The 72,089-nt window shown below is 35.1% G+C and overlaps 4 protein-coding genes and 4 long non-coding RNA genes across 19 annotated transcripts; 4 read left to right on the top strand and 4 right to left on the bottom strand.

The window, feature by feature from the left end:
- The first annotated feature begins 12,124 nt into the window (after positions 1-12,124).
- Positions 12,125-13,442, top strand: LOC110916423 (solute carrier family 25 member 44). The gene has a single exon (XM_022161167.2). It carries the CDS (start codon positions 12,251-12,253, stop codon positions 13,229-13,231), a length of 981 nt encoding a protein of 326 aa, XP_022016859.1. The 5' UTR covers positions 12,125-12,250; the 3' UTR covers positions 13,232-13,442.
- Positions 13,443-18,040: 4,598 nt separating this feature from the next.
- LOC110917195 lies at positions 18,041-25,881 on the bottom strand. The gene is made up of 8 exons (XR_002580417.2): positions 25,815-25,881; positions 25,517-25,727; positions 22,747-22,910; positions 22,059-22,309; positions 21,753-21,949; positions 21,517-21,609; positions 19,512-19,626; positions 18,041-18,582 (listed from the first exon to the last, which is right to left on the bottom strand). It is a non-coding gene; the product is annotated as an uncharacterized LOC110917195 (long non-coding RNA).
- Positions 25,882-29,628: 3,747 nt separating this feature from the next.
- On the top strand, positions 29,629-37,766 carry LOC110916799. Of its 11 annotated transcripts, none has more exons than XM_035985740.1 (11): positions 29,629-29,727; positions 30,447-30,537; positions 30,630-30,698; positions 32,766-32,826; positions 32,952-33,045; positions 33,648-33,695; positions 33,806-36,350; positions 36,432-36,525; positions 36,616-37,336; positions 37,476-37,546; positions 37,631-37,766. In XM_035985740.1, the coding sequence occupies exons 7-9, from the start codon at positions 35,023-35,025 to the stop codon at positions 36,895-36,897; spliced, it is 1,704 nt and encodes a 567-aa protein (XP_035841633.1). In that variant the 5' UTR covers positions 29,629-29,727; positions 30,447-30,537; positions 30,630-30,698; positions 32,766-32,826; positions 32,952-33,045; positions 33,648-33,695; positions 33,806-35,022; the 3' UTR covers positions 36,898-37,336; positions 37,476-37,546; positions 37,631-37,766. The 11 variants fall into 11 exon arrangements, with proteins under 11 accessions (XP_035841633.1, XP_022017149.1, XP_035841631.1 ...); XM_022161457.1 differs by having other exon boundaries at positions 33,617-33,695; XM_035985738.1 differs by having other exon boundaries at positions 33,617-33,695; positions 36,616-37,359.
- LOC110916800 lies at positions 31,013-33,622 on the bottom strand. Its single transcript, XR_002580037.2, has 4 exons — positions 33,203-33,622; positions 32,784-32,868; positions 32,556-32,698; positions 31,013-31,327 (listed from the first exon to the last, which is right to left on the bottom strand). It is a non-coding gene; the product is annotated as an uncharacterized LOC110916800 (long non-coding RNA).
- Positions 37,767-38,432: 666 nt separating the features above from the next.
- On the top strand, positions 38,433-40,653 carry LOC110917532. The gene is made up of 3 exons (XR_002580626.2): positions 38,433-39,095; positions 40,076-40,150; positions 40,601-40,653. It is a non-coding gene; the product is annotated as an uncharacterized LOC110917532 (long non-coding RNA).
- Positions 40,654-43,547: 2,894 nt separating this feature from the next.
- On the top strand, positions 43,548-45,797 carry LOC110917659. The gene is made up of 3 exons (XR_002580745.2): positions 43,548-44,248; positions 45,229-45,303; positions 45,754-45,797. It is a non-coding gene; the product is annotated as an uncharacterized LOC110917659 (long non-coding RNA).
- Positions 45,798-51,204: 5,407 nt separating this feature from the next.
- On the bottom strand, positions 51,205-55,124 carry LOC110919209 (expansin-B15). 2 transcript variants are annotated; one of them, XM_035985737.1, is made up of 4 exons: positions 54,924-55,124; positions 52,464-52,576; positions 52,187-52,346; positions 51,205-52,121 (listed from the first exon to the last, which is right to left on the bottom strand). In XM_035985737.1, the coding sequence occupies exons 2-4, from the start codon at positions 52,480-52,482 to the stop codon at positions 51,800-51,802; spliced, it is 501 nt and encodes a 166-aa protein (XP_035841630.1). In that variant the 5' UTR covers positions 52,483-52,576; positions 54,924-55,124; the 3' UTR covers positions 51,205-51,799. The 2 variants fall into 2 exon arrangements, with proteins under 2 accessions (XP_035841630.1, XP_035841629.1); XM_035985736.1 differs by having other exon boundaries at positions 51,209-52,121; positions 52,187-52,377.
- Positions 55,125-56,177: 1,053 nt separating this feature from the next.
- Positions 56,178-56,828, bottom strand: LOC110919208. Its single transcript, XM_022163486.1, has one exon. It carries the CDS (start codon positions 56,826-56,828, stop codon positions 56,178-56,180), a length of 651 nt encoding a protein of 216 aa, XP_022019178.1.
- Positions 56,829-72,089: the final 15,261 nt, after the last annotated feature.

Here is a 72,089-nt window from a genome sequence, read left to right as displayed (position 1 = left end):
GTGTTATCCGAAGATATTGAACACAAAACAATAAAATACATTGGAAACTAAATAATAAGTGTCAATCACTTTTGAAATTTAAACGGAAGCACAGACAAAATGTAGACATCAAATATCAAAGTGCTTTTATCTTTAACACTTTATAATCTGACTGAAATCTTCTCAACAATATTGTCCCATGGCATGTCTTGAGGTACTCCCTCAATAAGATTTCATGCACTTGTAAGTACAAGTTCCCCATTTCATCTTGAAACTTTAAACTTGGACAATTATGCTCAAAACAACACCAAGTTGTTACAAATACTACATTTAAGTAGTAACCTTGAACAATTAAATTTGTTCACAACAACACCAAGTTGTTTTTCACCAAATAACATCCACCAGACTATTACTTTGTTCACCATATGCTACTTCTTGCAAGAGTAGCGAACCATTTGAATTATCAATGTTGTGCAAAACTTTGTTTTAAAAAATAATTCAAAACAGTTTCTTAGTTTTGCAATATACAATATTAATAATATTAATTAGGGTTATGAAAACATAGATCAAACCCAAAATATTAAATGGTTTTATATTGTTTAGTCTTACTACACATATACTAAACATTTTCTAACACGCATGTTAGAAAAAAAATGTTATAACAAGTACATTATAGAATCGAACGTTTACATAAAAAGTTTTCCAAAGATATAGTTTATAAAATAAACCATTTCTTATCAATTTTAATGCACACAAAGGCAATTAAATGTTTACATAAAACATTTCTGTTCATTATGAACAATATCTAACATCGTATTCGTGATACACGTTTTCTAACAGACGTGTTAGAAAATTTAAGTCATTTTATATATACAAAACATGACCAAATTAAAGCATTAATGTCATCATTAAAACTCATCAAATGTCATCAATAAAACTCTACTCAAGAGTTTCACCGTATAAAGAGTTAAGAGTCTCAATAATTATAGACTTAAACTCTAATAAAACTCTTCAAATGTCAACATTAAAACTCTACTCAAGAGTTTCAACATATGAAGAGTTAAGAGTCTTAATAATTATAGACATAAACTCTAATAAAACTCATCAAATGTCATCATTAAAACTCTACTCAAGAGTTTCACCATATGAAGAGTTTAATTAGTAATTAAAATTTCACTCAAATGATTTAGAAATCACAAATTAAAGTTGGTGATGAATCCCACACAACTACACCATCACTTTTTGGTGATTTAATTCTTAAAGCCAATCAAACATCAACTTCAATGTATGACATTTTATTTCTAAATCATACAAAGCATTAAAATCAATGCTACAACAAATTACTTATATAAAATGTTCACATAAAACATTTCAAAGCATTTGTATTTTAACCATTTTAACAATCATGTTAAAATGAAAGAATTCTAACACGCACGTTAGAAATATTAACATTTTCACAAAAATGTTAATTCGACTTGCTAAAAGCACATATATGGTTCAAATAAATAAGTCATTTCTAATACACATGTTAGAAACTAAACAATTAAAAAAAATTGCTTCCAAACTAACGCTTTTCATGAACGTTTCTAACACACATGTTAGAAGACAAATGATACAAAAATCATTATAAGACTTATTTGTTCATATCAATCCATGGGTGGATGAAAAGTCTATTTTAAATAAAGACTTCATTAGAGACATAAAACACTAATCAAGTAATATAAAACTCTTATTTAAAGACATAAAAAACTCTACTTAAGAGAGTTTAACGTTTACAAAAAACGTATGGTTTACACCAATAATTCCGGTCTAACACACATGTTAGAGAATTTAACGTTTACAAAAAACGTATGGTTTACACTAATAAACCCAGTCTAACACAAAATTTAGAAAAATTCACGATTCCCAAAATCGTTTAAAAAACCAAATGGTTGAACCAAAACTATTCGTTTTTTACCACGGTATATGATTTAAGATTGTATCTCAATCTCAAGAAATCCAAACACTAACAAGTTGTACTACATACATATTTACCAAAAGAAAATATTTATAAGATCATAATCTTTAAAAATATATATTTTTTATAAATCCTTTTGTGAACCCAAAATCCTTATAAATAAGGTTTTAAGATTGTAGCAACAATCTCATGGAAATCTGTTTTAAGTTTGTAGGAACTAGGTTCACCTTTTATAAAATATAATTACAAAATATATAATAACGAGACTCTCGTTATTCGTAGAAAATATCATAGTACAATACCGGTTGCAGTAACTATATAAAAGGAATATAAAATATAATTATATATACCAATCTTGACTCAAGCCGCATCTCTAGTGGGTCCTTCACGCGCACTTGATAGCATCTTAGACTCGAGTATTCATCTTGAGTCTTGAAAAATACTCCTTGTTTGCAACAAAGAACACACTAAAACGTTGACGATTTTGGTTGAGGCACGTGTTCAACACGCTTCCCTTAAAACAGATTTCACGCCTATACCAAAGAGGACGCGTCTGTCTCCCAGGGTATAACAGCCGAAGCAGTCTGTACTGCCGAAGATGGCCACGCGCCCGAGGTTACACCGGATAATTGTAGTGTTTGAACTTATGCAACAAATAAAGATGTGACGGTGGTGAAATCGAATAGAGAAAACATATCTCCTAAGTACTTAATACATGGGCCTTCAAGTATTTTTTCTTTACAATAACTCTACATATATTCGTGTAACTTTCTTGTATTTTTCTAGATGTTCTTCCTTCTCAAATGAGGCATATAGCCTATCATTATACAAGTGAGGATGAGTGAAAAGTCTCACTTTACTAGAGACTTAATTTGAGCCATAAAGACTCAAATTAAAAGACACTAAAACTCTACTTAAGAGTTTAGTCTTTAGTTCACCATATGAAGAGTTTATTAATAATTATAATTTTATCAAATTATAATTCACTAAATATATCCATTCACCAAATTTCCAATAATACCGAGTCTTATAATCTGTTGTAACATCACAAACTGTTTTCCCGCATTTGAACCAAAGAATTTCTGAGGAAAACTCTGATATATGCTTTTAGGATGAGTTGATGAAAAAAATGTCCTTTTAACACCCGTCCGTAGTGGGGCGGTATTTGGGCGTGAATTGCCTAAAAAACGTCCCTGAAAACTCCGGCGCATCGCTCTCTTGGGCCTTTTTTTTACGTTTTTTTTGTTGGGCGTGTAGATTAAAATGCCGGATGAAAAATTTAAAAACCAATAAGAAATTTTCAACTCATTTATTATTATATTATATATTTTATTTTTCTAAAAATCTAATAATTGGGTAATCATTGTTGGGGCATTATATATCACTACACCCATTTTAAAAAAAGTTTCATAATGCCCAATTACTAACAGGACCGCCACATGTCGAATAATGCCCAAATTTCTTCCTTTATTACTACACATGGTGTAAGAGTCATTGTGAAGTATTTTACTCTCAAAATTTGGACAACCAATGGAATCTTGTATTCGTGTTTTGAGCAACTTAATGAAGGGTCTGATCAATATAATCCTTTTTGGGCAGAAAATATGAAGAAAACATGGTAGAGGTTTTGTTTAAGGCTTCACTTATCTCTAAAAACAGATATCTTTTTGCATTGGCTTGCTAATATATTTAATCTTCTTTCTATTAGAAAAATAATATACGGAGGAGAACATTTGTGTGTTCGAAAAAAATTATATCGTTTTTGGATGATTTGGTTATAGCTAGGTCTCATGGTTGTACTTCTTGTGTTCATCTTCCTTTCGGTCTAATTTTTAACAAAATAATAGGTAGCATGTTTTGTGAAGGCTTAGTTCAAGTTGATGGATTGGACATCGACTACAATTCAAACCGAATACATTTCATTCCATTCCAATATAATTAATTAAAAGGAGTAAATAGGGTTCCCAGTGTAATATATATCCTGGAGAACAGAAGTATGCTAGACATAATCTGAGTTAATTATGATTGAGATAGACTTGGACCTACTTGACCTTTACATGGATGGGTTTTTGCTAGAAGAGCCAAATAACTGTTTTTTGTTGTGAAACAACTAAACCTATTAGCAATATAAAGAGAAGAATAAGAGAATGAAGGAATATAAATTTTATTGATTGATCTCTCTATACCATATACAAATGCCACTATATATAGGCACATACATTAATACAAAAAAAATCAAAGAGATAGGAGTTATAAGAGTTATGTATGTGGAGAGTCACCATATAAATGATACATTCATAACACTCCCCCTTGACTATCCACATACCTTTAATACGCTTGGTGATGCTGCCTCATTAAAAACCTTGCTAGGAAAACCCAGTGGGACAAAACCTCAGATAAGGGAAAAGGAGTGCATCGCGTATTTTCTCCTCCTGATACTTTTGGATCAGGTATGTTGCCTTATTAAAAACCTTACTAAGAAAACCTATTGGGATAAAACTTAGTTATGGGAAAAAGAGTGCAACTTGTATAATGCTCCCCCTCATTTTTACATGTATCCTATAAATGACTTAGGTCCGGCTTCTTTGAAAGTCGCTCAAAACTTCGTAATCCATTGATGTGCAGCTTGGTATGTTGCTTGATCCACTAATGTCAAACCCTTCAATGAGCATTGATGTATGATCTTCATGTGAAATTTTAATTGTCTTCACTTGTAAGTAGATACCATAAGATCCATGAATATATTTTGTTACATTCCCTGCACTTACAAAACTGACCAAACTTGTTGATGGGTTAGTAAAATATGAATCCATATCTTTTGTACCTTAAGGGTATAAAAATATATGTTTTACCCGTTACATTATCTCTTGTCAATGAATTTCATGACATGTGTCTGTGTATACATACTAGCAAGATATACAATTTGTATTTAACTATGGTACTTCTGGACCAATGATCTTTTCTTCTTTGATAGGAGATGATAAGAGTCATTTTCGATACCAACTACTTGGACATCATTAAATGTACGTATACCATAAGCTTTGCGCGTATGAAAATGTCCACCATCTTCTTGATGTATTATAATTGGATAATAATAATAATACAAATGCTTGTTCTACATATCAAGCCACATATTTGCAACATCATCTTTAATTTGCAAATTCTTCCTTTAATAATTGAGCTCATTTTTATCGTTTCAGGAGATTCAATGATATCATCAACATATATTAGAATACTCATAAACCTCATATTGTTCTTTTAATGAAAGCAAATGGATTCACTACAATTTATGTATTTCTCTCTTTGCTGAGCTCATTAGTAAGTCGATTATACCACATTTGAATCGACTATTTTAGTCCATACTATCTTTTTTTAACTTTGTAAATATACATTCTCATACTCCTTTCCACTTTGACCAACAGTGTATGTGCATACACTCTTTAGGAGTGTTAACACACAAACCTCCTCATTGATTTTATATTATATGCAAGGATGTCTTAAACACTTGCTTCATTTGTAAAATTCATATGGTACCATGTTTGTACACTGTGTACATTGAGATGCCATAATACCCAGGTACACATTATCTATGTATGTTTATTGGAGTATTGGTGCACAATAATTACATCCATAAGGTGTTTCAACTAACCTCTTAAGCACTCAAATGCTTTAGGATACTCATGGGGAGTTCCAGTTATATTCAATTCGATAACATATACAACATGTATACGTATTCAGATCCGAATTTATATAATAATCATAATATTCTCGAGAACTTATTTTATATGACTTAGTATCAAGTGATACATAACTTTCGTAAGACGCATGTCAATTCTGTTTTATATATTACCAGACTAATAAGATATTGGAAAGTCAAAACATCCACCACGAGAGAATACATCTCCTCATAATCAGTCATAAGTCTTTGCAAAAATTCTTGTGCCACCAATTTTGACTTATATCACTTAATTTAATTTTCACATGATTCGCGTAAAAGACACATTTGTATCCAACATATTTTACAACTTCAGTTGTATGGACTGTTGGTCCAGAAACTTTCCATTTCATTTGAGAACTGAACTCTGCCTTATTTGCGTCTTTGTATTTTGGCCAATTATTTCTTAATATTCATTCATAGGCAGATCTTAAATCTTGATCCTCGTAATTTAGTTATTTTAAGCACTACATTATATATAAAAGTATAACGACGTCGATTTTTATTTCGATTCCATACATATCTTAGACATGATACAACTTATCGAGATCTCTTTATTTTCATGTACCTGAGGTTCTTCTTGAACCATTATGTCTATTGTCTCTGCAGGAGACCCTATTACTATAACCTCAACTTGATCATCTTAATTAATTGCTCCAATTTTCGAGGAATTTTATTATTGAGATCGACTAATCTACCACGCTTCAGGCGTGCAATAGACTCATTACAAAATATGTGGTTGTCCTCTTGGGACACAAATATAACTGGAGCATAAGCAGTTGATTATGTGACTTACTTAGTCACTCTATTTAGGTCAGTGAACTTGTCTGGTAATTTCTAGTTCATAGTTTATAGTCTGAGGATCAAGATGACATTATAATTCATTTCACTTTTCACTTTCCAACTGCTTGTTATCTCCCCCTAATGTTGGGAACATTCATTCACTAAAGTGAAAACCAATGAGCCATAAACAAATTTCTCACTAATGGCTTTAAGTATTCAATCATAGATGATTATTTATACCCAACATATTCTCAGACTTTTTAGAAGTCCCATCTTTGTGCGGTGTGGTGGATGAGTATCAATATATGTCGCACAACCAAAATCTTTGATGAGACATCTTTGGTTCCTGACCAAAAAACCAATTGTAGGGGGAGAACTATAACTTATTGGCTTGATGTGAATTGATGGTACTATACATATAATTACATGTACCTAAATGAACTTTTGCTCCTCTCATGATTATTGGCTTTGTAACCAACGGTGTTGTAAAAGTCGCTAGGCGGTCTCTAGTCGGCCGACTGGGGAGTTGGGAGTAATCGGAGTACTCGGAGAGTACTCGAGGAGTACGCGGACATGGTAACTATAAAGAAAATTAATTGTTATATATTATACATATGTTAAAATAAGCATAATTCATGTCAACTTAGTATAATTTAAAATGAAACATGTTTAAAGTTCAAATATTCTGAATACAAGTCCGAGTAGTCCGAGTACAAGGCCGAGTAGTCCGAGTAAAAGGCCGAGTAGGCCAATTTTGACCGATTTTAGTCAACAAACCACGTTGACCGCCTAGACCGACTAGGCCGACTCTTTCCGACTACGTCCGACTAGGCGCCGACTAGGCCGACTAGGCACCGAGTTTGACCGAGGCCGACTAATTGAGTCCGCCTAGGAGGAAGTCGCCTCGGAGGGGTTCCGAGGACCGAGTACTCACCGAGTACTCGGCCTTGGAATCCGACTTTACAACACTGGTAACCAATAGTAATCTGGATTAATATGCTTGCTATCATATTAGCTAAGCCACAATCACACAAGCTTCAGGTTGTGGATTTGATAACCATTTAGACGATGCATCAATTTCAAAATACTAAATGGTATCTTGTCTGGATACACATATTCCCTTATTATTTCCAAAATCTTTAGGGATCTAAACCATACTTTTGTTGGTATGTCATTAACTTCCCTTGAGAGCAAATATTGCATGTGTAAGTACCATGAAGAATCTTCTAGTTCATTGATATTTTTCACATCATCTAGACTCGGTATGGTCTAACCGGTCATGCCAATCATTAAATGTTTATGAACCATAAACTTCGGGTTTGTGATCATCATATATGCTTTTAGTTGCACTCATGCTTGTTCAATACACAAATAGAAAATACAAGAGAATAACAATTATTATTTCAATCATTCATATTATAACATGTTTTCCATATTTTATTCTCGTATAATCACTCCCTTATATTGCCACTTCTTGTGGTTGATTTCAATATAAACTTGGTCGAAGATCATTACAGTTTCATCATTTACCATGATCATAACCTTTATAAAGATCGTTTTATAGTCATCGCAATATAAACATGGTTGATCTTATTACATGAGCATCATTACTCAATTACCATGATCGCGATCTTTGCACCAATTATTATATCATCACATTTTATTCAAGGAATAATCATACAACATTCATGGAGGTATCATTACAATTTCCTTAGTTATTACATGATTGTGACCTTTCACTGATCGTTATATAATTACATTCAGTTTAGGGAACGGATAGCTTCACACAACTTTTATTCTGGTAACAACCTTAATAATATTGCTACTTTATGAGCATATGATCATACATGTAGTACTTGCACTATGTTTTATGTGCACTTTGTTTGTATACTAAACATATAAAATACGAGACAACATCGTATTAGCAACTCAAACTTTCAACACTTTATTCTCATATGATCACTCTCTTTTTTGGCCTCTTTTGGTGGTCTATCTCGTTATTAACATGACCATCATTACACCTTTTTATAATCGATTTCATTATTAATTTGATCATCATACCAATTTTTGCAGTTATGTCCATGATCATAATGATCAATATATAGTCACATTCACTTTGAAGAATGAATGAAAGCCAAAAAATGCTTCATAGCTTTTCATTATATGAAATCATTTCAAACTTTTCATTTGATATTGCTACTTCAAGTGTATATCTCAGGTGTGACCAATGGAAAACTTTATCTTGTTTTTCCTTAAAAACAATCTTATTTTCTCATTAATATATAATTTGAGAAAAACTTACATAACCGACTCGTATAAGATTTATTGGTCAACATATGACGACCTTTCAGAGAGTATGACACACTTTGAATGTCATACCTGAACATATTTATAATAATTTATGAGAGTTGATAAACCACAAATTTTTGGTTTTTCATTTTCTTAATTTATCCAATAATATCTACATACAAACAACATATAACATATAGATGACATATACTACAAGGTTAAATCAAGCAATACATAATATTATAACATGTTATCAAATAAAATAAGGTTATAATAAAACCATATGAAATAATAATATGTCATCACATTCAAGCAAAAAATATAAATTACGCATTAACTTATCATGGCATAACCACTCACATGCATATCTTATATAAAATATTTGTTACTCTCACAAAAACAAAAATAGAAACATCTATAAAATATATGCAATACGAAATGAAGAAACCTATTACTTGCACCAAATAATATGTGATAATATCATGCACAATTATCAACATCTTAGTTGATTTAGTTGATATTGAAATATTATGCAATTCAGTTAACACATGTTACAAAATAGTTTTGGTTCATGAATCAACAATTTAAATAATGCACTTTACGTATAATAAAAGCTCATATCGACTTAAAATATGTTTATATGGTTTGATCATTCTTATCATTTAAGGCATGTGCTATTGATGTACAAACAAGACAAATAGATTAACAATAATTTTCTATGTACTAGCCAATTACATAAGCCATAAAGTAATTTTAAAACCAATTTTCTAAGGACAACTACTTAATTTATTTAATATATTCAGTTCAAGTAAAATATATATGAATAGAAATAATAATTAAATCTGAACTGTATATTTTTAGTAAATAACTTCATAACAAATTAATTACATCATATATTTAGATGGTTAGTTTATTATCAACATTCACCATATATTCCATAAATACTTGTTTTCAAAATAAAACAAAGAATATAAACTTTTTGTATGCCAAAAGAGTAACTTAATAAAATGTCTTAAAATCACATTAACCATACTGATTAATAGCATAATAAAATCACTAGCCATAAAACACACGCATACATAAGTCAATTTAAATATTTTTATGATTAAACACTTATTTGCATGACTAAATTATGATTAAACACTTATTTGCATTACTAAAACAAAATAACATGATACTATTAAAATTTTACAAAATAACATGGATAATAATAAACAAACATTGATATGGCTTGTAATTATGTTGTCCAATCTCAACCGAATATAAAATTCTTACAATCCCATTAATTCATTACAATATAGTATCATCGGAACAATAATTTCATTAAAACATTTATAAACTAGTATTAGAAAACTCTCAAGAATATGTATGTATATCAAAATTAATTACTATTATTATTGTTATTATTATTTTCAATTCAAAACAGTCATGTGGCTATATTATTAAAATAAGAGTTTGGAAATTAAGATGCGTGTATCCGTTTTGGTGACGGATTAAACCCGAACTTCCCATAAGACAATCAAACGCCACATAACTAATACGTCAAATCTAGTGGTTAACGTAAAAAACTCAATTGAAAACTTACCAACAAAACCAGACACGTTCTAATGTAATAACAATTAATCAACCAAATCTTCATTACGCCGCCTTTGTGTGGGATAGTCTTATTGAACATGCTATGATAATCTTTTGTATTAACTTTGAATGTTATGATTCCATGGCAGGGGATTAGAGTTTTGGCGAGAGCGAGAGCACTTTCGTGCTGATAACGTGTTGTGAAACAACTAAACCTATTAGCAATATAAAGAGAAGAATAAGAGAATGAGGGAATGTAAATTTTATTGATTGATCTCTCTACACCATATACAAGTGCCACTATATATAGGCACATACATTAATACAAAAGAAATCAAAGAGATAGGAGTTATAGGAGTTATGTATGTGGAGAGTCACCATATAAATGATACATTCATAACATTTTTATTTATTTAAATCACATTAAAAGATGGAAATATTGTAAAAAAGTGACATTTTTTTTTAAAAAAAGGTTACGATTTCGGGCTTGTATCCGACCGGAATTTGTGTAGAAAATTTAAGTCGTTAAATCGACCGCAAATGTATACAATCCTAAGGACTTCCATCACAAAACTAGTCTTGCAATGATTGTCACTTTTCAAACGTCCATGTGACCCTTTTAGCATTTATATTTGGGTCTTTATCTCTATCTTCATCTAAAAAATATAAAAATTTTCTCTGTCTTGCATCTCTATCGGAATCTTTAACTCCATCCCTATCTTTAAATATAGAGTTTTATGAATAATGATTCTGTAAATATAGAGAATCATTATTCATCATCGCTATAAAAGTTTATGAGTACATAAAAAAGCTAAAACAATAAAATAAAATAAATGTTTATGTGTGAGATAGGGATAGTGATACAAATGAGATACGGTATGACAAACAAAATTTAGAGAAACTTATTGAAAGATGATATTTAGTTGACTTATAGATATTAAGACAGAGATTCTACTATGAATGGTCTTAATAGTCAGACTGGTTTGTTGATTTACAAATTCACTTGGTGCCCATCAAATCTAAGTTTCGAAACCATTTTCTAGCCAACTGATTTGGATAGGATGCTATCAATTTTTGTGAGAGATTTGTCTATGTAAACCTATAAGTTTTTAATGTACCAATCTAACTAATACATGTATATTTAACTTACAAGAATTTTTATTTTAGAATGGTGACTTTTGACAAAATTTTAAACTGATTTGTTAAGAAGGGGATACGAAAAAGTAAAAGGTGCATGTCGTCCTCCCTTATAGAAAGTACATGGATTGAACACACCATAAACAATCATAGGGTAAAGTTAAAGTACAAATAACTTTAACGTACTAAATGTACGAATAACATGAAACCGCAAAAAAACGCGGTGACATTTTCGTAATTATTTACTCGTAGGGTAATTATAAATATTACTCTACAAATGATCATGTAGAGTAATTTTGTAACATTACTCTACAAAATCAAAATTACTCTATATGAACGTTTTACAAAAATTACTCTACAAAATCAAAATTAGTCTACCCGATTATTTGTAGCGTAATTTTGATAATCACTAATAATTACGAAAATGCCACCGTGTTTTTTCAGCAAAACCTTCAATTCGTACGTTTTATACGTTAAAGCTATTTGTATTTCATCTTATTCATCAATGACATGATGTTATTACCAAAATAAAAACTACAAAAGATTCAAAAGGGAAAAAACAAAAAGTTCATTCAAATTGACCCCTATGCCCTCGAAATGTTAACTTGACCCCTTCCATACCAAATGGCCAAAACGCTTGGCCGCGAAATCTATTTCTGCCCCCTCTCTCTATTATAATGACATTACTCCGTTACAATACTTCTTAGTAGTTCAAATCACCAACGAATCAATCTTTGACTCTTCCCACTCTACCACCACAAATAATATCTCACTACTAGAATCCTGGGTCGTTTCCGACTACAAAACTAGCAAATATGAGTATGGGGCTAGCGGAGGATGACTCAAGGATCGAAATACATGATATTCACTGGGAAATGCTTGATAAATCCAAGTTTTTCTTCCTCGGTGCCGCGTTGTTTTCGGGTGTTTCCAGCATGTTATATCCGGTTGCGGTGTTGAAAACACGCCAACAAGTACTTGTAACAGACACACCGTGCTTCAAGATGGCGGTTTCGATAATAAGACGTGAAGGTTTCAAGGGATTATATAGAGGATATGGGACATCTCTAATGGGCACTATTCCGGCTAGAGCTCTTTACATGGGTGCTCTAGAAATGACCAAGAGTAATCTTGGTTGCACCGCAGTGAAAATGGGGTTTCCAGAGGTAAAAGCGGCTACTATCGCGAATGCTGTGGCTGGATTAAGTGCAGCCATGGCTTCACAGTTGGTGTGGACACCAATTGATGTAGTTAGTCAAAGATTAATGGTCCAAGGTGGAAAAGGTGGTTCGGTTATGTATAATGGAGGCATTGATGCTTTCAAGAGAATTTTTCAAAGAGATGGTGTTAAGGGATTATACAAGGGGTTTGGTATTTCGGTCTTGACATATGCTCCATCGAATGCGGTTTGGTGGGCTTCTTACTCTATGGCTTATCGGTCTATTTGGGGTGGTGTGAGTTCTTATGGTTTAAAGAAAGAGAATTCAATGGTGGTTGTGGCGGTTCAAGGGCTAAGTGCCACGATAGCCAGTGGATTTTCGGCGTTGGTTACAATGCCGTTGGATACTATCAAGACAAGAGTGCAAGTTTTAGAAGGTGGAGAGGGTACCAGGAAGGCAAGTGTTGCACAAACTATTAGGAATTTGGTGAAAGAAGGTGGATTTAGTGCTTGTTACCGAGGGTTGGGTGCAAGATGGGCTTCAATGGCTATTTCCGCAACTACAATGATCACTACTTATGAGTCGGTCAAGAAGATGTCTACTAAGAACCAAGAGTTCTATGGGTCCCTTCACTGATTGAATTGGGTTTTATGTAGAATAAGAAAAAGATGAAACTTAAAAGGTTGGACTACATAAGACAACAAAGACCATTTGATTGTAAATGTGTAAATATGTAAATATGTAGAGGGGTTGTAGTAGTAGTTAAGGATTTTATTATCTAGGCTATATTATAGCTATAAACTTATCCCTCAGCCTGTTGAAGAATAATAAATTAGTATTTGCTTTATAGAGTGGTGAGTGCAGGAGTATTTTTAAGCATTACACATTGCATTATTGAAGATCTATAAAAATGTTGATTTATAACTGAAGTGCACGTGATTGAATATATTCATGTTAGGACGATCTTTACACTTAATTACTATTAGAGAATCAAAACTTTATTTAAGGCTTAACTTATTCTAAAAAAAAGTAAGAAGTGTATAAAGATAAAATAGATCACACACGATGATAAAATGTCGAGGAAAATACAACATAATGCCGAAAAATATAACACACTCTCGAGGAAAATAGACAAAAGGAGTCGCAAAAAAGCCACAATGACGCAAATATTGAAAAAATAAAATGATAAATAAGATACACAATGATAATAAAAAAAAATTCTAAAATCTACAACTTATAAATCTAAAAGTGAAAACCTAAAACCTCACATCGGAGAGTTCGATGGGACGGTTCCTGTGCCACTTGAATTAGGTCAATCAGACTCCGTTTGATACCCTTTGTACGACTTCTTATTTATAGGAGCCTTTGTATTTATCCTAAACCCATGTTAAAATTTTTTTTTTGAAAGGCAACACGAACTCTTATTCCAAACAGGATCATATCAAGAAGCACCGATCCGATTACAAAGACCTGAAAAACAAAATATGAAAAACAAAATTTAACAAAACAAAAACAATTATTACGCCCTGTTTACACATTTATCTCGAATCTTCACCATTCGTTCCAAGTTACTTGTTTGAATTTTGACTGATGCATCAGGCAGTCGTAAGCCAGTTCTTTAATATCCTCCACTAACTTGTTCATGTTGACATTTACCCCTTGAAATCTTTTATGGTTCCTCACCTTCCAAATACTCCATAACGCTATCAAATAAATAGTGTGAATTATCTTCTTCCTGCTGGATGATACATTCATTCCTCCTACACTCTGCAGCAGATCATCTACTAATGCAAAAAGAGACCCAACTGGTTGATTTATCAATCCATTAATCTGCTGCCAAATCGCTTCGGAAAATCTGTAGTTTATCAACAAATGGTTCGCGGTTTCGATGTTCCCATCACATAAAGTACACATGTATTCTGAATTGGTATTCGCCTGGCTACAAGTGTTGCACCTGTTGGTATTTTTCCTCTTGCGGCTCTCCATGCAAACAAGTTGGCCTTCTGTGTTGCGATCTAATTCTACTGAAATTCTTTACCTGTTGTGTTCATTACATTATTGTTTGACAATTCTGCCCTTACAGCCTTTACAGAGAAGCCAAGACCAGGTTCCTCCTTCCAGCACCACATGTCTTCCGGTTCGGTCATGACCCACTGCACCAATAAATTATACAACTCTTCCATTTCGGTCATGACCCACTGCACCAATAAATTATACAACTCTTCCATTTGTGCCTTCTATCCGTCCTCGTTTGGAGCCCTGACCCAATCCCATTCCCATAGTATACCTAAACCCATTATCTTGTAGCGATCCTTGACTAAACTTCTCTTGTTTATTGCCAAATGGTATAAAGCTGGAAAACACTCCTTCAACGGTTCGCCTTCTATCCACCTCTCACACCAAAACATGGTTTTATCCCCTTTGCCTACCTTGCTCTTCAAGCATTCGTATATACTCAAACCATACTTCAAACATTCTTTTTCTATGCCTATAACTGCTTCCATAACCCGGTACATGTCTTCTTCACAGGAAAAGAATCTATAGTCCTAGAGTCATAATGTAGTGCCTTTATTGCCTTCACCCACAATTGTTCTGGTTACGTTTTCATTCTCCACCACCACTTCACTAATAAAGCTATAAATTTCTTTTATTCCACCTACCCCTACCCCACCATGTTTTTTAGATGCCATGATCTTCTCCCACTTGACCCATCTCAATTTCTTATTCGGCCCACATCTACCCCATAGAAATTTTCTTCTTATACTTTCCCATATTTTTATTACCACAACCAGCGCTTTGTATAAAGATAAGTTGTAGTTAGGCAAACTACCTAAAACTGATTTTACCAAAGTCAACCTACCCGCGAATGAGAGTAGCTTTGCTTTCCATGAAGACAATCTCCTATTAAACGTACCGATGACATCTGACATGTGCGAGCGTGTACAGATTTTTGATGTATTTTTAAGTACTTTTTACTCTTTTTATCAAGCTTTATATTTATAAAACACGATATAAACTATCACTCTCTACAACACGTTAGGGCAAGTGTACCCATTATTGGCATAGTGTAGTGATGGTAAGATACCGAGGTCGTCCAAGGATACAAGAGTTTTTTGCATAAATAGGTGATTTGAGCTGCAAAAGAGTGGTTCTAGGTGGTCAACAATTTTGTTTTCAAATCTAGGTAAGTAGCATAATGAAACAGCGACCTTCAACCAACTTTCTGTCCAAAAGCTGCAAATGCAGCAACCTAGAAGAAGATCGCTGTATTAAACAGATATGTTAAAGAAGATTGCTGTTTTGAACCAATACCTTAATAAAGTCGCTGAATGGACATGCCATGTTAAAGAAGATCGCTGAATGAAAGAGCAATTTTATAATAGATCGCTGAATGAAAGAGCAATTTTATAATAGATCGCAGAATGAATCTGCAATGTTATCTCTTATCAGCTTTGTAATCACCGGAAAACCAACATCTTCTTGCTGTTTCCACCTGTTTTTCTCCCAATAATTTATTGTGGAATATATATTAACACTCTCAACTATAATCTTCATTTCTTTAATGATGACATCGATGAAGAAGTTAAAGAACTGTTTTTGTTGCACTTCTCAGGATGATCAAGAACCAAAGATCATGTATGCTTTCTGTTTGATTCAGCGATCTTCTTTAAGATTTCTGTTTGATCCAGCGATCTTTATTAACATAGCATAATGATTCAGCGATCTTTATTAACATAGCTGTTTAATACAGCGATCTTCTTTTAGGGTGCAGCTTTTGCAGCTTTTGGTCAGAAAGTTCATGTAAGGTCGCTGTTTGAATTGGCTACTTACCTAGATTTGAAAACAAAATTGTGGACCACCTAGAAGCACTCTTTTGCAACTCAAATCACCTACTTCTGCAAAAAAATTAGGATACAAGAGCTTTTAATACCAGTTTATCGTCGATGCCTAAGGAACCCAAATTTTGAGAACAAGGTTTTTAAATATGTAAAATAAAGAAAGAAATTAAAATAAATGAAAGATACAAATAACAAGAAAGAATCACTTGGTTCCGACTCATCTTTTATGTATTCTTTGATGATTTTCGCACTTTAGGTTTCTTAAGAGATTATCTTAGTTATAGTGGCATGTCCCTCTTTTGGAGGCAAAGCTATCCTCGGCCATATTGTCTGAGTCATCATGGATATAATCCCGCAAGGCCGGATTATTGAAAGATAAATAAGTAAGTTATTAATGCAAAATGTGGCATGTCCCTCTTTTGGAGGCAACACTACCCTCGGCCATATTGGTCTGCGTCAGCAGAGATACAGTCCCGCAAGGCTGGTTTAAAGTTTTAATAGTAATTTGTTTATAAGGGATTACAAGCCGTTCTTACTTCCCCCGATTTGATGCAATCTGCCTCAAGGGAAGTCCTAATAAGCTTGAATTAGGTCCTCGCAGAATCTATACACTGAACGAGGAAAGAACTTTACCAACTACAAAAAAGATCGCCATCGGGGGGACTGAAAAATCAGTCTCTAAAACTCCTAAATCAGTCCCTAATGGTTATTAGGGACTGATTTTGTCAGTCCCGAGTCAGTCCTAATTGCTTAGTCCTAGATACTTTCATTAGTAACTAAAATTCAGTCCCGATTGTATGACACCAATAGGGACTGACATTCTGTCTTCTATACACATAAAATCAGTCCTCAATCTATGTTGTCATACAACATCATTTCAGTCTCGAATACATTTCGTCGGTAACTGAAAATCAGTCCTTGATACTAGGCCATTCAGGGACTGAAAATCAGTACTTAAACCTTGTCTATTTTGTCCCAAATACATTTAATTAGCTTCGGGTTCCATGACAATTCAGTCTCTAATAAGACGTTGTAGAGACTGGGAATTAGTCCCTGATAACATGCCATTTCATTCCTTAATATATTTTATTAGGGACTGAAAAATAATCTTAGATGTCATCCTATTTAGTTTCGAATATGTTTTTTAGGGACTGAAAATGTGTATCTTTTAAGAACTTTTTTCAGTCCTGAATATGTTCTTTTAGAGATTGAGAATCAGTCCCTGATAACATACCAATTTTAGTCTTCAATTTACCTTTTAGGGACTGAAATAATCTTAGATGTCATTATTTAGTCTGGAATATGTTTTTTTAGAGATTGAAATTTTGTATTTTTAAGAACTTTTTCAATCCCGGATATGTTTTTTAGGGACTGATAATCACTCCCTACTCCCTAATATGTTAATTCCGTAAGTGAAAAATAGTCTCTGATGCTATGACTGTTTCTAGTCATGAGTTTTTGAAGACTAAAAAAATAGTCTTTGATACTAATTTGATAGTCCATAATATGCATGCACATTTTGGTAATATATTTACTTTTTAGGACTAATGAGAGTCTTAAATGCAATGACATTCTCAACAAATTTAATCCATAACATTGTAGCATGTTAATTCTAAACTTTAATAAAGTTAAAAGTCAAACATATAATTAAATAGTACTTAGTAGATCAATCCTAAACTTCAAAATAGTAAATCAAACACCAACAAACTAAGTCTTAACTAACTCACTTCCTAAATCAAACTATCATTGTCATTGAGTTGCCCATCCAAATCATTTGCTCCACCCCTCATATGCGCGGATAGTGAGCTCTCAAACCGGAAACTTTGAGCTCATGAACATTAACACTTTTTCAGATTTCTCATTGCTTTGTTTCTATTTCTCTTCTAGTAAAGCAACCTGATTTCGAAGTGCTTCCGCCTCGCTTGAAGATGGTTAAGACGATCCAGCTTCCGATGTCATCCAAAAATCTTTTTTTCTGAAAACCGGTCCAACGCCTACCTTCCATGCAGATTTTGTTGTTTTTTTCTTAGCACATACACTTTCAATTGCCTCCTTTTCGAGCTCGTGATCCATGGTAGTAGTTATCGTTGTCCCTTCAGAAATTAACTTCGCCACTGCCTCCTCTTTATGATGATGAATAATATTTTCCTAGCAAAGAGAGTGTAATAATATCATCAATAAGTAGTAAACGAATAAACAAATCATTCAAATTTCGAACAAATAATGTGACTTTTCTAAATAAAAATCTTTAATAACTAAATGGCTCAACCTCTAAAAAAAACCAATGAGATTATAACAATATCATCATGTTTTATTTCTCTAAAAAATAATATAAAAAAGGAATCATTCACATTATTATATTTGATAAACAATGGCTTCTCATCATTCACATCATATGCTAAAAAATAAAAAATAAAAAAATGAAACCTAAGGGCTGGCTTAGTTGTTGTCTTGGTCTGATGATGATGGATCGCAATACGCAAAGAAAAAGAAAAGTCAATATCCTTACGTATTGCCGCTCAAAATTCAGCCCTATATATTCTCTAAACCTGACTTGCATCTATCCGAAATCCAGTTCAAAAAAACATCACATTTTGTACAGATTAAACAACACAGGATTGCAGGAACATCAAGTATTATACATCATATATTATCTAAACGAATAAACTGAATACATAATACAGGATTACAGGAACATGTATTATACAGTAAAAATACAGAATACAAGATTATACAACAAGTATTATTAGCAGCAGCAAAAATCAGAATTATTAACATCAGAATCAGATTAAAACAAGAACGACAACAATAATCAGAATCATTAGCATGAGAAATAGATTAAAACAAGAACAACGGCAATAATCAGAATCATTAACATTAAAACAAGACCAGCAGCAATAATCGGAATCATTAACATCAGAATCAGATTAAAACAAGAACATCAACAATAATCGGAGGGTAGAAATCATTAACAGCAGCATGTATTATTAATAGCAGAAACTAATAACCCAAAATTAAAATTGGACAAGATTATATAGCATAAACACGAGCTTTAAAGAAAGAGAGTAAGAACTTACATATTCACTTTTTGTAACGTAAGGCTTAATAATTTAACCATCCTTTTTTAGCATTATAATGCAACTTGTAATAGACTTCAAAGGGGCTAGGCGGCGTTTGAGTCTCACGATTTATCTGTGTCAACAAAAAGCAATAATATAACGTAAGGCTTGATAAATGTGTGTTGAAAACATTAAAGTTGGAACTAGCAAATAATGCTCCATAATCTAAATATTGACATAAATGGTCCATAATGAAAAGAGGTAGGGCTGAGCAAAATCCATTACCCGACCCGACCCAATAATCGAGAACCCATTATAACACAATCCGAAATAATTCCAATTCTTTTGTTACTCGGGTATATCGGTCCACGGGTACAAGACCGACCCGGATACTCAGTTCCATTTATTTGATTTCAGCTTAGCAAGTGTGTTATTCCATTTATTTGATTTCAGCTCAGTTCCCTTTATTTGATTTCAGCTTAGGTGGTTGTTAAGGGGCCATTTGAGGAGAATGTGGCTTTGTGTTGTGTCGGGGATCGACTTTCACCTGGGAGTTATAAGGACGGACCAGCTAGGGGGATTGTTTTTCGGTGCAGCCCCCTTTGGACCCCTACCCCTATGTTGGGAACCCACTTAGGGCCTAGAAACCTGTGGTGTGTTATTTACTGCTGTTTGGGGCTGGGCTGGACAATGGGTTGGGTTAGGTTCTATGTCAAGACTGTGTTTGGCTTCAGGGGTATTCTGGTCTTTTTGGGTTGGGGTCAGATCGTTATTCTGATGTTACTGGATCTTGGCGGCTGCTACCCTCTTGTGGAAGGTACTAAGAGCTGGTTGCATCAGAAGTCTCACTTTGATTGGAAACGGTCCGCTGCAGTTGTTTGGTTACTTGATATGGTCGTGAGGTTGCTGTATAGGATAATGCTTCAAGATAGCGGCTGCAACTTTATTATCAGCAAACGTTGTGGGCGTATTAGCATTTATGAAGCCTGGATCAGATTTAATTGGGGCATTATGCTGGTAGCTATGCTGCATATCGCTATGTCATTCTGCAGGGGCATTTCCGTAATTTATGAAGGTGCCAGACTGCCTTATTGTATGAAGATTTGTGGTGTTGAGCTGGGCATGAATGCTAGACGTCTGGGTTGGATTTTTTGCTGCTTAGACTCCCTTCGAAGGTGCTGGGTTCTCAGTATTGAGGCTTGGGCTGGTTTTGTGCCTATTTATGGTTCTTTGGGCTGGGGATATAATCGGCGGATGAATGTTTATGATGGGGTGGGCCTGAGTTTGTTATGTATTGTGCAGTTTGGGCCCTTTAATAACAGCATGGGTCAGATTTACTATAGGAAGATGATGACCTTAGCCCACTTTTCAGTTGATATTTTGGGCCACTTGGAGCGTTTGAAGATCCAGTGGACGTATTTCAAGCTGAAGGACTTCTGGTGGGTCTGTAAGATCTCGTTCAAGCCCAACATGTTTGGTACATTAGGCCTGCTGTGCAATTTCCTGGAGGTCTTCGACTTGAGTCGGGTTGGCATTAAATGGGCCTGCCATATCATTATTATTTCTAGCCTATTGTGTTTTGATAACTCTATGTATGTTCTGGTTTACATTAGCAATATGGGCTACCTTTTTTTGGGTGGGGTGGGGCCGAAGCCCACTTGGTTTTGGAGCGCTTGTGCTTCTAAAGCTGGTTGGTCTCCTATTCAATGGTGGCTTGTTAAGTTAAAGTGGTGTAGTACTAGTTGGGGGTGCGGAAAAATCTCTGATGGTAGGTCTAGGTTTTTTTGTTTACCTAGAGTTGGTTGTATGATATCATATTTTTGGTCCCCAAAGCCTGTTTTGGGTGACGATACGGGGGGTATGCCCCCCTTAAGGGTGTAATTTGTTTGTTTATATCTATATAGTTTGTCGGGCTGTGCCCTTTATCAAAAAAAAAAAAAAAAAAAAAAGAGGGTACTAGAGAAATTTTACTAAATCAAATAAAACCCTTTAAAAGTTTAAACAATAAATCTTCAAAACTTACCATGTGGAATACGTGATTGGCTATTGACCGAGAGCCTCCTCCACTTGCGATAGCTTGTTTTCCACGATTAAGTTCCATTTGATCACTATATTTCTATAAAGTTAAGAACAATGGGCATTGAGTTATGTGCAATCAAATCACCATGATCGAGTAGCATTTACATCTATGTAAGACCTTATAAGTATGCAAGTAGCTTTTTGTATGTATGCATATATATGATGTTAACATAAAGTTACCCGGGTTGATTCTAACTCCCAATAATCGCACAAATGGTTCCAATCTTCCAGACTCCGACAATTGGATTTCATCATTGATCTTGCCAACCGAGGATTGGTTTTTCCTCCATTCTTCTTCCAGTGGGCACTCAACTCACCTCGGGTGCGTGTCCATTGGCGATGTAGTCGATAATCCACATATCCCATGAAAGCTCTATCTGTTCGCAACACATTGAATTTTCCGTGCATTGAATATGTATGTTAATAATACAAATTAAAATGTAAATAACTTCTCAATAATTAAAATTAAAAGTATATACAACTTACTTGTAACTTTTCATACATCAGAGCAGGTATCGACTCCCATTTATGATAGTTCATTGGACATACACTACGGACTACAATCCCAATCTCATTTGCAAACTGAGTAGCTGTTTTCCCAACAAATCCTTTCGTACCACCAGCCATTGTTAAAGCAATTTTGAAACCCTCGGGCAAATTCTCAAAGTCTTTTGTAGCGCTAAGATTGAGATTTGGACCACGCCTTTTTGGTGGATCAACTTGGGGTTGATCTACATCTGCACATTATTTTACAATCAGGGGAGGCTCAAAGAGTATTTCAATCAAACCAAACATAATAATTGTACTTTAAATAAATCTAAAGACCAGCTGACTAATGGAAGCTAGTGGTTATGACTTTGGATTTGTTCTAGTTTGAATAGTTTATGATTTCTTATTATCTTTTTAGGCAGAAGAAAACATATAAAGTTTTTGTCACCCGTTAAAAAATAAAGATCAGCCCATCTGACCGGTCAAAAATTAAGATCTGCGCAGTCTAACCCGTTAAATTGAAAAAGGTTGTCTCAATAAACCCGATCCGACCCATTCAAAGGGAAAAAGACACCCATATCAACCCAAAAGTTTGAAAACCGCCCATACCAACCCAGATTTGGAACTATAAGTAACACACAAGTATGTTATAAAATTTAAATAATCAAAAGGATGTGATATTTACCGGTAGTTGTAGCGGCGTTACGTTTGCGTCTACGGGTTGAGCGCGGTACTATATTAGATGCACTTTCGATGGCCACCGACTGATTTGTAGGTCCTCTAGAATCTTCTTCAGGCATCGTTCTTGTAAGGACCATCATCACCAAAAACACAAACTTCCACATTGTACTGGAAGGAAATTAATAGTCACTTAACTAAAAGAAATATACATTACACAACCAGTCATATTTTTTTACCAGAACATAAATAGATAAATCATTTCTATTATTGCAATTTGCCACGAGCTCATACTTTATGTACAATAATACATTACACAACCGGTCATATTTTTTTTTACCGACCCATTACTCACAGGTAGCAATTTCAATCCATATTTCACTAATAAACGGGAAGATTCAGGTTGACTTTATCTCTACGAAGTCAAATGGGTTAAACAAGTCACACAGGTAAATGAACTCAATAAACTTGATGCTAATATATTTGACCTACAAAGTCAAATCATGCTCCGTTTGAAAGAAATAATAAGTGTGAAATTGCATACGAGTCCATTTGACCATAAAAGTCCAGTTAGTAGTTCCTAATCTGTTAAACATTCACACGTATAAACAAAATAAAAAACCAAATACAAATCAAATCCAACTCAACTTCGTAAAATACATCACAATTTGATCTTCTAAACCGACAAAAAAATGACAAATCATTCACAGCAGCAGCAGATTTACATGAATACAAAGAAGGCGCTACCAGCCCTCTTAGGCTTGTGATTGATATATAGTTGCAAGAACTGAAATTGATAAATTGATAACTAAATCGGCCCGATTCGAGATCGGAAATCTCTGAATTACAAAGAAAACTATGATAACCAAATTAACAGGACAAAAGAAAATAACCCTAGTACATGGATACTTAGACTAAAAAAATAGTGGGAACGGTTCTCCCCACTACTCCTGACATCGTAGGTTAACCTTGTTGTATGAAATCATATGATTATGATTCTTCTTAAGAAGGACATTGTGATAAGTCTGGTGGTTATCATAGCTTGCTTAAAAACAAACTTGAGATTTAAAGTTTGATTCACGTGTTAGTTTACTAACGGAAAGCAAGTTATGTTTAAGATTGGGAATAACTAAAACATCATTAAGATTAATAGCGTGAGAGATGGTGGTAGAGCCAATGTGAGAAATTGGGAGTTTACCACCATCGCCAAACAAAGGTGAAGGTGGTTGCATTGGGAATGGTAGCCGGATTGTTTGGCATATGATCGGTAGCGCCAGTTTCGATAAACCAATTGCGAACGTTATTGCCAATGTTACATTGCGCAGTGAAGGCTTTAGAAATGTATGCTTCGGTGGGAACGGTTTTGGAGGTAAACTGAAGCAATTGAGGACATAGATTTGCATAGTGGCCCTCGATGTGACAAAGTTGACAGTGTGGGGGGCGTCAACCACGGCCGTGACCCCCACCACGGAAATTAGGGCCATCTCTACCACCACAATGAGGGCTGTTTCGGGCAGACGGTTGCACAGAAGTAACTTTGAAAGCAACCGGGTTTGGCGCGATTCAATGGTAAGATTGCAAAAACAAATCATTGCTTTCGGATTGTGCTAATAAATCACGAAACGTAGGAACTGCCTGGATGTTCGTAACAATGTTGAAAACGTTTTAAAGGAAGGACTGAGGCCACGCAAAAACTAGTGTAGCTGGTTAAGGGGATCAACAGAAGTATCAACTGCAGCGAGTTGATCGCAAATGGCTTTGAATTTTCTTCCAACAACAGCAACAATATCAGTACCTTTGTTCAGCTGTCGAAAAGGTTTTGAATCCGCTCCACGGATGAATTGTTGTAAGCCGCTTCAAGGGCGAGCCAGATTGCCCGAGCAGTTTGGAGGCCAAGGATTTCAGAGGCGGCTTCTTCAGTCAATGATGTGTGAAGGATAATTATTGCACGCTGATCAGCGCTTAGCCAGGATTATCATGATTGGTAACATTTATTAAACTCAGCAAAACATGGCATACTCTAATAAGTTAACATGAAATGAAGGTGGATTTCTATGTTGTTACTGGATGAACCATAAAAAACGCACTTAAAAAATAAAAATTATGCATCTAATTTATAGTGATACCTACTAATTAATTAGGTTAAGAAAAGGCTGCTGGCCCTAGCCTAATGTATACTTTTCTTTTGAATTTCGGTCCAACAGGTTTGTAACTCGGTTACTTGTGTTCCTGGACCGGAACCGACCAGAACCCAACATCTGAGCCAACAATAGAACCAAAAGATAACCTACATAATTCATATCGGGTCGGTTTCGGTTTTTTTATTGGTGTGGTATTCGGTTTTTTGAGAAGGGTGATGGTAGTCAGCAAATAGATAGGTTAATTCTTAACAGTGTCGTCTTGTTTTTCTAGTTTATATTGCAGGAAGGGGAAATAGCAGCAGCAGGTCGAGGTATTTAACTTTATATTGGATGCAATTTTTGTAGTGCAGGTAAATTCCAGTACTCTATCTTTCGAGGTAAATTTAGTTCGGAACATAAAATACTAGTTAATAGTAAAAATCATGTTAAAACTAAAAATCATCACAAGGGGCAAACAATTAATCAACTTCTAAACAAATATATCCATCAATATACGAATAGGTATTCAAATTAGAGCTAAATGAAGACACAAATTAGGAACCAACAAATTAAACCAAAACTAAACTAGGGCTTATAGAATCTCAGACGAGTGTGTGTAGTGTTGCTTAATTGCTTGAAAACTAGTTCAATTAATACCTTAATCTTCAAATACAGGCTGATTGATTGAGTGAATCCACCGAATCTCACACAGAAACTGATGGGCGTCGTAGTAGAGTGTTCGTGAAGGAGTAGTAGAGGGATAATGGGATCTTGAATCATCGAACGTGTATGCACAACATCCGATTTCCATGGATCAGTTTTGGCGGGGAGTTGCAGATTTACTAACTTCTTCCAAATTTTTAGTTCCCTGGCATTTATAAGAATTCTCTAATGACTAATAAATGTAACAAAATTAATATATTATAAGATATTAAATGACATTTGATTGACAAACCTTCAATGAAATGCACGGTTTTTTGGGAAATTGACAATGGATATCCGATGGTTGTGTGCGATGTCGGTGCTAGATAGGTTTCCATTTAAATTGAAGTGTTATACTTATTTCATATATAGTATTTAATTAATAGTTGATATCTAATAATTTATTCTACTATTTTAACTTAATTAGAAATACTAGGGGTGTAAACGAGCCGAGCTCGTCTAAAAAAGGCTCAAAACGAGCTCGAGTCAGTTTGCAAACCTTAACAAGCCCATAATCTATATACTTTTTATTAATATGTTAAATAAATAGAGTAAATTGCCAAAATCGGTTTGGTCATCTTTGTCATTTTCATCCAAAACAACTTTTTTTGTATCATATAGTCCTTCAGTTTTGGGCACAAAAGTGAAGGACTCAGTTTTGGGCACAAAAGTGAAGGACTATATGGTACAAAATATTAGACGTTTGGCAAAAAAGTTAGACGTTTGAATGAAAATGACAAAAAATTTTAAAACTGAAGGACTATATGGTACAAAAAAATTGTTTTGGATGAAAATGACAAACATGCCCAAACCTCAAGGGCGATTTTGGCAATTTACTCAAATAAATATTTACATAATCCTTATTACTATTTACAAAATTATGAAAAAATAACTTAATTATATACAAATTAATAAGTTAATAACTGTAATTAATATATATTAATTAATAAATAATAATCGAGTAGAGCTCAAACTTGAAAAACTACCTACGAGCCGCTCGAGCATTCATAAGCTTAAAGACCTTGAGCTTTAGCCTAGTCGAGCTCGAGCTTGAAAACTACTTACGAGCCGCTCAAGCTTTCATAAGCTAAACAAGCTCAAGCCTGAGGCTAGTCGAGCTCGGGCTCCACTCGTTTGCACCTCTAGGTTTTAGCAATATAATTTAGTTGTTGATAATTTAATAGTTCAACTAGCTTAATTCTCGTGCACTGCTTTGGGATTTGGGCATTATCGATTCGGTCCATTACGACATTGGCATGGTAATGACACTAAGTATAGAAACCTAAAAATAAAACCAAGTCATTATCGACACTCATTATAGTGACTTTGATAGACTAGCTTTGATATTTGTTCACGAATATTGAATTTAGTTGATAAAGATATATCGTTATGAGTTATAACGAGTCATCTTTTGTAGGATCGTGTTGTTAACAAAGTTATACATATCTTGACCAATATATATCCTAATAAGTTGTAATAGATTATGTATATCTTAATTAGTCATATCAAGCATTAATAAAATCATACCCTAATAAGTTGTAATAGATTATGTATATCTTAATTAGTTATATTGGGCATTAATAAAATCATAATGGCTCTTATTTGCCCTAATTGGCACCAATAAACCATTAATCACCCTAGTCGGCCATCACCAACTCAAGTTGACCATTAATCACCTTGAACGACCATTAGTGGCCATAATTGACAATTCTTTACTCCAATTGACCATTAACGACCCTAAGTTAACAATAATGACCCTAATTGAACATAAATGATCCTAACTAATCATCAATGACTCTACTTGACTATCAATGGCTCTAACTAATCAAAAATGACCCTAATTAACAATACATGGCTCTAAATGACCATCATTATATTTAAATAACCTTTATTAACCCTAGTTGACTACCACGAACCGTAATTGACTTTTACTTCTTTTTTTTTTTGTTAATTTGTAATTTTTGGGATATGATACCTTATAGATTCAATGATAAGTCACTTTGACCACCGTGGACCCTAAGTGACCAACATTGACTATAATTGACCAACATTGATCTTAATTCAATAACATTTGTTGTCATTGACTAACAATTACCCTAACTGATTGTAACTGCTGCCAATTAACAATTATTAGGTCGGGTAAACGGGTATATCACCAAATCCCAAACCAATCCCAAACACGCGAAATAAATAAAAACTAGTCCCAAACCTGATAAACAGACGCGAAACTAATACCATACTTAGTTCGATTGCCATCCCTATCATTGACCAACTAATACCATACTTAACCATTATTGACCAATTCAATGAACAAAGCAAAATCAATTAATACTAGGGGTGTAAACAAGCTGAGCCTAGCTCGAGCTTAAATATGATCGACCTTGACCTTGTTCAACTTAAAAGATATAGCTCGAGCTCAAGATAGGCTCAATTTAAGTTCTATTTTTGAAGCGCGAGTTTAGCCAATTTACTATTTATTGAGTTATTATCATATAACTTATCACATTCGATGTGTCATATTCGGTAGTTCGATGCGTTAGGTTTACGGTATAAAATAATAGAAATAGTATTATATTTATATAATTAACATCATATATTATCAACAATAATCATATCACACAATAACAAATACAAATTTCTGACTAGAGGTAGTGAAAACCTAATCCAAGCATATAAAGTTATCACAAATAATGAATTTATGCTTCCAACTACGGGGTAGCTAGTGGAAACTTAGGTGCTGTTTGTTTTTTTAAGAGGTAAAATGTCTGCAGTCTACGGACCACATCTGCAGACATCTATAGAAAAAGAGGTGGACCAAACCTCTGTAGTGTGCAAGAAAAAGGTTGTTTGTTTTTTAACGCATGCAGACTTCTAAAATAAACTGGTAGTGGTGTACGAACGGTGGTGGTGCTGCTGGACGGTGACGGTGATAGGCGGTGGTGGTGATGGACGGTAGTGGGTGGTGGACGGTGGTGATTGACGGTGGTGATGGACGGTAGTGGGTGGTGGTGAACTGTGGTGGTGGCGGTGATGGGCAGTGATGGACGGTGGTGGTGAGTGGTGGTGTTTAACTCTCTGCAGAACTTAGAAGATCTTAGAAGTGGCTGGGGCAAGTCTACACCAAGAAGAGCTCGCGCAGACGTTTTTAAATGAAATGTCTTCGGAAAAACAAACAGTCTGCGCGTTGCAATGTCTGCACGTGGTCTGAGCGACGCAGACATAAGAGCTTGCGCAGAGCTTTTCAGAAAAAAAAAACGAACAACACCTTAAACTCATACACGTAAGTTGTTAGGGGTATGTACCTTGATTGCGCAGACTTCAACTCGAGTAATTCTAACATCTTTCTTAAACACCATGACAACGTAATGATACTTTTATTTGAACAATAAGATGACTTGATTTCGTGGTGGTATGAAGTTGCGAGGGACCAATTTGTGTGTTCGAACTATACGCGGCAATCTTGACCCAAATCCTTCCAAGTGGGTTAGTTTGGGTTGCTTTTAAAATCATATGGGTTGGTTTGGGTAAGATATTTTAACTAAATGGGTCACAATGGGTCAGATGGAATTTCATCTTATTATTTTCGGGTCAAAGTGGGTCGACAACTTTAAAGAAATGCGTTGATGTGGTTAGTGTCTTAAAGAAACGGGACAAGTTTCGGATTGGAATGGGTTTCGAGCCGGCACAAGTATCCACATGAGACGAGTTACGACACGAAATGTGTTTAGTTCGAATTGAGTTTCGGGCCGAGACGGGTTTTGACACGACGTAGGTTTTGGATTAGAACGAGGTTGGTTCAGATCGGGTTTCAGTCCGACATGGGTTTCCGCACGGGACGGGTTTCGGATCGCAACGGGTTTTGGACAGACACGAGTTTCCGCATGGGATGGGTTTCGGATCGCAACGGGTTTTTGACAGAGACGAGTTTCCGCACGGGACGTGTTTCGGGTTGGGACGGTTTCATTTCGGTTCGGTTTATTCAGTTTCGTTTTGGTTCGGTTTCGAGTGACGAGGGAAGAATAACCAAAGTTGCTACAAATCACTTGATTAGGTTGTGGTCATCTGAATAAGAGATTAGGGTTCAGTACTTTAATATACCATCGCGCAATCTCAATTGATCAGGATAATCGATTCAATCAAGCAGGCTACAGGGGAGGGGCAATCAGGTTTGTTTGTTTGATTTATTTATCCAATTGTGATTTGAAGTATGAGACAATCACTTTCTCTGTGATCGTTTAATTATGCTAATTCATTTAAGTGATCAGGCAGTCTTGATTATTTTATTCGTTTAATTGCAACTGGGTTTGTAATCTCCTCGCAAGAATGGGAATCCTAGACTTTTCATCATCATGGAACTTATAAGCCATGACCAGGTCATAACCTGTGAGCTCAAAAACCTCCTGGACCATCATGTCACATAGTCGTTCAATGCTGCCACAAGGCAAAGACTGTAACCTGGCTATCGGTTTGCCTGCGTATTTGTAAGACTGTAGAGAACCCGCAGCTGTCGTTGGGGTTTCATTAGGCATAACGGGCTCGAAATCTATGATCAAACTACCCGTTACCCGATGGATAATCACATAAAACGACTTCCCGGATTTTTTACAGTGGACCAAAATGGGATTCAGCAAAGATACCTCCCCAAATTTTATGGCTTTAAACAACGCATTCGCGCTGGGACCGGACAATACTGTTCTAACATCTGTTCCTATACCGATAACTGGTTGAAGTAGCATAGTGATTAAATTTGAATACTGAACACAAGAACTTTTGATAATCAGATATATAAATTACACCAAGATTATTACATAAATCAAATCAGAACTATATCTTTGAAAGTTGAAACTAATATTTGAAGCACCAGTTCTTCCCTTTTGATTAACAGACTCTGCCACACCGCCAACTCGACACCGTATCACGGTTCTGCTAAACTACTTGCTGAAACATTCTATTTGTTTATCCAATTCAAGTCCCAGGTACCAAAAATAAAATTAGTATGCTCTTCTCTTTTGAACAGTTTTCTGCAAAATTGTTGATCTAATATTTTGTTAATTTGTTCATGCGACAGACACAGCCGCCTTCACGCATCGCGTACCGCCACTGTCGTTTCTAGTTCCTTCACTGCGTAATTATTGAGGTAATAAATTAAACCTTTCGTTTCTGTCCTGTATCTCTGTATTATTATTATTATTATTATTATTATTATTATTATTATTATTATTATTATTATACCTTTTTAATTTTCATTATTTTTTTAGCCTATCTTGACCTAAACCCATCTATATATATATATATATATATATATATATATATATATATATATATATATATATACACTAGTGGGGAACCTGCGCGTTGCAGCGGGATCGACATTTGCAACCTTGTTTGCGCTTCCTGTTAGTATTAACACGTATAATAATAGGAACAATTCGATCTAAACTCTGATTGGTTGTATATAGAGCAACGCCCTGCACCTCGGGTTTTAAGAACAATTCGATCTAAACTCAAGTTAAGACATGGTCCTTCAACTCCTAAGTAATCAAATGTACACTGTTATCATGAAATGGAGACATAATAAATTACACATTTACAATGTTTATGATCAAAAAAACTCATGGTTAGTTACCAGTGTTTGAAGTTTATCTCCAACCATACATAGATCACTAATTATATTATAAAATTGCTCAAAAGCACATGAATTATTTAACTGCATTTAAACAAAAAAAATAAACCTGGACCGCAAATTGCGTAAAACTTCATCTACATCTGCAACAAAATAACAACAAACAATCAATAATTCTCAACTATACAAAGTCAAAGGCAGCAAAAACGCAAAAAAACAATCACCAAAACTCAATGAACAATACCGTATCTGCGGTTAAAATGTCAAGTAGACTTTAATTTAAATAGCTTATCATACTCGGGTTTATATGGCAGCTAGTTTAACCTATGAACTCGTTAAAAAGCTCGCCAACTCATTTGGCACGGTTAGATAAATGGGTTATACGGGGCATCTCCGGGTTACGCAAATTTAAAAGTGCTTGGGTTAGGGTGGGTGTTTACGACACCAATAATAATATGGTTCATGTTCGGGTTCACCAATTTAACCTGCCAACCCGACATGAATACCCTGAAAAGGGGCTTTATACAACAAACAAATTAAAACATGAAAAACCTGCTCATGACAAGTAAAAGTATTACACAAACAAAAAACTAAATAAACAAAAAGGTTCCCAATTTTTGTCCACGAACCAAATATTGAAAACACATGAAAAGTCAGATGGCCCGAGTTCCCTGAGTTTAGATGCTGCTAAATCCACATCATCATTGGTAAAGTAATCATCAATGATGGATGCCACCTTTCTTTTGTACTTGTCCAACGGGTCAGAAAATGCAAACCCCATATGATTTCAAGGTCATTGAGCATGATAGTATAACACAAACATTTAAAAGCCACACAAAATAAACCAAAAGCTTGAACACTCGTGACTACATAAGCTTGAATTCATGATAGAAATTAGGGGTGTAAATTTCTGACACGACCAGAAAACATGACATGAACCTAACACGAAATTCGCGGGTTTAGTTTAGTCTAAACAGGTTCGGGTCAGTTTCAGGTTGAACCCACGAACCCGTTTAGGTTAACGGGTCAGGTTCGGGTCGACCCGGTCGGGTTGGCGGGTATTTTATGTCATTATTATAACTTAAAAAGAGAAATTAACATGGGATTTTATAATTTAAATATAATTGAGTTATATACATTAGTGTTTTTAAGTAAATTTTAATTTTAATATATTAGTTTCATAAAAATTTAAAAATTCGGGTTGAACGGGTCGTGTTCGGGACAACCCACAAAACTTCGGATTGTGTTCGGGTTCGTGTAAAATTTTCGGGTTCGGGTTGAACCCACCAACCCGCAAATACGACCCGTTTAGCACACCTAATAGAAATGATGACATTTTTGCAAAGAGAGTAAAAATGAGACTTGACTTACCATGCAACCGTCGACCGAACCCGAGATCTCCCGCTTTCTTCCATTTTTTGTTAGCGGTCGTGCGTAGCTGCAAACGATTTCCTTATTAACACACCCCATCTGTAGCCTCTCTGTCCGATGAGGAAGCCACACCACCAAACTTACTTACTGCAAAATGCAAATAATTCCTAGATCCTACATTTTGGTACTAATATCTTATCTATTTTCTAGAGATAAAAGAAGCTGAACCTGGCAAAAAGAAGGCGGAAGGCACGTGAAAAACATGAGACTGGTATGGAAAGTGATTGATCATTTATAAAAGATTCAATAAGGCCTGTACAAACATATGTGCATAATTGCTGTTAAAAAACAAGCATAAATGTGTGTAGAATTTTAATGAAAAGCTTAATGGTTTAGTTCAGCAGATGATAAAGTCAACTGACAGCAAACGAATCTCCAAATCAATCAAGAAAGCCAATATATTGTTCATGTCTAAGGTCTAGCGGAGCGAGTAAGTAATACTTTATTTAATATCATGTTCAAAAAAGTGCATGCATATTGCTGTTCAACATATTCTGTTAAAAAACTATACATAATGAACTGAAGTACGTTTAATCGTTTATAGTTTGTCTATGCTAGGGTTCAATAAGGCAATTAAATTTACATACCCGATTAAACGAATACGTGATACAAGCAAATACTGAAGAAGAAGAAGAAGAAGGGTTTAGGGGCTGATATTATCTGAATTAACTTCATAAGCTTTAAATATGTATATAAAAGCCTTACATACAAAAGTAAAATTGGGGTTGAAATTAGGGTTAGCTCTTGCTCGACATCGAATCATCATCATCACTGTTCACCTGAACCGATTTAACCTCCATCAAATTCTTAAATTCCTTCAGAAACAATAAGCAATATACACAATCGTTAAACGTTGAGCCGCAGTCCTACTGGCATAAAACCGTGTTAACAATACGACAAACATACGTTCTAAACTTTCTCGCACTTGTTTTTGTAATCTCCTCGCAAGATATATATTTTATTGCTTTTGTCATTAGGCAACTTTCTTTTGTACATGCAAGATTTTCAAAAGTTACGTCACCATCTGGACAGGGGAATCAATTCAAGGATAATTTTGCAAATTCTTCTGCTCAAGATTTGGTAATTTGCCTACCGCTAAGTTTTATTATGTCTAAAATTATGTTACCTCATAAACCAAAAAATAATGTTTTGTTTTGACAATTAGTTTATTTATGTTTGTTGTTAACCAGGATTTTGCAATGACATTGGATAAGAGCTGGACTAAAATCACTAATAAGGTAGATCCAGTGTTCATTAATGGAGCGATAGCTTTTGCAGAAAGGGGTAAAACATATGTTGATAGTGAAGGTAGGATACATTGCCCGTGTAAAAAGTGTGTGAATGCAAGAAGACATGTTCCCACAGTCGTTGCTGATCATATCATCTATAATGGTTTTGAACCATCATACAATGTATGGATTCATCATGGTGAACATCTTCCGGGTTATGAAATAGATGATACAGATAGTGACTATGAAGAAAGTGAAAACGAATCACATGACGGTGTCAATGAGTTATTTGATGATGTTTTTCCTACGGGCGGCGAAACTGAAGCTGAAAACTTCATGGACGGTGCCAATCTACGTAATAACCCAAATGTGGAGAAGTTATTTGTCGATATGGAGAAGCCTTTATACCCCGGGTGTGATGAGTTTTCTGTACTAGGCTTTTTACTAGAGTTGATGAACGTGAAGGTAACATGCAAAATGACAAATGTGTCAATGGATATGATTCTGAATTTATTTAGTCGGGCCCTCAAGGATGCAAACTTGCCGAAGAACCATTATGAGGCGAAAAAGTATTTACGTACTCTTGGACTAGGATACGAATCTATTCATGCTTGTAAACATGATTGTGCATTATTTTGGAAAGAAAATGCAGAATTACAAAATTGCCCCGTGTGTGGCACTAGTCGTTATAAGGAAAATAGTAAAGGGAAGAAAAAACCGGTAAAAATTTTGCGTTACTTTCCCATCACAAGTAGACTTAAGCGCTTATATGCCTCAAGACACACTGCTAAGGAAATGTTGCGGCACGATAAATACAGAACCAAAGAGGCGGGGGTTCTTAGACATCCAGCAGATGGAAAGGCATGGAAACACTTTGATACAATGTTTCCTGATTTTGCAAAGGATCCCAGAAATGTTCGCTTAGGGCTTGCAAGTGATGGTTTCAATCCGTTTGGTGCAAAGAGTCTTTCCTATAGTATGTGGCCTGTTGTGCTCATACCATACAATATGCCTCCTTGGAAGTCTATGGTCGATGCTTCATTTATGTTGATATTCCTGGAAGCGATTCACCAGGTAATGATATTGATGTATTTTTGCGTCCACTAATAGATGAGTTGAAACTTCTATGGGATAAGGGTGTTGAAACATATGATTGTGAATCAAAACAGAAATTCAACATGCGTGTTGCACTTCTATGGACAATTAATGATTTTCCTACGTACGGTTATTTGTCTGGATGGAGCACGAGTGGATATAAAGCATGTCCAATATGCAATGAAGATGCGAGCAGTATACGTTTACGAGATAGAATAGGATATGTAGGTCATAGGCGATTTCTCCTGACCGATCACTCTTGGAGGAAAGCACGAGATTTTAATGGACAGGGAGAGACTAGGCTTGCACCTAAAATTGTCAACGGAGATGATTGCTTACATCAGTTGAAACATCTCCCTATACATCAGCATGGAAAACATCCGGATCATGTAGGTAAAAAGAGAAAACGAAACTCACATGATATAAATTGGTCAAAGAAAAGCATCTTCTTCCAACTCCCATATTGGCCTAAGTTATTGATTCGTCACAACATTGACGTGATGCATGTGGAAAAAAATGTGTTTGAGAATGTGTTGGGAACCCTATTAAACATAAAAGGAAAGACGAAAGACACTGACAAAGCCCGACTAGATTTGCAAGATATGAACATACGTAAAGAGCTTCACTTGGTTAGAAAGAATGATCATTGGGTTAAACCACATGCTTTGTATGTTTTAACTCGAGATGAGAGAAAACAATTTTGTAATTTACTTAGCTCTGTGCGTTTCCCAGATGGGTATGCTGGAAATTTAGCTGAAAATGTGATTGCTGAGCAAGGTAAGGTACATGGGCTAAAATCACATGATTGTCATGTCTTAATACAACGCCTAATTCCTATTGCAATCCGTCCCTTTATGACAAAACAGATTCGTGAGGCATTAATGGAGTTGTCTCAGTTTTTCAAGAAACTTACTCAAGTCACATTACACGTGAATGAGTTGGAAGCGTTGCAAGAAGATGTAGTTAAGATTTTGTGCAAGCTTGAACGTATATTTCCCCCATCATTTTTTACAGTTATGGTGCACTTGTGTGTGCATCTTCCTAAAGAGGCAATTTTGGGAGGACCTGTACAATCGAGGTGGATGTATCCAATCAAAAGATACCTTGGCCATTTAAAAAAATATGTTAAAAACTTAGCTAAACCCGAAGGCTCGATAGCAGAAGGTTATGTTGTTGAAGAAGCTATAACATTTTGTTCACACTATTTACGAGGTGTTGAATCCAAGTTAGACAAACGTGACAGAAATGGTGACAAAACCTCTAGTGACGCTCAAAGTTGTGCGTTGGATGTTTTTAGATTGAATGGTCGAGGTATTGGGAAGAAAGAAGTACATATCCTTCCTAGTAATCTTATGAAAAAAGCAATATGGTTTATCTTCAACAATTGTCAAGAGGTTCAGCCGTACTTAGAGTAAGTTTTTTTTATATTTGGTTGTGAATTGGTATTAACTATCATATGTCACTAAATTTATAGTATATCTACATGTGGCAGAGAAGACTTGCGGTTTTTACAAATGCAACATCCGGAATCATCAAATTTTTACGAGATGCAACAGTCTACATTCTCGACTTGGTTTGCAAAACGGGTAATGCTAACACCCTATTTTACTTACTTTACTTTGTGATATTGCATTGCACTCTGATAACATGATTACTATGTTGAAAATTGGGAACAGATTCAAGAGATGTATGCGCTAAATCCATCTCAAATTAATGAAGAGTTATATGCATTGTCTTGCCTTCCTGATAATCGAGTATCATCACACAGGGGTTATATCGTGAACGGGGTAAAATTTATAGTTAAGTCAAATGATGACGGTAGACAAACACAAAATTATGGAGTTATGGTACCGGGCGTTCATAATGATATCGAAGATGACTATTATGGATTTCTTGATGAAGTCATTGAATTGTCAATTATAAGAGGTTATCGTATTATATTATTCAAATGCACCTAGTTTGATACTGATCGTCGAAGAAAGAACGTGATATTTGAACCTCATTTTATAAGCATAGACACGTCTCGACATGCTTACAAGGAGGATCCTTTCATCTGTGCAGACCAGGCTAAACAAGTGTTTTATATAAATGATCCACTTAAACCAAATTCACAATGGAAAATTATTGAAAGAATTACCCACAGACACTTGTGGGATATTCCAGAAGACAAGAATGCAGAAGATTTGTTAGAAGATGTCAACCTTCACCGTAAAGATGTTGAAGAAGAAATTGTTGAAAACGTTGATGTTGATGGCACTATAGATGATTTTATCAAAGACAAGCTAGATGATTCTATCATAGCATGGAAGATTTTGGTTCAAAGTCAAATCTGGATGATTCAGACGCTGATAAACCCAATAATGAAATGGAAAATGATGAGTCAGACGATGATGATTGGTAATGTTCAGTATGTAACATTTGTAAGAGTTTCGATTATTAAGCTTTACTAAGACTAGTTTTATTCTTACTAATATACATGTAAAAGTAGCATTGTTTCACATTATCTAAGCATTTACTATGGATATTATGTTTGCAGGTAAAAGTAGAAGTATCAAGAAAGGAATTACATTGAAGGAAAAAGTAGAAGTATCAAGAAAGGAATTATAGGTAGTATTTAATAAAGTTTTTTTTTTTTTCTAATTTGGCTAGTATCTATTAAAATTTAAGATAACTTAGTATAAATGTTTTCAGAAGGATGAATTTGGAAGAAGCTTATCTTAGAGGCTTGTGCTACTTGGACTTATGAAGGTTGTTGATATGTTGTAGTAGGTTAATTTGGATGCTAATGATCTTATTTTGTACTTTGTTGAACTTTGAACTTGTTTTATATTTTGTTAGAATTGATTTGGACATATAATGTATTATGTTAAACGTACAATGCACATGTTTTTAAAATTATTCAATAACACATATGTTCGTCGAAGAAAAAGACTCCTTTTTTAACTTTTTAAGTATTGAACACGGTCCAAAGCTTATACCATATGTCCATATTTGGATCTAACTGGATTGTATATCAATGTATCATTTCATTTTACGTGTCATATATGGTGTTACGAATGAAACATAATTGAGATTAAAATTCAGTTACCAATAAGATGTCAATATATTAGTGTAACGTTCCGCTTTTTCCCAACATTCCTAATTTAGAAAGCGAGCCATGAAAATCTTTTTTTAGAATCTTGTCCCTTTTCGAAATGGTTAATCATCTAGAAACCTTTTATTTTTATACCATTCTTATAAAGATGGTTACTTATTCTTTGTTTAAGTAACTAAGTTAATTAATTTTTATTATTTAAAAGTTTACTTTTATAATAATCTAGTTAACCTCGTTAAATTTTTTAAAATGAGTAAACTAACCTAGTTAATTTTGTTGTTAAGTTGGTTCTTTTAAAGGTAGCATAACCTAACCAAATTAATCAAAACATAGGGACTGAATGTGCAATTTCTACAACTACTAAAAGTAGTTAAAGTAAAGGGTGTCCAAACCCTAGCCGCTTACAAACTCGGTGACGCACATAGACCCATCTTCCTCACTACTGCTCCTTCTTCAATAGATAAACCCTAAACATCCTCACCTCTCATAACCTTAACTCCTCTGCTTAACAACAACAAAAAAAAAGACATCACCCTTTCACTCTCTCGTGATGCTCTGGACCGGCGAGCCGACAGGCCACACACACTCCCCTCCACCGCCGATTCACCTCCCTCATAACTCCGTGATTCCGACCTGTAACAGTGGTGATGACGAGACACACATGACACAGCCAAACAACCCCATCCCCCCTCGTTTTATACCTGCTACATAAAAGGCTCGCGAGCCCTCTGCCCTTTTCTGAGCTCCGGCGACCGGAGCTGTGTCTCCGATTGGCGGCGTTTGGCGGCTGCAACAACGACGGACGAAGGTGAGCGTCGGCGGCAGCGACGTCTGGTTCCGGCGACTGCCCGTCTGCGGCGGTGGGCGACACGATTAGTGGTGGTGATGGTTACTTTTGGTGTCCTGGTCAAATAGTGGTTCGGTTCACACTGTTCAGTTCGTTTCAAATTCAGCTCGGGTCATGTCCCGGTACAGTTCAGATTTCGCGTCATGCTCGGCTCGGGTTTTGGTTTTGTTACAGTGCGGGTCAGATTCAGTGTGCGAGTCAACTCAGATTCAAAGGTCGGTTCGGTGTTCGGTATACCTTTCCTTATCAAACTATTCTCTTTTTCTTGTTAATCTTTTGTTGAAATCATGCCCCATTCAACGTGTATAATCATTCAACTTAAAATCTAATGAATGATTATTACAGTCTGCGTTTTTTTTAATATATTGAAACAAGTATGATGGCAATTGTAGGAATAGCATGTTATCTTTGCTTTCTTATAAATGCACGGTTCAATACAAGTAAATTCATGATATACAAAAGCAATACAGTGAAAATGAACATATCGAAAAGAGTTGTCTATTAACAAAACAACTTTTGGTATTTTTAATTTAATATTTTTAGCTTTTAATATATTACACTTTTGTTTCTAAATGAACATATCACAGTGATGAAACATATGGGTTTCTTATAAAAGGATGATTAATTGGATGTTTGGTTCATACACTGTCGGGTCAAACCTGGTCAACCGAGGTCTCGGTGCAGTTTGGTTATGGGTTCGGGTCATCGGGTTAAACACGAGACGTGATATTTTAACGACACAAATATTTCAAATATATTGTTTTATATTTTGTTATCACAAACCGCATCATATATAGCTTGTTTATAAAAATACATAGAAATGCATATAATTATATATTGTTTTGTGATTGTTGAGTTTTGAAATAATAATCGACACTTTGGTTGTCGGGATCGTCAAAAAATAGAGGAAACTCTGCCCGTTTTTCGTAAAAATCGGTAAAACGAAACGTGTTAAATTCATAAAACGAAACCTATCCGATTCAAATAACTTTTATAACAATAATTATAAATGTACACTTATTTTTGAGAATACTTCTATAATATTTTCGATAGACTTATTTTAGAACTTTTTTATAAACTATATAAAATACATATGTATACATATGTAGTTATATCAACTAGTTATACTTTAGATTTCACTTCCTATCTTCCGTCATAATTCCTTTTACTCATGCACCATCGTTTGCCCTTATAGGGTGACCTTGGTGTTCCATCCTCCCAAACTAGCACACTCGTCAACACTTGGATAATCGGAAGACTTAGCGCAACTGTGAGTATACTCGCAACCCCCTTTTTATGTTTACCACTTTTTGGGGTGTAACATGTTACCTTATTAAAACACACTTAAACTTATTCTTTATACAATGCACGAAAACAATCCTTATACATGAATGCTATGTTATGATACTTGATGCTTACGTGGACCATACTTATGTGATATGTTTTAGTCATTAGCTTTCACGAGCCTCCATTTGACATGTATAGCGCTATAGGAGTAGCGCACCGCCCCCCTTAAACTTGGGTCATGTTGAATTAATTAAACTTTCTTGCGTAAACAGAGGTTGGCTAGAAATATTGCATGCCACGTTAGGTTGATCTCGTATAGACTAAGTTGTCATGTGGATTTGTTTTAAACTTTTATACTTATACTTATACTTATGCTTAAACTTGTATACTCGTCTTTGCTTTTGCATTGAACTTTATTTTAAACATGTTACAGGTTGAGGATGATGATGCTAAGAAATGAAGTAGCGTTGATGCCTAGATACACATATAGACGTTTAGGTTTAATCGTTGTATCAATTTTGATTATGTTGTATTGTAATTCCTTTGAACTTGACGTTATTTGATTTCTTTGTAATGTTGACAAATGAATTATGAAATGAAATCGGTTTATTAAATATTGTCACAAATAGCGTTATGATGTCTCTAGCAATCTTCACACTTCGTCTCATCCCGATGTTTCCGCCATTGGTTGGGGTGTGACAGATTGGTATCAGAGTCATAACTATAGGGAATTAGGTAGGATTGCCTTACTTTTGCCTAGTCTATAGTAGGAGTACTCTGATACCAGATTGGTATCAGAGCCATAACTATAGGGAATTAGGAAAAGTAAGAATGCTTTAACCTAGTCTATAGTTCTAGAGCCTTATTCTTATGTTTTGCTTGAACCACTTGCATGATACATTATTTACTCCTTATTTACTTGCTTTTGGCCTTTTAAACATATATGTCACTCTTGTGTTAATACTTGCTTTGTTTGTTAATATTTGTTGCATTATTCCATCCTTATGTGCTATCCTTGAAATGCCTTTTTCCTATTACTTCTTGCAATACTTATTATGCTTATACTTGTTATTGCTATTTTGAGCATACGTCTTTTACTCATTTATACTAACCTCAAAGCCACTCGTAATACACAAACGAGACGACTTCACCAAAATAGGCGTGAAACCCACAATTTGGTGAATGACTCTCAATCCTTCTACTTTTTTTTTCTTACACGAAATTCACCACCAAGTTAGGAGTGAAATCCTCAACTTGATGGAGAAATTCAAATTTTGAATTCTAGTGGACCCTCGTCAAAGTGTTGAAATCAAATTTTGACCCGACGAGTACCAACCACACTTAGGATACTAAATCGTCAAGTTAGGGGTGAAACCCGCACCTTGTCGACTAGTTCCACTCCTTGATTTTCATAAATCCCGCCAAGTCTTGAAAATTCAATTGATTTGGGACATGTAGTAACCGGAAGGGTAAATACCGTTAACCGACTTGTCGGCGAGAGTATTTCACCTATTAGGCCAAAGCATGCTCCTCAAATTCGAAAGACCTTTCGACCACTTTGGTTAGTCAAAGTTTCACTTTGGAACCATCCCAAATTTTAATCAAACATGTGTTTCTGTTATTTATTTCATATGATGTAAACTTTCAAATTTGAATTTACTTTCAATATTTACTCCACGCACACACACATCATATTAAATCCTTTCATACATTTATACATATGCATGACTTCATATAATTTAAATTCATTTGCCTTGTAATGACAAGTGGAGAAATATCACTGAGATAGGAGTGACTTCCTTACCTTGACGATTAACTTCACTCTCCTTTTCCTTAAAACGACCTCACCGACGAGTTAGGGTGATTCCCTTACCTAGGTGATCGTTACCAAAACGTCTTTTCAAAATATCTTATTATGCAAACTATGTTCTACCTTTCAAACCAAGCTCAATCTAATTTGGATTCTATAAACTCAACGTTTCATTTAAACACTATACATGCATATCATCTTACACGTTTTAGTCGTTGCATCGCGACAAATTCAGTTATATCATTTGTATTTACATACTCAACCTTTTGAGTACTTTTACATACTTAAGTTTGTCATGTTTTCAATTAATGCGATATACGCAATCATTAGTATTCATACTCACACTCATACTTATATTCATACGTTTCAAGTTTTACTTATACTCCTACGTTTCATGCTTATCTATACATGCCTACGTTTCATGCTCATACATATACTCACATTACACGTACGTCTTATGTTGATACTCATACTTACGTGCATATTCATACTTAAACTTAAACTCGTGCTTTCATTCATACACAGGATTCATACATTCGTACCTATACGCGAGCGTAATCCGAGGGATTCGCTTGCGTGGGTCCCATACATACTTAAGCATGGACTTGCTTATATACTATATTCTTATACGTACACATTCTTATTTTTAAATTATGTATACCCTGATTCATACTCAATTAGTACAAGCTATGCGGATCATGCGACAATCAATATTATCACGGGTGCACACGGGATTATAGTGATTGGCTCATGAGAACCATAGAGTGTACTACTGTGTATGGTAAAACACAGAACGTAACATGACACCGAATACGAAACGGACCTAATGTGGTCAAAACATGGTGGATACGCCGCTGGTACTTCCTATATATAAGTGTTTTCACCATGTTACCAACCTTTCGTAAAACGTGCCATGGGAGATTCAGTGTTTTGTAGACTTTTGGACCTAATTCGAACTTTAAACAACTCACAAACGCATTATATCCGATTATCCATGACGAGAATTCATTCTTAACACACTACTTTTGCCTATCCGATACTTATGCTATTCTTATACTCATGTTCGTTATTAGATCAATCGTTCACCATATACCCCAATTATTCTCTGCTGTCTCAAACTACAAAGCCTCCATTTTAAACAATCCTCTTCGGTTTGCCAAAAACCCTTTCGGGTCTTACTCTTGAATAAATTTCGGGACGAAATTTTCTAAAGGAGGGGAGACTGTAACGTTCCGCTTTTTCCCAACATTCCTAATTTAGAAAGCGAGCCATGAAAATCTTTTTTTAGAATCTTGTCCCTTTTCGAAATGGTTAATCATCTAGAAACCTTTTATTTTTATACCATTCTTTATAAAGATGGTTACTTATTCTTTGTTTAAGTAACTAAGTTAATTAATTTTTATTATTTAAAAGTTTACTTTTATAATAATCTAGTTAACCTCGTTAAATTTTTTAAAATGAGTAAACTAACCTAGTTAATTTTGTTGTTAAGTTGGTTCTTTTAAAGGTAGCATAACCTAACCAAATTAATCAAAACACAGGGACTGAATGTGCAATTTCTACAACTACTAAAAGTAGTTAAAGTAAAGGGTGTCCAAACCCTAGCCGCTTACAAACTCGGTGACGCACACAGACCCATCTTCCTCACTACTGCTCCTTCTTCAATAGATAAACCCTAAACATCCTCACCTCTCATAACCTTAACTCCTCTGCTTAACAACAACAAAAAAAAAAGACATCACCCTTTCACTCTCTCGTGATGCTCTGGACCGGCGAGCCGACAGGCCACACACACTCCCCTCCACCGCCGATTCACCTCCCTCATAACTCTGTGATTCCGACCTGTAACAGTGGTGATGACGAGACACACATGACACAGCCAAACAACCCCATCCCCCCTCGTTTTATACCTGCTACATAAAAGGCTCGCGAGCCCTCTGCCCTTTTCTGAGCTCCGGCGACCGGAGCTGTGTCTCCGATTGGCGGCGTTTGGCGGCTGCAACAACGACGGACGAAGGTGAGCGTCGGCGGCAGCGACGTCTGGTTCCGACGACTGCCCGTCTGCGGCGGTGGGCGACACGATTAGTGGTGGTGATGGTTACTTTTGGTGTCCTGGTCAAATAGTGGTTCGGTTCACACTGTTCAGTTCGTTTCAAATTCAGCTCGGGTCATGTCCCGGTACAGTTCAGATTTCGCGTCATGCTCGGCTCGGGTTTTGGTTTTGTTACAGTGCGGGTCAGATTCAGTGTGCGAGTCAACTCAGATTCAAAGGTCGGTTCGGTGTTCGGTATACCTTTCCTTATCAAACTATTCTCTTTTTCTTGTTAATCTTTTGTTGAAATCATGCCCCATTCAACGTGTATAATCATTCAACTTAAAATCTAATGAATGATTATTACAGTCTGCGTTTTTTTTAATATATTGAAACAAGTATGATGGCAATTGTAGGAATAGCATGTTATCTTTGCTTTCTTATAAATGCACGGTTCAATACAAGTAAATTCATGATATACAAAAGCAATACAGTGAAAATGAACATATCGAAAAGAGTTGTCTATTAACAAAACAACTTTTGTTATTTTTAATTTAATATTTTTAGCTTTTAATATATTACACTTTTGTTTCTAAATGAACATATCACAGTGATGAAACATATGGCTTTCTTATAAAAGGATGATTAATTGGATGTTTGGTTCATACACTGTCGGGTCAAACCTGGTCAACCGAGGTCTCGGTGCAGTTTGGTTATGGGTTCGGGTCATCGGGTTAAACACGAGACGTGATATTTTAACGACACAAATATTTCAAATATATTGTTTTATATTTTGTTATCACAAACCGCATCATATATAGCTTGTTTATAAAAATACATAGAAATGCATATAATTATATATTGTTTTGTGATTGTTGAGTTTTGAAATAATAATCGACACTTTGGTTGTCGGGATCGTCAAAAAATAGAGGAAACTCTGCCCGTTTTTCGTAAAAATCGGTAAAACGAAACGTGTTAAATTCATAAAACGAAACCTATCCGATTCAAATAACTTTTATAACAATAATTATAAATGTACACTTATTTTTGAGAATACTTCTATAATATTTTCGATAGACTTATTTTAGAACTTTTTTATAAACTATATAAAATACATATGTATACATATGTAGTTATATCAACTAGTTATACTTTAGATTTCACTTCCTATCTTCCGTCATAATTCCTTTTACTCATGCACCATCGTTTGCCCTTATAGGGTGACCTTGGTGTTCCATCCTCCCAAACTAGCACACTCGTCAACACTTGGATAATCGGAAGACTTAGCGATTCTGTGAGTATACTCGCAACCCCCTTTTTATGTTTACCACTTTTTGGGGTGTAACATGTTACCTTATTAAAACACACTTAAACTTATTCTTTATACAATGCACGAAAACAATCCTTATACATGAATGCTATGTTATGATACTTGATGCTTACGTGGACCATACTTATGTGATATGTTTTAGTCATTAGCTTTCACGAGCCTCCATTTGACATGTATAGCGCTATAGGAGTAACGCACCGCCCCCCTTAAACTTGGGTCATGTTGAATTAATTAAACTTTCTTGCGTAAACAGAGGTTGGCTAGAAATATTGCATGCCACGTTAGGTTGATCTCGTATAGACTAAGTTGTCATGTGGATTTGTTTTAAACTTTTATACTTATACTTATACTTATGCTTAAACTTGTATACTCGTCTTTGCTTTTGCATTGAACTTTATTTTAAACATGTTACAGGTTGAGGATGATGATGCTAAGAAATGAAGTAGCGTTGATGCCTAGATACACATATAGACGTTTAGGTTTAATCGTTGTATCAATTTTGATTATGTTGTATTGTAATTCCTTTGAACTTGACGTTATTTGATTTCTTTGTAATGTTGACAAATGAATTATGAAATGAAATCGGTTTATTAAATATTGTCACAAATAGCGTTATGATGTCTCTAGCAATCTTCACACTTCGTCTCATCCCGATGTTTCCGCCATTGGTTGGGGTGTGACAATTAGTGACTGAATATTAGTGATCAATAAAATTATGCCTTTTTTGTTAATTGGGCACTTATTTGGGACTGAATTTCAGTAACCAATAGGTTTCCATACATTTTTTTAGCAAACATGTCTGTGACTAAAATTTAGTTTCAAACAAGTGGTCAAAGTATTAGGGACTGATTATCTATCACAAAGATCATCCGAAAAAAACCAGTCTTTAATACAATTAGTAACTGAGAAATTAGTCTGGATACCATGCATCCGAGACTCATAGATCAGTCCTTCATAATTTAGTCCCTAGGTGTCAATATATTAGTGACTGAATATTAGTGACCAATAAAATGGCGCCATTTTTATTAATGGGGCAGTTATTTAGGACTGAATTTCAGTAACCAATAAGTTTCCCCCCAAAATTTATTTTTAGACTAACATATTTGTGACTAAAATTCAGTCTCAGATAAATGGTCCAAGTATTAAGGACTGATTATTAGTCACGGACATCAGCCACAAAAAAGTCAACATCTAATACAATTAGTAACTATAAATTAGTCCCGGATACTATGTATTCGAGACTGATAGATCAATCCCTCATAATTTAGTCCCTAGGTGTTAGTATATTAGTGACTAAACATTAGTGACCAATAAAATGGCGCCATTTTTATTAATGGGGGCAGTTATTCAGGACTGAATTTCAGTAACCAATAAGTTTCCCTCCAAAAATTATTTTTAGACAAACATATTTGTGACTAAAATTCAGTCTTAGATAAGTGGTCCAAGTATTAAGGACTGATTATTAGTCACGGATATCAGTCACAAAAAAACCAGTCTCTAATACAATTAGTAACTAATAAATTAGTCCCAGATACTATGTATCCGAGATTGATAGATCAGTCCCTCATAATTTAGTCCCAAATGGTCATTTTTCTTGTAGTCCCCTTTCAGGCAGTTAACGTGCTTTATATAAACCGTAAAGACACGAATGACTGAATCAACAAAACATGAAGAATGATAGAATAAAAATCCACATTCAATATAAAAAACTAGTTATTAAAGTCATTAATACATACCCAATTAAAAAGTGACAAAAGGTTGGAAATCAAAAGTAATACACAAACGATTTCGTCTTCACCAACTGATGTAAGAGATTAGCCAAGCATGGCCATAGTTAGACAAAAGCTCTTGCTATCGATCATGGATCCTGAGACTAGTCTAACTCTAACTAAAGTGGTGGAAGATGATGGTGTTGTGGTGGTGGAAGTGAGAGAAATGGTTTGCCATAGGATGATTTGCAAGTGAGCCAAGCACCTCTATTTATTGTTGGAAAGAGAAGCCTCACATGGCCCCGTGCCTGGTGGAAATTGTTGGACTTTAATTGTCTAAATCTGGTTGATCAAGTTTGAAAGAGAAAATACGGGTCAGAAGTGTAATTAGTTAATAGAAAAGTTTATGTTATGTTTAGATTGGGTAGCTATAAAGTACAAGGACTAAAGAAGACAAGTTGAAAGATTGTCACCTACACTTAAAAAAGACATGTCTCCTGGAGACACAACCTTTAATCGACGACATCAAGGAAGGAATCAAGAGACACACCTCTTCAACAACAATCTCAGCCACATTTTAAGAGACACAACCGTTCACGAGGAGACGCAATAGTTCAAGACATAACTGTTCAGTATGTATAAATAGGATTAGGGTTTTACTTTGTTTTTGTACCTTGAAACAATTAGATTCAATTGTTTAGTTTGTTAATACGATTGTGTATCAGGGTTAATCCTTCTTTTCTTGTTCTTTGTTTGATTATTAGTTTGTTCTTGATTGATGGGTTGAATACATGGTCTCCTTGGATCTATATTGGTATCAGAGCCAAGGCTCAAAGAATTAAGATCATGGATTCAATTCTTCAATCAAGGCAAGGGTTTTGTGATTTGGTAGAATCATCTGAGGAAAGGTAGGAAATCATCTGGCGAACATGTCTAAATTGAGGAAAGAGAGGCCAAGTCAGTGGAAAAGGTAAACAGTATGCGCAAGGGAAGCCATCCTTCATTCATGGAAATCACCAATTAATAAGTCTCCGAAGAAGTTGATCCCGAAGTCGCATATGGTTAAAGACACCGGGTTCAGAGTTTGCCCAGGAAGGAGCACGAAGATTGGAAGAACAAGACTTAAACAATTAGGGGGAATTGTTGGACTTTAATTGTCTAAGTCTTGTTGATCAGGTTCGAAAGAGAAGATACGGGTCAGAAGGGTAACTAGTTAATATATAAGTTTATGTTATGTTTAGATTCGGTAGTTATAAAGTACAAGGACTAAAGAAGACTAGTTGAAAGATTGTAACCTACACTTAAGGAAAAGACATATCTCCTGGAGACACACTCTTTGATCGACGACATCAAAGAAGGAATCAAGAGATACACCTCTTCAACAACAATCTCAGCCACATATTTAAGAGACACAACCGCTCATGAGGAGACGCGATGGTTCAAGACGCAATTGTTCAGTATTTATAACTAGGTTTAGGGTTTTGTTTCGTTTTGTTTTGTTTTTGTACCTTGAAACAATCAGATACAACTGTTCAGTTTATTATTACCATTGTGTATCAGGGTTAATCCCTCTCTTTTTGTTCTTTGTTCGATTATTAGTTTGTTCTTGATTGATGGTTTAAATACAGATCTCCTGGGATCTATAGTTTTTAATATAGTTTGGAAACAAAAATGTTATGATTTTTTTATTTAGTTATATTAGATACTAGCCTATATCCCGTGTGACACACGGGTTTAAAAAATACAATTAATAACTTATTATTTAATATGATCTTTTATATCTTAACAATCAAAATAACATCTAAGAGCATTGACATTCGTGCCTTTATATTCATTTAGATAATTTAATATAAAATTTATTTTTCTCTAAATTATCTTTAGTTTTAAATAACGTATCACGTCCATCTCTATATCTATATCTTGATCTAACTCACAAACACTAATTTTATTATTTATTTCTCTTTCCTACAGACTCACAATCCAAAATATAGTTTATTGTATTTTTCTTCGTTTTAACCGTACACTCTCATCACACTAAAACTTTTTAACTTTTATTTTTCAAACCATATGGCTAAAGCTTTACTCAACCCTATTTTCCGAAGTTGGAATTCAAGTTACCAACATAGGGTTTAGTAAAACTCTAGCCATATTATTTGGAAAGTAAAAGTAAAAAAACCATATATTATATATTTGCAAAAGATATTTTTTTATATGATGTGTTTATTAGAAATTATAACACTTCTTTTTTATTTTTGGTAGGAGAAACATAAAAAAAGGATCACATTATTCAAAACACACCCGTCTCTCACTACACTCGCTTCCCCCTCGGTTTCTTCAACACTCCCACACTCTCAATTCTCTCTGCGTTTCTTATCTTCAACATCAACACAAACCCTAAAATCTCAGAATTCCGCCTCTTCTTCAACATCCACAGACGCGATTTCACGATTTCACTCACGAAAAGGATATACACTAACAGTTATCAGAAATCACAGCATTCGGTAAAAAATTTTGAACTTATTTCTTGCTTTTTCACAGATTTCGTAGTTTTATTTCTTTAATAATGTTAAATAATGAGAATCTAAGTGTCGGAAAACAAAATAACGATGACCAGAAGTTCAGTCGTTTGTGTTTCATTTTTTTTGTTGACTTGTTTTTCTATCTAAGTAATGTTTACATTATGTTTTGTTTTTCATTAAACCCTAAAACGTTGATACTGATCAAACCCGAAATGTTTTGTTAGTGCTAGTTGATTTTCATTTTAAACCCTAAAACAGAGATTTTGATTGTTTGTGCTTGATTAATGCCCTGGTTATTTAGAATTTTGACACTTTTTGGTATTTGATATAACATTTCTGGTGATAATGATGGTTTTTAGGGCTATGATTGATAAGGGTGATGTTTTTATGCTAAATTTTCATCGTGATGTTTCTATGAACTGTTATATGAATCTTCAAGGTCGTTGTTGATTTTCTTTACTTCAAACCATAAAACGGAGATTTTGATATATGTTCTTTCAAACCTTTAAGTTATGCTTTAGTGTGTTATTTGAAAATTCTTATGCTAGTGTATTTACCTTCCTAATTGTAAGTATCTATTTCATTCTCTGCAGATATGGATTCAACAAAAAACGCTCATTCATTCCTAGCATTTCTTGATAATGAAGAGCCTATCTTAATGGTAAATTTTTTTAATTTCGTTGCCCTGTTATATTAATATTTGAGGTTATCATTTGACAAGTTTCTTATTGCTTTATTAGGAGATACCAAGTGATTTTGCAAAAAATCTGTGGGGCGAAAAAATACCATATTATCAAACTGTTGAAATAAGAGATGGTGAAAAACTGAGAAAGATGCGTATTAGAAAAAAAAAAAATGATGGGCCGGTGTTTACAGATGGGTGGATGTTGTTAGTTAAAGAACATCAATTGAAATACAAAGATGGGGTACTGATCACAGCAGTTGGGAAGTTGAACTTTGAAGTTTTGTGTTTTAAAGATTTGGTATGTCAGAACACGTATATTACAGCACAAGTTGAATCCGAATATGGAAATTGTGTAAGTGAATTCATATTATTTGAGCACTCATTTTCAACAAATTTGTAATTTTTTGAAATTGTATAGTAATAATTTGTTCAATTTCTTTTATAGGTAATGCCAGATAAATTTTATCCTGACTTTTACGGCAACAATTTCAAAGGTGGAATGGCGAAGGTTTATTTTGGAGAAAGATTTTGGAACGTAAGACTGGAAGGAGGCTCGAACGGTGGTTATTTCACCGATGGATGGCGTAAGGTGGTTGAAGAGGTCCCTATAGACAAATATTATTTCTTTGTTTTTACCAGCCTGGATTTATTAAGCTTTGATGTTTCCGTATTCGATCCTGACACCGGAACAGAAGTTTTTCTAAAAAAGGTTGACTGGTTGTTTTAAAAAGTATATATCGAAACATATTAATTAAAACTGTTAATAATTATACTGATTTTTTTTCTGAGGTTTTTTATATTTTCTAGTCTACTGCGGATTTATTAGGTATAGAGATTAGCAGGGCCGGCTCAACAACTGTGGAGGCCTAAAGCAAACTGAATATAACGATTGATACCTGAATATAACGATTGAATGAACATGCTTATGTAATTTCGCCTAAAGTCGTGAACTACCACTAATGCAGTCATTCAGAATCAAAATCAAAATCAAAAGAAGGGTGACGATTCGGAAACAAACAAATGTAGTTTGGATTTCTGCTTTCGTTTCCTTTCTGTCCGACTAGTTCATAGCACGTATGATTTGGTTGACCTAATTCTGGTTCCCCAAATCTGGACACTAGATGAGGCCCTTGGGAAGTGGAGGCCTAAAGCCTCTGCTTCACTTCACTTACCCTTGGGCCGGGCCTGGATATTAGCACTGTTGTAAAACAAGGTATCGAAGGTGGGGTTGTCCCCGAGTTTTTGCTACAAGGCTCCTGAGGCCCGAGTGCTCTCCGCAAAGGCCAGGTACTTCCCGAGTACTCTCAACTCCGACTAGGGAACGTCTAGCGGCTTTTGCAACCATGAAAATTAGATTGTACAACTTTAGCACCTGCATTTACACCGCATATAATGGTGCGGCAACTAGCCTATAGAGGCTATGGTTGCTTCTCACACTTCTTATGTATTTAGCTATTTTAAACTTGCCAGTCTCTTACATATATACACACATAAATTTATACATATATGGAAAACCTCTAGTCTAACTTTGGTTTAGGATTGGACTATCAAAAATTTACATTTGATGAGTATTTATGACCCGCTGAATAGTTTTGAGGAATCACATTACTCGCTACCAAAGTTTTCCCATCACCAGAAGTCAGCCTTAAAGAAAATGGAGCTTTAAATGATTCGTTGATGTCTTTTTTCCAAACTGCACCCCATATGTTATCCATGGACGAAAAATCACTTGCACCACTGTGTGCTATCTCCACATGACTCAAGGCACCATCTCCATTCGTATATTCTATTGCTGTCGCGAACCAGGATTGGTTGGTTTTCGGGCTAACTTTGAATGCTATCTTCGTGGCAGCATAGTGGCATGGCACCCTACAACAAGTGGTTATCTAGACCATAAAAGTAGCAACTAAGAGTGTTACAGTTTTGTGATGTACCTTTTGAACTCAATTTCAACTTGGCCAACTAGTCTTAAATTGTGATCTTCTCCCTGATGTGCCATCAAACCAAAAGCATACCCACTTATATCAAAATGATAAGGTACTTTATCACACGCCCTTGGACACTTATCACCGACCGTAACATTAATTGGTTTCCCTGAGCAATATGGCTTTTGTGAACAATGTATCTACATGTTTATTTATTTGAAACTCATAATCATCGTTTTTAATATTTTCGATTTACAAAACGAAAATGAGATAGCTGCCAACATGCCTGAAAACAATGTCCGCATCCCTTCCCATTCAAAAAGATATTTGAATTTCCTGCTGCTATCATCGCGTTAAAAGGAGGATCGTTCACATCGCCCTCCCATCCACAAGCTGTTCCTGCTCGTCACAAAGACAACTAAAATCACTAAATAAACAATGTAAATTTTGTTCAAGACATCACTTTGCTATTTTCAACGTGCAGAGGGTCATGCACATTAATTTCTCAACGTCGAGGTACCAAAGTTTTGTTTCCGGTAGGATCGGCAGTGGCGGACCTACCCTTTGGCCAGGGTGGGCGGCAGCACCCCATGAAAAAAAAATTTAGTGTATATTTTAGGAAAAAAACCGACCGCACCCCTTTAAAGTATGGTTGAACACATCATCCGCATCCCCAGCAAATAATTTTTGGGTCCGCCACTGAGGATCGGATGCCCGTTTACCTACCATTCTACTGTAAATTTCATAATGACATACATTTAAAAATTTTGTAAACTTATACTAATTGAAAACTACGCATTTGCAACTGTCTTTTTGGTTAGAACAGACATTTTGCAACTGATTTGTGATCGAAAAACATGGGTATTTTATGACCAAACTAAGGTTCCCAATATGTAGTCATGTTTAAATAGAAACATAGCAATATATTATCATTTTTAGTTGGCGAGTAAAATATATAATCTGTTGCATATCCGCATTACTTTTCAAATAGCTCATGGCTTGTTAGAAAGCTTGCAATCTGCTCAGTTGTAAATGATATGCGCCCGAGCTTGTTAGCTAGAATAATCAAAATATTCAATATATATATATATATATATATATAGGTAGAGGATCCTGTAAAAAGTGCTCAAAGTGTGAGAAGTGTAAGAAGTGTATTACAACACTATATATAATACTATATAACACCATATAAACACCGTATAACAATATGTAACAACATATAATACTATATAACACTATGTAACACTATATATCATTATATAACAAATATAACACTATACATCTATCATAGACATGTTATCAGACAACCTATAGTGTTATATTTGTTATATAATGATATATAGTGTTACATAGTGTTATATGGTATTATATGGTGTTACATATTGTTATACGGTGTTTATATGGTGTTATATAGTATTATATATAGTGTTATAATACACTTCTTACACTTCTCACACTTTAGGCCCTTTTTACACTATCCTTACCCTATATATATATATATGGGAGGGTTATCTTGAGAACGCTAAATATTGCGAAAACCGTGAGAACGAATGAAAAAACCAATCAAAACCAATTTTTTTAATACAAACCTCATTGTAATTAAGATACAACATCAAAAAAAGAATTTACACCATCAAATAATTCATTTCTCATTTCAAAATCACTATTTTTAGATTTTTTACACATGTGTAAATATAGCTGATTTACACATGTGTAAATGGCAAACTTACACATGTGTAAATTTTCTTTATTTACGAATTCACGTAAATTTAAACGTGTAAATTAAATTTTTAATATTGTATTCGAATAATAATGATAAGTGTAGAAAAAAATTTTGAATTTGCTTCGTTTTTGACCAAGTTCTCGCGGTTTTTTCATTTGTTCTCACGGTTCTGACAATATTTAGCGTTCTCATTTAAACCCTCCCTTATATATATATATATATATATATATATAGGGAGCCGCTAGAATGAGAACCACATCGAGTTGTAAGAACCGCGAGAACTACACCCCACGGAGCGCCGTTCGCCGCGATTTTTTTTTTACAAGTAGATGTGTGCATTATAAACACGGCCGTAAAAAATCACGGCGAACGGCGCTCCGTGGGGTGTACTTTTTTACACCTCAAGTTTGGTGAAAAAAAAAAGAAAAAAGAAAAAAAATTAAAAAACACCAAACTTGAGGTGTAAAAAAGTACACCCCACGGAGCGCCGTTCGCCGTGATTTTTTACGGCTGTGTTTATAATGCACACATCTACTTGTAAAAAAAAAATCGCGGCGAACGGCGCTCCGTGGGGTGTAGTTCTCGCGGTTCTTACAACTCAGGGTGTTTCTCATTCTAGCAGCCCCTATATATATATATATATATATATATGTGCAACTAACAAACATCAAACAGTGTTTGAAATGATACTGCCTTGTACGTTCCTACTTCTTTGTAATTCCATCCTTTTTACGCTCCTATAAATTTATGATAGTCCCAAATGTCTTCGCGAGTCAAAATCTCAAACTTCTCTTTAAACGAAAGAGTTCGAGCCAAATCAAGTTGGCCGAGCACGCTCGGTTGGAATATTAGCAAGCTTGGATGGAAAACGAGTTCGATCAATCTCACGTTGTAGCTTGATTTAGAGTTCAAGCCAAGCTTGAGCTGAGCTCAGCCTGATCGCTTAGCTCGACTCGTAAACAACCCTAATCTAGAATCAACAAAGTTCATCCCTGTTAATACATGAGATTACCATTTCATTACCTTTAGTGGCACCGGTTAGAGGACCATACCAAGTTGCTAAAGCAGTATTATTGGTCATTCGTAGAAAACACAAACTAGAAGAGATGTTTACTAGAAAGATGGTAACTACAATTAAAGAAATGGAAGCCATTATGTTGAACACTTTGTTCTCTTTCGGAAAGGATGTTAATGAGTTGTTTTACTTATCTTTTAATGAATTTATAGCACCATAAATTTAAGGTATTTTGTAATTATATATTTCATTTTCTTTGGATAACCTAAACGTTGAGTTTCACATTAATTATATATGATACATAGTAACTAGTTACATCACATTTTAAAAATCTATAAGGGTGGGGGTATGGTTCAATTACTCTAGGGTGTTTGAGTGATTCTCTACCAATAATATTAGGACATGTCAACTCCCCATTTCACTCCCTATTTTGCACTCAATCACTAGGTATGATGCAACTACTCTAGGGTGTTTGAGTTATATATTTTTTATTTCTAGAAATTATTCATAAATAAATAAAACATATTTTAATTTAAATAAAGGTACTTTTAATTAAAAGAACACATTACATAAAATTAAAATAAATAACCTGACATTAAAATATAAAAATAAATTTAAAAAAACCTAATTTAACTATTCGTCGTTGGAATCCGCCAAAAGGTAGGGTAAATCTTGTTCTCCAAGATGCTCCACAAGATCATATTTTAGTCTATAATGCGTATCTTTATCAATGAGCCCGTTATAACCAGTGTCTTCGAAAACGGGCTCGACTGGAGGATCCCGAATATGTACCGGTGCAATCGCATTTCCGTCGTCTTTTAGAATCATATTATGCATTATAATGCACGCATAGACGACACTCCTAATTTTTTCAACACTCGTAGCACGCATCGGGCGATGAAGTATATGCCATTTTGCCTTTAAAACACCAAAAGCCCGCTCCACGTCTTTTCTTGCCGCCTCGTGTTGCCTCTTGAACTTCTTTTCTATCACAATGTGAGGATACAGAAATGATTTCACAAACACGGGCCAAGTAGGGTAGATTCCATCGGTAAGATAGTATCCACGCTTGTACAAGTGGTTGTTCATGTAAAATGAGCATTTTGGTGCAGTTCCATTTCGTTCAGTAAGAAATAACGGAGATTGTTGGAGCATGTTGATGTCGTTTTGTGAACCTGGTGGACCACAAAAAGCATGCCAAATCTACAAATCCTGAGAGGCCACCGCTTCGAGCATAACTGTCGGGTGACTGTGATCCCCCCTCATATATTGACCCCGCAACTCCGTTGGACACATTCTCCAAACAAAACAAAATGTGTACAATCAAGACTACCCAACATCCCAGGAAGGTGATGTTTCTCCTCATGAGCTTGGTACAAGAGCGCAACGTCGTGGCTAGTAGGTCTACGTAAAAACTCAGAAGCGTATAAATTACATAACGTTTCGCAAAAATTTTCTAGACTTTCTAGGGAAGTCCTTTCGAACATATTTAAATACTCATCGAACTCGTCTGGAGCGTTACCGGTTGCTAGTTGCTTAATTGCCGAAGTAACTTTTTTCATCGGTGTAAAACTCTTCCGCAAACTCGCATCCACGGTGTCTTGAAACCATGAGTTATTCCCTTGCACGTCACTCAAAATTTTTAAAAACAACCTTTTCGACATACGAAACCTTTGACGAAAAACCTCTTCGTTGAATACGGGCTCCTCGACAAAATAATCTCTCATAAGGTTTTCGTGACATTTCACTCGATCTCGACAGACAGATTTCCTTTTTCTAGAAGTGCCCGTGTCTTCCAGTTCAGCGACTTCGTTAATAAGATTTTGGAAAAAAATTAAACTACTATCGCTCGAGGAAGAATCATCGTCTTCACTAATATCAATTGGAATGAATAACGGTGGTATATCTTCCATTGGAAAAATAGAAGTGAATTTTTTTAGAAAATAGAATTGGTTGGAGAAGAAAATGGTGAGAAATGATGTTGAATGGTATTGTTTTTATAAGGAAAAGTTGTATTTTTTTTTTTATAAAATGGCTAGTTTTTTTAACGGTCAAATTTCATTCAATCACACCACTCAATCAAATCGGTGACTATACACCGAATACCCTCACCGAACACTTTCATCACCACGGTGTGGTCACCGATCGGTGACTCATATCCCCGACACCACTCACCAATATACCATATCACCTACCCTAAGACCAAAATTCTTTTTCTCCCTTCTCTTAATGATAAGGAATTAATTAATAAAGCAATATTCATAAAACATAACACATTTAATATTTCATTAATATTGTATATTTATTTTCCCCACACGTCAAAACAAATGCTATATTTTGTTTATCCTACTTATCTTAGTATTTACTAATTATTGTTTACTAGTCAATGAGGTTACCTCAATTGCTAGAGAGTCTTACCTTTTGGTGGAAGATTTTGAGTTGAATTCCTAGCAACAAGAATATTAGATTAATTTGATATAATTTACGAGTATGTAAGATTTGTCATTCAAAAAAATTGTCTAATTATATTACTGCATTAATGACACCAGTTTAGTCTCCTAAATTTATTTTGAATATGTGCATTAATTTATATTTTAAAATATGTTATATATCTATAGTACCTTATTAAGAGAACTGGGTTTTTTACCCTTTTGGTAATTTTGACAAGGGTACAAATCTTGAAGCACCATATACAAATGAACCAAGCCATTTTAGAGGGGGGGGGGGAGGGGGGAACTGGGACAAGTTCCAAACTTTTACGACACGCTAAGGAAAAATTAGTAAATTAATCTCCACAAACCTAATTAATACACTTGATGATGTTATTTAATAGAATTCGATGCTGCGTGTTTCACAACAAAGATATCCATCCACCTTCTCAAATTCACAACACGCAATCCGTTATTTCTACTACAAAATCGCCGGTACGCATCTCGTACACTTTTGTTGAATTTTTGTTCAATACCAACTGAGAGCCCTAGTTTATGTGTCGGGAGATCGACGGAAACTGGTGGAGTGCTGGCGAGACAAGCACCATGATGGAGGTAGGTGATGGGTCAGGGTTTAAATTTTATTTTTTCTAATCCAGTTGCAACTTCAACACCTTCACTGCGGTTTCTAATCTAGTCACAAATTGTTATATATGCTTTTAGGTTTTCTTTTGACTAACTTGAGCATGATGTATGTGACATGATGATACAGGCACTTTTACAAGTGGTGTTGAAGATGCACTATCATTGTGAGGGTTATGGTAAGGATGTGAAGGATTGAATCATGAAAGGTAATTGTTTGAATTCCCAGTGAAAGTGCATTACAGTAATCCTCTGCTTTTGTAGTTGAACATCATTTTTTTATGCCCGTTAAGGGTTTAAAATCAAACTATGCCTCATAAGGGCGTTTTGGTCATTTAGTGACGTATAAAAGGAACTTGCGTATAATCTGATGTTACGATCATAAACATTTAGTGAAAACCCTTTATTTATGATATAATATCAGTAGGATATCAAACATATGTGTGTTTTATAGTTTAAGATCAAACTATGCACCGTAGGGGCATTTTTTGGTCATTTCACATATAGTTTTAAAAGCTTATTCGGGATTATGAGTTTATAACATGTATCTACTGTAAAAGCATTTTAAATAAGTTATAAAATCAGTAGGTGACAAGTCTTGGTTGGTAAATATGGTTTAAAACCATACTACGCGCTGAAAAAGGCGTTAAAGTCGTTAAATGACGATATTTATGATATTTTATGAAAACTGATGTTATGACCAGGTTTATATGGTCAACATGTGTTATTTAGTATAACACATCAGTAGGTAAAAGGTTTGGTATGAAAACCATGATTAAAAACCATTTTAAGTACCCAAAGGGCATTATCGTCTTTTAAGGACATAATACAAGATCTTGTACGTAAACTTAGTTTATAATCTGACTTGATATCCCAAAATATCCTAATTATGATATTACATCAGTAGGTAATGAGTTTAGCATAAAGAATTATGCTTAAAACCGATCTATGTGCCTAAAGGGCATTTCAGTCACTTTTAAGTGTAATTTACGACATTATACGTAAACTCAGCTTATGATCAGATTTATAACATCAAATATATTAAATATGTTAGCATATCAGTACCTAAATCATTTGCAAGCTCATTGGTGTCTAAAACCTTATTTTTGCTAAAAAAAGGGGCATAATAGTCAAAGTATGGCATTTTAACGGAAACTTGCATAAAACTCAAATTTCTATTACGATCGTGTAATATAACCTCAGAGGCTTATGCTACATCATATTAAGATCTTAGCGGCACCTTAAATCAGTAGCATACTAGTCTAATTCGGGTCATAATCGAAAGTCAACGAAGAAGTCAAATTTCGCGACTTTCAGTAGCGAACCGACCCTAAAAATGGAATTGACGAGCCAAACATGTTTACACATGTTCTAATAATTATTACTAAGTTGTTTAAGTGATAAAACATATATTAGGGCACTTCTAAACTCAGATCGTAATTATTTCAAAAACTGACCCGTTGACTTTTTTTTAAATATTAATATGTTGACTCGTTAATTGACCAAGCAAACGTGATTCTTAGGAGGTTCCCTTTTGATGGATTAACACCAATCTAATTACGATTACATAGCCATGTTCATTGCGAACAATGGCTGGACTGTTAAGGTCTAAACCGAAAGTCAAAGCATTTATTGAAAACGCTTGACTTTTCAGCTTTAAAAGCCTAATAAATGAATAAGCCACGAAAAGAACACTTACAAGTGGTCCTAGGGACTGAATAAAACTCAAAGGAAGTTCTCAATTGCTCAGGATCCTCCAAATATGAAAAGTATAGAAAGAATTGAGAAAAGGTGCAAGTTCTTCAATGAACATAACACCTATTTATAGTTTTGGAAGGATTTGGGGAAGATTTACAAGTGTTATAGGCTTTCTAGGATCACTACAGGTGTCCTAACAGGTGTCTAAAACAAGAAACAAGCCCATAGATTCATTTCATGTGAGTTATGGCTGTATACTTGGGCTGCAAGTCAGATTTCGAAGTTTGACAGCTTTAGTCTCTTCACAAAATTTGTTGAGTTTTGACACTTTTAACCCACTTTCTAGGTTGCGTAAAGGCATTAAGGCATAAGAAACTTGGTTTATGCCCGAAAATGTCATGGATGTCGGTTCGTTTGGTCGTACGGTCGTGTTTTTCGCTTAATTGCGACGAACGCTTTAACGAATGCGAAAACGACCCAAATTGCGCAAAGAATGATATTTTTGCATTCTTATAAATAAAATACAAGATATTAGGTATACTCGGGGTATGATCGAGCATCAAATGTTTCGGGTTCGTTAAAAAGTCACTCAGAGGTAAGAATTAACATGTTGACGCTTTTAACCCCTTTAACTTGCAAACTTGCGCGTATTATCACTTAGTGGCATAAAAGCCCTATATGGCCAATATTAGGCATTCCCAAGAGTATGATCGAACATCATGAAGCTCTTGGTTCGTTAAGAGGTCACTCAGAGGTAAGAATTAACATGTTGACGTTTTTAACCTTACGTCGCACAAACTTTCAAACAATTACGCAAACGGCTCCTCTTGTCCAACAAGTCGCTCATTTAAGAATACGGACACCGTGTAAGGTCACGTAGATGCATAGTTTTAGCATGTTGATGCTTTTAGTCCCTCCGTAGACATAGTTTTCATTTTTTACGAAAACAGTCTCTCTTAGCCAACTATTGACATAATTAGGATTAGGGACACGTGTCAATACATTATTGGACACGATTTTACGAGGTGTTACATTGTTGGTATAGTGTTAGTATGCTGATTATTTGCACAACATACAAAGATCAGAATATTAGCATGAAAAACTTACAGATAATACCACATGTGGTGATAGTTTTTTAACCTGTGTAGGGTGAATGATAGTTATACATATTATACCACATGTGATGATAGTTAGGTTTTTTGTTTCCTTTTAAACCCTTAAATAGCTTAAGCCTACACCTACACCGTTAAACTCTAAGTATGTCAGACTTTCTTTGTCAATCTCTTTCCTGTCGTTCTTGGGGGCTTCGACGTCGTCACTGGTATGGATTTGTTATCCAAACAACGAGTTGGAATACTCTGTCAAGATGTAACACCTCGTAAAATCACGTCCAATGATGTATTGACACGTGTAATAAACCATAATAAAGTCCAACATTGAATTTAAGGGACTAATTTTTTGAAAAATCAAAAAACTTTGATTATGAAGGACTGGAAGTGTTAACATACCTAAAATAAGTTTCTAAATAACCTCGTACTGTATTTATATTCACAAATGAGCCACTTGTTGATCGAGTGTAGCCGTTTGCATAATTAATTGAAAGTTTGCGCAATGAAGGTTTAAAAGCGTCAACATGTTAATTCTTACCTCTGAGTGACCTTTTAACAAACCGGGAGCTTCATGATATTTGATTATACTCTCGGGAATGCCTAATATTGGCCATTAAGGGCTTTTATGCCTATAAGTGACGTTACGCGCAACTTTGCAAGTTTGAGGGGTTAAAAGCGTCAATATGTTTAATTATACCACTGAATGACCTTTTAATGAACCCGGAGCATCGTGATGTTTAATAATACTCTCGAGAATGCCTAATATGGATTAGATAAGGCTTCGATGCTATTAAACGATGATATACGCAAGTTTGCGCATTAGAGGGACGAAAAGCATCAACTTTTGAATCTACGCCTTTTGGTGACCATTTAAGCGAACAGGAGCGTAGTAATATTTAAACATATGCTTGGGAACACCCGTTATGGGCCATGGAAGGCTTGGATACCATTAAACGAAATTTCGCGCTACTTTGTGCGATTAAAGGACTAATTGCGTCGAACTGCAAAAGTCTATCGATTCGTGTGGTATCGGACCTTCCAGAATATGATCATAAGTTAAACATGCCCAAAATATCCTTTGCATAGCTTAGATATAGGCTTAGAGGTGTTTGGTGCGCAAAAATAAACTTTTAAGTCAAGCAGGGACTAAAAGTGTCAAAAACTGCACAAGTTTTTATTTCCGCGCATATCTTACGTTCTGAATACATCCGGACATCCTAAAATTTATGTAACCACTAAAATATTTTATTTTAGTGTTTGGCTTGATAAAATTCCATTCGTCGCGTAATTTGGATCGTTTTTCGTGTCCGTTCATGTTTCGTCGTAATTAGTCGAACAACGTGACCGTACGGCCAAACTAACCGATGTCCGGCATATTTTTGAGCATGTTTTATGTTCCCTATGTTTAGTCATCATTGTAGAGCCTTGAAAATGGCTTAACGGGCTTTAACCGTGTGAAAAAGGACCTTACAAGCCTACAAGGACTAAAACTGTAATTTATGAAAGTTGCTGTGCTGATTACCAGCTTCAGAAACTGTGTGCAGCCCTGGTTTACAGCCACATCTCACATACTTCGAATCTATGGGCTGTTTTTTTATATTAATAGCTGGTTTTACACATGTGTTGATCCTATAATCCTCCTTAACACATGTCAATCATCCAAGTTACCCCAAAGATCTATAAATAGGGGTGAAATTCATTTGATCAATCACACCACTCCTTGCAATCTGCTCTTGCTTGCAAAACTAAGAGGATCCTGAATCTTTGGGAACCTCCTTTCAGTCCATTGGACCCTTTGTAAGCATCCCTTTTCATGCCTAGTTTAGTTTATTGGTTTTTAAAGCCGAAAAAGTCAAACGTTTCGTTAAACGCTTTGACTTTTAAATGGTTGAGCCATTGTTCGCATAAAACATGGCTACGTGACCGTAATTAGGTAAGTGTTAAACCCTCAAAAGGGCACCTCCTAATTACCACGTTTGTTTAGTTAATTGTCGGGTCAAAGTAATAAGAATAAAAGTCAAATGAGTCGTTTTTAAATAAAATTCATAACTAATGATATAAAGGCAATAAAATCAGTTATGTCACTTTAATAACTTGGTAAATATTAATTGAACATGTCTAGGCATGTTCAACCCAACAATTCTGAGTTTAGGCTCGGTTCGGAACCGAAAGTCGCAAAAGTTGACTTTTGCTTTGACTTTCAATTCGAACCCAATTTAGCTTAGTTTAAATATGCCTTAGGATTCTATTAGGACCAGGTTATAGGTTAGTATAACCCTCTGTGATTATACAATTTGGTTCCTTAGTTATCCGTTTCATATGCATATTTCCGTTATATGCCTAAATGTTGACCATTATGCCCTTTTGACCTTAAAACGAGAATTTTGAAAATGTGAAAGGACAATAACCTTTGTTACTGAATTATAAACATGTTCTTAAATTTTCACATCAGTTTGAGGTCTAGATTAGGAGTTATGCTCGATATCGTAATTAAGAAGCTTTTTTTTAATTAAACGGCGGAATTAGCATAAAGCCTATCTAAACCCAAATTTTGACACCAAACTTGTTACCCACTGATGTAAAATAATATTTTGGGATTTTTGAAGATTTTTATTTATTTTTAGACTAAGCATAACATAGGATTCTAGCTTTGATTCGGTAATTTTCGGTTATACCCTTTTCTTGCATAAAATGAGTTTTACATCATATTTTGATACCAAACCTTTTTCTACTGATCCCATAGGATAAATAAAATATTTTAAGCCTTCTGTAATGATAAAAATATCAGCTTTTCTTATAAAACCCGGAAATCGCTTGAAACCGTCTTTTTTTACGCGTTTTAAACGTATAGTATGTATTAGAACTATTTTTATCATATAACACTTGATACCTACTGATATTTTTAGTAAATTTTTATACTTTAACAGTAAGCAAAAGTTTTAAACTCAGATTTCCAGATTGACCTTTAAACCTTATGTGAAATTACCAAAATGCCCCTTAGGTGTATATTTTGGTTATAAACAATAAATTTCACATATATGTAATACCCTACTGATATAACTTATTAAATTAAGTATTTTTAATGATCAAATCAGACCTGAACCTCAGATTTATATTTAATCTCTTTTATAGCCTTTAAAATGACCAAAATACCCCTACGGTGCATAATTTGAGTTTAAATCCAAATTGGGCATAATGGAAGGTATCTTAGTGATATCACAACATATTTAAGTCATATTAACTTAGGAAACATGTAAATGACTCTTATGGTTACCCGTTACGCATATTTCGTGTTCGGTTTGGTTTATGTAACTAGTTTGCATAAATTGACCGAAACGGGTCAAACCTTATCATTTTTTCCTCAAAATCAAGAATGTGTTTATTTTACCCATATTATACAAGTCTTCAAACTTTTCGGGTCTAAATCACATTCTATTCCGGTCTTCGCTTAATCATGCGTTTTGAACCGTAAACCTTTCCTTAAAACTAACAGGTCTAAGTTACGACTTAAATAAGACCCATTAGGAATCTAATAGGTTAATAAAACCTTCGTTCCAGATTAAGAGCCCCAGTAGAGGTACTTGTGCTTGCTGATTAGGATATACGACTGAGTATAAATTGCATTTTAAGCTCAGGTAAATACTCTTAACTTATTTTTCCTATACGGGCTTGGGATACGGTATTATAATAATACCGCTTGGTCGGGTATTGAATGTTTAATTGTATTGTGATTAAATTATTGAGGTAACCCGTTTTAATCTGTCTTGTTTGAAATAAAGGCCTTTAGGGGTTAATTACCATGTCCCGGATATCCTTGGCATCATTATAAAATAAAAATGGCCACGTCTTATGCACGGGGTGTAGGCATACACCTGACAGTTGCATAAGGGAAACGGTATCTCACTCTCTTGTTGGCCTATACTTGTGGTGTGTCTGTTAATCTTGACTCGGTTTCTAACATCGAGCCCTAAATGTATAACGAACATGTAAATCTGTATACAACATTATTTTTATAAAATTGTCCCAAGTTATAAAAGAATTATGTGCCTTGAGCATTCAAATCAATTTTTTAAAACATTTTCAAAATGAGTCAGTTAATTGTATTTACATGTGTAAACTGGCGTATTTTCCAAAAAAGATTAAGTGACAGGTACTATACGTAATTGGCTGGGAGCTATGGGCGTTAATAGGGAATCTTGCAAGTTCTAGATGCCTAAAGTCCGTTGAACAGTTTTCTTATATTTGATCCGCCTGTGGATCCTTTACATACCGTTTGTAATACTTTGATATTCTCATTTGGTTTGTAATATATTTATCTCTTGCTTCCGCTGTGCATTAAATTGTTTTGTTTGACTAAGATGATATCAACTACGTCACGATACTCCCCACCGGGCCCACCGGTAACACGTGGAAATATCGGGGTGTGACAGGTTGATATCAGAGCCAACACTGAGTGAATTAAACACTAGCCTTTTGTGTTTAATCTCAATGACACAGTAGCACATTCCTTGACCTTCTGAGTCTAGACTTAACATAGGAATACTCTCAACCCTAATCTGTAAAGTATTGCTTCCGATTTTATATATTTTGGATATATTGCCACGCAAAGAAGCCGTAATGGAAATTCTCCACATCCGGAGCCTTGAAATGCTGAGCTTCGTACCACGGCTAGGATGAAACGTGCATCCAGGGAGAAAACATTCAGAAATAAAGTGAAGAAGAAAACTCCTTTTGTTGAAGATCGTTTCCTTAGTAGTCCTTATAAGGACATATTTATCTTTCAGTCCCTTCGAGGACAACATTATTCCTTTCAAGTCCCGTTTAGGGCAAACCTGTACTTTTTAATTTTTGTAGTGGAATGATTAAATTTAAAATTTCATTTTAAACATGAAATATGAAATAAATGAAAAATAACATTCCTTTTATAAGATCTACCATTATAATAAAATGGCAAAATCTAAAAAGGACAAGACCTAGCCCATGTGTCATTTTAAGACAGGGCCAAGATGGCAGTTCCTCAATTAGATTCAGATCCTTATTAACATCTCAATTTTGGATTGTTCTGCGCTTAATATTAAAAAGAATCTTAAAGGTAAAACCTAGCCTATATGTTATTTCAGACATGGCCAAGATGGTAAAACCTATTCAAAAGATTCAAATCCTTGTTAACATCTGAAAACATGTTAACATTCTTGGTAAAATGTGGTTCATAAAATCACATAAGTCATCCTTAAATCAGGTTATTCCAATTCCCTTCTTATTTATATAATCATCCATTAGGGATGAAGTGCCTACGAGCCATAATTAATGTTCTTTGAGAATAAAGACAGTGGTGGTCCACGACTCCCTGTCAAGAAAAGGTAATGAACTTCGGTTCAAGCCTTAATGCCTCGATTCTATAAAATCCTGGCTTATAAATTAACTCTGTCCTTGTGACTAGGCCTTTTGTGCTATTATTAAATTATAATTTAGGATTATTATGATAAAGATCCTGAATAAATATAGTTATCAAATTAACCAAGAATGGTCTATTATACCATGGTTAATGAATCATCGAAGATGATGGTTCCAAAATAGACTCCCTGACAAGAAAAGGTAATGAACTATGTTCAAACCTTAATGCCTCGATTCTCTAAAACCGTGGCTTATAAATTTAAAACTGTCCTTGTGATTAGGCCTGTTGTGCCACTTTAATATCCTTAATGTTTTATATACTAGGATAAATTATAATGAAAACACTAATATAATTAACAAATTAACCAATATGGTTTATATTACCATAATGAATCGTCAAAAATGATGATTCCATAATAACCTCTGAATAAATCATTGTTAATATTTATGTAGCAATCAAGATACATGGCTGGATCAGTTGAGGTTAACAGCTACCCGAGGGAGAATAATGATGCTACCAGAGTTAATATAACTGGTGCAGAACTACAGACATTAATAGATAATGCTGTTACTCGAGCTCTTAACAGACAATATAATGAATCAAGTGATACCCACTCTAAGACTCTTTCTGTGGCTCGTAGTAAGCCCCCTTCTAAATCACACGAGTCAAAGGAGGACGATGTTCATAACTCGTCAAATCAGAGGAGTGTTCCTTCTAGACAGGTTGTGCTTAATCAAGAGCCACATGTTAAAACCTGTTCGTATAAATATTTTGTCTCCTGCAAGCCCAGATACTTCACAGGAGAAAAGGGAGCCATCGACTGCATGACGTGGCTCGATGAGATGGACACCGTTGTTGATATTAGCGGATGTGCAGAGCAAGACATTGTGAAGTTTGTTTCACAATCTTTTAAAGGGGAAGCTCAAGCTTGGTGGAGGTCACTAATCCAAGCTACTGGGAAGGTCCCGTTGTATAATCTGACATGGGATCAGTTTGTTGCTCTTGACATTGGTCAACATGAAGTTGAGAAAATCGAGACTGACTTCTTGACATTGGTCATGAAGAACTTAGATTGCCAGGCATATCTTACAAGTTTCAATACTATGTCTCGATTGGTTCCTTACTTGATCACACCGGAACCAAAGCGTATAGCTCGCTTTATTGGAGGTCTAGCCCCAGAAATCAAGGCAAGTGTGAAAGCATCGAGACCTACTACATTTAGGTCAGCGGTAGATCTGTCACTATCTCTCATGCTCGATGCGGTCAGAAACAAGGCTGCTAAAGCTTATAATGATGGAAAGCGTAAAAAGGAGGATGAGGATTCTCATCGCTCCGATAAGAAGAAAAAGGGGAACTCTGATCATAAGAAGAGTTCTGGGTTTAAAAAGGGCAACCAGTAGTCGGATGAAAAGACCAGGTGCAAAACCTGTAGGAAATACCACCTCGGGAAATGCAATTTTTAATCTCAGCCTCTACCTTGTGGAATCTGCAAGTCCAAGGAGCATAAGACCTTGGATTACAAGAAGTTGAAAGATGCGACCTGTTATGGTTGCAACGAGAAGGGGCATATCAAGACCAACTGCCCTAGGAATCAGGAGAAGCCTGAAGAGGCTAAGAAGACCAAGTCTCGGGTCTTTCAAATGAATGCCCAGGAGATGGTGCAGAATGATGACGACGTATCAGGTACCTTTCCTTATCAATGATGTGTAGGCGAGAATTGTTTGATTAAGGCGCAAAAAAGTCTATTGTGGTCAATAAATATTGTAAGCTATTGTATCCGCCTATTAGGGTCTTAGGCTTATAGCGCGAGGTAGAATTGGCCGATAACATTTAGAGACTGCTTCAAAAATCTTAGATGGATGCTTTATATCCATTAGGAAACACTCTTATCCAATATCCTAATGTTAAGCTTTCAAGCTATCTAAAATCATCAATATGATCAAGACAGATGTGACAATTGATCCCCTGTCAAAAAGGTGATGGACTAGGTCCAAACCTTAATTGCCATTAACGGTCTTTTATGGCCTAGGCTAAGTATAATTGATATATATACATATCTAAATGACGTTCATTGAGAATGTGGGTACTATATTAGCCTGTATGGTTTAACGATACCATGGTTAGTATATATTAGGTCATCAGGATGATGAATAGCAGTTGTTGGATTGCAACTAAATAATTGTTTTATTTGGTGTTAGGAACCAAATATCGAGTATGACAAACTCGGATAAGACAGCCGTTGATCGTGTTATGGATAATGCGACACATGCTAATGATGCTACAATTGTGAACCTTAGAATTTCCAAAGATGTTCTTCAGACTATGATAGACGCAGCTGTTGGAAAAGCTGTGAAGAAGGCCGTGAAAAAGTTCAAGGAGCCCAATGCTACTTGCTCCAAATCTCATCCAAGACCACCCTTCATTACTCACGAGAAGGATCTCGTTCATGCCTCTAATGCAAAGGATGAACGAAAAAGGTAAAGGGAGGAAGATAAAGAACAAACAAAAGTCCAACCAAAAACCTGTATGCAAGACCTGCAAGAAGCGCCATTATGGGAAGTGTAGGTACGAACCAGTATCCCAATCGCAGCCTAGGGCTTGTGGGATCTGCAAATCAAGGGAGCATAAAACATTTGATTGCAAGGACATGGAGAATGCAGTCTGTTTCGGCTGTGGTGAGAAGGGCCACATCAAGACTACATGCCCTGCATCTGTCAAAGGAAGTGCGACTAGGGAAGGAAAGCCTAAGAATGATAGCGCTTAAACTCTCCTAAAGAGTGCCAGAAGTAGTTCATATCAATAATAACGTTAGGTACGTTCTTTAACATTTATTGAAATATAAATGCTAAGAATTCTGTTTAATTCGGATACCAATAAATCCTTCATAAATTGTAAGTATATTAGACTTTTAAAAATCTATCATAAGAATCCTAGATATTAAGTGTAAGGTAAAGCTTACAGATAGAAAATCATTGGAACCATTTCTTCTGTTCCTGTCAGAAATCTTCAATCGTGAAATTCTAATGTACCCTCTCTCCAGATAAAGTACATTCATATGTAATTGATATCTCTTTGATCCCTATTGATTACGAATACCAAATGGTATGACAAAAGCGCCATATGAGGATTGGTGTATCTTAATATGTTCCATAGATTGCTTCCATGCCTGATCAGTATGGAGGTTTAATGCATGGAACCACAAGGATATTCCAATGGTCATACGATATTAAAGTCAGCTAATGGTATTCAAAGAAGATATCTAGAATGGAATTATCCAAGTAAATATCTCTGATTAAGGAATCCGTGGACTCGTAACGTGAATGTGTCACTTATCGGACACAGGCAATGATAGATGAACTGGAGCCTGAGATTTGGAAAATCTCTGTAACCTCCTTGTGTCTTGGTTATCTTCTCCAAAGATTACCCTGTTTACCTCCTGAGAGGCAAGTAGAGTTAAGATTAACATCCCGCTTAGGGCTGCAGTATTGTAAAAACTCAATGTTGATTATGGAATAATCGAATCCCTGATTAAGTAAGTTTTAAGATATAGGTTCATAAAGCCTAACTCAATATTCTGAGAATTCGGTATTTGTTAATAAAGAAAGACGATTCATTTTGCTTATGCATTGATTACCGCAACCCTAATTAGGCAATAATTAAGAATCGCCATCAGCTGCCCAGGATCGTCGATTTGTTCGACTAGCTGTGATGATTAGCTATTCATTGAGATTAGTTTTAAGCATTGGTTGGAATAACCATCTTACCTTAAAATAAGCTTTTCTATATAGTTGTTATGTAAGTATCAAAGCTGCTCCTTTGGAGACATTGTATAGATAGAATGTTAAACAATTATTGTTAGACAGAAAATTGGTAAGTTCAATTATCAGAATCTGAAAGTTTCCTTGAAAACAAAGAATACGATCATACAAATCCATAATCCTCTGAAAGTTGCCAGTAATCGGCGGAAAATTTAGGGTTAATGTGTGACATCTGTGCTTGTATAATCATTTTGCAAACTCTGAACAATACAATATTAATAAAACAGTGTGTTTTGATCTCAATGTTTGTCATTTATGTTTGATTTTATGCACGTGTTGATTTTTGATTGATTTTGAACTCTGTATCGCTTTCTAGGGAGTTATACGCAAACTGATGCGTAAATATGATCAGTTTAACACGAAAAACACTCCAGGTCAGCATCATAAACTTAACATACCTTAAATAACCTTTACATAACTTAGAAATAAGTTTTAAAGGCTTTGGTATGGCAAAAACAAGTTTATTCGCTCTCAGGGACTATTTGCGTCAACTTGCAAAAGTCTGCCGTTTGGTCGATCTTTAGGATCCGACCAAGCTTAGTTAGTTATCATAGTTACATAGGGAATAACCTCAGAGGTTATACCTTATGATCACATAGGATTGGTTAGTCATTTGCTAGTTAACTTGTATGCCCATAGGAAATGACCAAAATGCCCTTTTGAAGCATAAATCCGTATATTGACTATATGAACATAATTTTGACATATAATCTGATTTAGTAACATGTTTACGGATAATTGGGCATGTAAGACTTGACATAGCACATAGATTACCATCCGGACATAGTTTTACGCAAACGACGCCTTATAGTAGCTTATGTTACCATAATGTGTCGAAACGGGTCAAAAGCACTTAGGTAGACTTTCCAATCAGAATGTTGGGACTAATAAATCATACCATATGAGTTCAATTACTCATTGGATTTATAGAACCTCATTCTATCCTATCTCCCGATTTAGGAGCCGATTTATTAACATAGTTACATATACTAGGTGCCGGTTGATTCCATGATACTTGGAGCTTAAATTGGTCTTATTCTCAAGACTAATTAGCAATCCCAAGTGAGTACATAGTTCCCCTCTTTTACCGTTTTCAAATACTTTGGGGTGATACACATGTACATACGTGTTACTTTCGTGCATTTCATGCTTTTATGACATAAACATGCTAGTTTCATCTAGTACACTTATAGTACATGCTTTCAATTGTGTTTTGCTATGTATGTCAAGCATTCTAGCATATTGATTTGTTACACATTTGTTGCATATGTTTACTTAGCATATGGAACAAATTGTTTTACATGAACATTTCTACTAGGCATGTTTACTTAGCATTCCTAGTACATGGTTTTCATAGCATGCTTTCATTGGTTATGACATTTGGTATGTTAAATCGGGACAATAATACATTCATTAACATTGATCACGCCGCTCGGACTTATGTAATGGTACCATAGGAATTGACAACTCCCGTTTCCGACTTCCTAGGTTTGTTTGGAAGTTGGGAATGACAGAATCTGACCACATAACTTTAGATGAACCTTTAATTCGTTTAAGGGTTTGTCGCCACAGTCGCAAGGCTTGAATGTATGCGATTAACATTACTGCATAAATGTTTGTAATCATAAAGCATTGTTTTTCTGCAAAACATAACATTTGATTAAACTTAGGTTTATTCATAAACATTGTTTTGTACATTTTCTATGGGTTTGAGTAGCTTCTAGTTATTCACCATACATGGAATTGTTACACATTGACAGCATCACATAGTTTAAGTAGATGATTTCCTACTTACTATGCATTTCATTAGTTATACATGATAAGTGATAAGTGACTTATGTAACGGGGCTATGTGTTATATGATAAAAGCATGGCGGATACGCCGCTGGTACTTCCTATATATAAGTGCTTTTATCGTATCATACATTGTTGCGTTATCTAAATCACTTGGACAAGACATGAAACATTTTTACAAGAACATGACATTGTTTTACAAAGTATACATTTTTATACAAATTCACTTCTACTTGGTTATTCATTTAACTATGCATTTTCCTTCATTATCATTTGATTTCCACATCGA

Source organism: Helianthus annuus, chromosome 16 (genome assembly GCF_002127325.2).
Source record: "Helianthus annuus cultivar XRQ/B chromosome 16, HanXRQr2.0-SUNRISE, whole genome shotgun sequence".
In the NCBI taxonomy this organism is placed as follows: domain Eukaryota; kingdom Viridiplantae; phylum Streptophyta; class Magnoliopsida; order Asterales; family Asteraceae; genus Helianthus; species Helianthus annuus.
This window is presented reverse-complemented; position numbering and strand designations above follow the sequence as displayed.

Bases quoted from the DNA above. Each gene is read 5' to 3' on its own strand.
- LOC110916423 (XM_022161167.2), top strand. From the start codon at position 12,251: ATGAGTATGGGGCTAGCGGAGGATGACTCAAGGATCGAAATACATGAT.
- LOC110916799 (XM_035985740.1), top strand. From the start codon at position 35,023: ATGCGTGTTGCACTTCTATGGACAATTAATGATTTTCCTACGTACGGT. The intron at 36,351-36,431 runs GTAAGTTTTTTT...TACATGTGGCAG, and splicing joins GAGGTTCAGCCGTACTTAGA to AGAAGACTTGCGGTTTTTAC. The intron at 36,526-36,615 runs GTAATGCTAACA...AATTGGGAACAG, and splicing joins CGACTTGGTTTGCAAAACGG to ATTCAAGAGATGTATGCGCT.
- LOC110919209 (XM_035985736.1), bottom strand. From the start codon at position 55,053: ATGGCTTCCATTTCTTTAATTGTAGTTACCATCTTTCTAGTAAACATC. The intron at 52,378-52,463 runs GCATGTTGGCAG...ATAAACATGTAG, and splicing joins GATGCGGACATTGTTTTCAG to ATACATTGTTCACAAAAGCC. The intron at 52,122-52,186 runs GTACATCACAAA...CACTTGTTGTAG, and splicing joins GTTGAAATTGAGTTCAAAAG to GGTGCCATGCCACTATGCTG.
- LOC110919208 (XM_022163486.1), bottom strand. From the start codon at position 56,828: ATGGAAGATATACCACCGTTATTCATTCCAATTGATATTAGTGAAGAC.